The following is a 61,409-nucleotide window of genomic DNA, read 5'->3' as shown; positions in this document are numbered from 1 at the left end:
GCCCCCGGCCTGGCTCGGCCTGGCCAGCCGAGGCGAGGCGCCATGCCGGAGCGCGCGCTGGCGCGACGGCGGGGCTCGGCCAGCGGCCGGCGGCCGTCTCCGGCCACGGCAGCGCCAGCGAGCGAGCACAGGAGACGCGCGAGGAGAAGGCGAGCTCGGTAGGGTAGCTAGGCGAGGCTGGAGGGGAGAAGGAAGACGGATTCCACGGCGGCCGTGCACAGCGGCGCCATGGCCGTCGGCGGCGAGACGCGGGGAGGCCCGACCTGTGCTCGGAAGGCGGAGCAAGTTCGAGCACAACTTCGAGGAAGGCGAGGCGGAGCTCGGGGCACGAGGAATTGGAGAAAGGCGCGGTGGTGAGGGAGTTTGACGCCGGCGGAGCTCGGGCGTGGCGAGGACGGAGCTCGGGGCTCGCGGCGAGGGCGGAGGGAAGGGCAGCGCGGTAGGAGTGAAGGCAGAGCGCGTGCGGCTGGCAGCAGGGCGCGCTCCTCTTCAAGCCCGTCAGCGCGCTGCGTGGTCAGAGCTAGCCGGGCGCGTGGCGGACACGCGGCGGGCGTCGCCTGACGCGGTCGGGACGTGGCGCGGCGACGGGCACGGCGCGCGGGAGAAGAAGGCGCGGCACGCGGAGGCAGGCCGGGCTGGCGCGGTGCTGGGCTGGGCCGAGCGAGGCGAGGCGCGTGGCGCGCGGGAGCTCGCTGGGCCGGCTTCGGCTGGCAGGCCAGAAGCGAGGCGGCGGCCCAGAAAAATTGAAATGGAATTTTTCAATTGATTTTTAAGAAAATTTTAAAATGCCATCTTTCAAACATTATTTTGAGCAAGAAAATGACCTCTTTTGAAAATGTACCAAAAATGAAAGTTGCTTAGAATTTAATTCCCTACAACTTTGCTTTAGGTTGCTCAGACATGCATAGACTCTAAGTTATACTTTTTAAACAGTCAAACCAAAGAGTCCAGGAGTCAAAACAAGTCAACCACTATTTGAAAACTTAATTTGTCAAAATGGTTAACATGAACATTGTTCCTAATGACTTTCTAAGCATAGCTAAGGTGTTTAGAAATATATTTAGCCATATCACACATTGGTCACGCAAGAATCAAGCACAGAATGCACTGAAACGATGAAAAACAATACAAATGTTATATTTGTTTCAAGGCCATGTTTTCCCATGTTTCAAGTGACATATGCTCATGAATTGATGAATGATGCTCATGAATATGAAATGCAAGTGCAATTAGGCAAGAATAACACCAGGGGTGTTACAGCCCTCCCCCCTTATAAAAATCTCGTCCCAAGATTTGGGTTACGAACCATTTGTTATAAAAATCCTCATAAGCCTTTTGTAGATACTCTCCTGTTTCCCAAGTTGCATCTCCCTCATCATGATGATCCCACTGTATCTTGTATGTTTTCACCACACTATTCCGAGTAGCACGTTCCTTAGTGTCTAACACTCGGACTGGTTGTTCACGATACACCAAATCTGATTTGAGTTGGATACCTCGAGGTTCTATTCTTTCCTCCGAAACACGTAAACATTTCTTGAGATGTGATACATGGAAAACTGGGAAAACGGTACTCATTGTCTCAGGTAACTCTAACTTGTAGGCTACCGGACCTCTTTGTTCCAAGATCTTGTATGGTCCTACGAATCTTGCGGCAAGCTTTCTTCGGATTCCAAACCTTTTCTTCTTCATTGGTGTGACTTTCAGATAAACATAGTCTCCAACTTCAAACACAAGGGGTCTCCTTCTTTTGTCCGCATAGCTTTTCTGACGGGATTGGGCAGCTTTCATATTCTGCTGAATAATATGAACTCTCTTCTCGGCTTCTTCTACAAAGTCAATGCCATAATACCGTCTATCACCAGGCTCGATCCAATTCAATGGTGTTCTACATTTTTTACCATATAAAGCTTCGAATGGGGCCATCTTGATGCTTTCTTGATAACTATTATTATAAGAAAACTCAGCTAACGGTAACCATGACTCCCATGATCCCTTAGAAGACAATACACAGGCTCTCAACATATCCTCCAAAACAGCATTTACTCGTTCAGTCTGACCATCTGTCTGAGGATGATAAGCGGTACTGCGAATCAAACTAGTTCCTAAGCCTTTGTGTAAATGTTCCCAAAAATGAGCCGTGAACTGTGAGCCTCTATCAGATATTATGGTCTTTGGTATACCATGCAACCTCACAATTTCTGCGATATACTTCTCGGCATATTGAGGTGGTCGATAATCTGTTTTGACAGGCAAGAAATGAGCGGTCTTGGTAAGACGGTCCACAATTACCCAAATCGAATCATGTCCTTTTTGAGTAGTGGGCAAACCCGTGATAAAATCCATACTGATATCGTCCCACTTCCAACTAGGGACTGATAAGGGTTGCAACATACCAGCAGGTTTTATGTGAATGGCTTTCACTCGACAACATGTGTCACATCTGGCAACATATGCTGTAATTTCTTTCTTCATTTTGGTCCACCAATAGCGAGATCTTAGTTCTTGATACATCTTACTACTTCCAGGATGGATAGATAGCTTAGAAAGGTGAGCTTCATCCATGAGTTTATTCCTAAGCTCTCGATCCTTGGGAACCACAAGACGGTTGTCAAACCACAACACGCCCTGTTCATCCACTTTAAAGTGTTGAGACGGCTTTTCTTTTATTTTCTCTTTGATGTGGAATATTCCCTTGTCAGTTTTCTGGCCTTCTATTATCTTACTCTCCAACGAGCAACTAATCTGAATACTATGTAACACAGCAGGATGCATTAGATCGAATCCATCTTCAAGTAATGGCTGCACATTCAAGTAATGTGACTTTCTGCTCAAAGCATCTGCCACTACATTGGCTTTACCAGGATGATATTGCACATTCAAGTTGTAATCTTTGATCAATTCCAACCATCTACGCTGTCTCATGTTTAGCTCTGGTTGGGTAAAGATATACTTAAGACTCTTGTGATCCATGAAAATATTGCACACATTACCAAGTAGATAATGTCTCCAAATTTTTAGGGCGTGCACAACTGCAGCAAGTTCCAGATCATGTGTTGGATAGTTGACCTCGTGCTTTCTCAATTGACGTGATGCATAAGCTATGACTCTCCTTTCTTGCATAAGAACACAACCCAATCCAGTCTTTGATGCGTCGCAAAACATATCAAATGGTTTCTCTATATCCGGTTGTGCTAGAACAGGAGCAGTGGTCAACAGTTTCCGCAAAGTGTGGAAAGCTGCTTCACACTCCTCTGTCCACACAAACTTGTGATCCTTCTGTAGGAGACTCGTCATCGGTTTGGCGATCTTTGAGAAATCTGGTATAAAGCGACGGTAATAACCCGCTAGTCCTAAGAAACTTCTAATCTCAGGAACTGAGGTCGGTGCTTTCCAATTCATAACTTCTTGCACCTTACTTGGATCGACTGAAACTCCATTCTCTGACAGAATGTGACCAAGGAAAGGAACTTCCTTCAACCAGAATTCGCATTTGCTAAACTTAGCATACAATTGATGATCTCTAAGTCTGGTCAAGACAGTTCTCAGATGCTCTTCGTGATCTTTCTCATTCTCGGAGTACACCAGAATGTCATCGATGAATATTACCACAAACTTATCCAATTCTGGCATGAAAACCGTATTCATCGAGAACATAAAATATGCGGGAGCATTTGTCAAGCCAAAAGACATGACAAGATACTCATACAACCCGTATCTGGTGGAAAATGCAGTTTTTGGTATATTCTGTGGCCTAATCTTAATCTGATGATAACCGGATCTCAAATCTATTTTTGAGAACACCTTGGCCTTGGATAATTGGTCAAACAGAACATCAATATGTGGCAAAGGATATTTATTCTTGACGGTCACAGCATTGAGTGGCCTATAATCTACGCACATTCTCAACGTGCCCTCTTTCTTTTTCTTCACAAACAAAGCTGGACATCCCCATTCAGACTTGCTTGGCCGAATAAACCCCTTTTTCGATAAATCTTCTAATTGCTTCTTTAGCTCAGCTAACTCGTCGGGAGGCATCCGATAGGGCCTCCTTGAAATCGGAGCTGTTCCGGGGACTAACTCAATTCCAAACTCAATCTCCCTATCTGGCGGAAGACCAGGTAGCTCATCCGGGAATACGTCCGGGAATTCACACACTACCGGAATCTGATGAATAGGAATGACTGCCGTAGCGCATGTAACACTTATAAGGTCTGTTCTTCGAGGCAATGGTACTTGGAAAGTATCCTCACCCAGGGGATCCTTAAGGGTAAGTACTCGACCTTCAGTATCTATGACTGCTCCCCAATCCTTCATCCAATTCATCCCTATAATAACATCCAAGACTAACCCAGGCATAACTATCAAGTTCACTTGGAACTTCCTGCTACCTAATTCAAGGGTTGCCCCTCGAACCATCCGGTTGGTCAAAACATCAACCCCTGCTGAACTTATACGGTAACCATAACCCAATTCTATGTATAGTTGTTCATGCTTCTGTGCAAATGCTTGACTCATAAAAGAATGCGATGATCTAGAATCAAATAGAACAACTGCAGGGTTTTCATTGACAGTAAACTTACCAGCAGTGACGGGCTCTCCCTCTGGAATTTCATCCACTGTTGTACTGTGCACTCTAGCATTATAAGTCTGCTGCTTCTTCTTGGGCAGGTATGGACAAAACCTCGAGAAATGACCGGGTTGATCACAGTTATAGCAGGGTCCTCTCACTGTCCCGGCAGATCCCACAGCTCCCTTGGAACTGCCTTGTACCGCAGTTGCGGCTGCTTTGTTGGGCTGTACTGCCATCTTGTACGGCTTTTGAGGTCCACAGAAATTCTGGCTTCTTGGCTGAGGTGGCCTGAATCTAGCACCAGGCGCCGATGGGCGATAAGGAGGACGACCTCCCATAGGTGCTCTAGCTTGAGACGGCCCACCTTCGAAGGCTCTCTTGCGTGTCTTGGCTGCGGTGCTGGCGTTGTTATTCTTCTCCTGCTTCAGACAGTCACTGATGAAGTCGTTGAATCTGACGCGGTTGTTGGTACCAACATGCTTCATCATTTTTGGATTGAGACCCCTCTTAAAACTGGCTATCCTTTTGGCATCTGTGTCAACCATGTCGGGAGCATAGCGACACAAGTTGTTGAAGGCATGCAGGTATTGCGTCACGGTTTTGGTACCCTGGTTCAATGCCAGAAACTCTCCCAACTTCATTTCAGTCAGCCCGGGTGGAATATAGACTCCACGGAAGGCCTCAGCAAACTCTCTCCAAGAAATCTGAGCATTTGGAGGGAAGGTGGTGCGATGGTGCTTCCACCACATTCCCGCCGGTCCTTGCAATTGAAGTGCAGCATACTCCGTTTTCAGCACCTCAGTCATCCTCAACACACGGAATTTATCTTCCATTGTGTTGATCCATTCCTCAGCATCGAGTGGCTCTGTTGCTTCCTTGAATACGGGTGGCCTGGTGTCCATGAAATCTTTGAAGCTGCTGTACTGGTTTACTCCCATGCCACCGCCTTGATTGTTACCACGTTGCACGTTGTTGGCTATGGTGCGCAGAAAATCTTCCATGTTCTTCTGGGATTGTTCCGCATTGCGCTGACTCCCGAGCAGCTGTGCGAGAAACATCTTGGGGGTGAACAGGGGAGGAGGTGGCAAATGCGGTTCATGGGGAGGCTCATTGTTGTTGCCATGATTTCCTCCACCACCACCAGTCCCTGAACCGTTAGCACCGGGCTCAGCGGCTTCATACGTGGTTCGGCGAGTGTTTGTCATCTAGTTACTAGCGCAAGGCAACTAGCCTACTCCTCGTGGCCATCGTCGGGATCGAAGACGTCACCATCGCCTCCAGGTGAAACTACAGGCTCATCCTGGTTGTCGTCGTCGATGTCCATACCCGCGGCGTTCGGTGGAGCATATGGGCCAACCCCATTGTAGAGCGCGTGAAACTCTTCGTGCAGGTTGCCGTTGTATTCCTCTAGCTCATCGACTCTCTGCAACAAAAGGTTTCTTGCGTTCCAGGCTTCATTCCTTTCCTGGACCAACTGTCCAATCATGCGGTCTGCATTGTTGTTGGCTTGAGTCAACGTATGCACTCGCTGCATAGCTCTATCACCTCTCTCAACCGCCTGATCTCGCTGTAAGTTCATATCAGCCAACTGCTCCTGCAAGCTAGCTATGGCTCGTGCCTGTCTCTTCTTCTGCTTCTTCCCTTTGAGCTTATCCTCACTACGCAAGCCAGTCAAAGTCCAGTAGGTACTCTCGAGACCCTCATACGCTCTGATGGCGGCGAACATAGCACTCATTGCCTGGTTGTCGCTAGCCTGTCCCTCAGCTGGACCTCTGACCAATGCGCTTCCTTGAGGCTAAACCCAAATGGCATCCCGAGGATCATCCCTAGGAAAAGTACCAGCTAGAGCTGCAGCAAGCTCACTGGGAAATCTGCTCATAATGTCCCTGATGACACGGAAGGCTGCTCCCTCTGCACCCTCAGCTGGAGTGTGACCCTCAAACTCCAAATGCCAACCATCCCAATCTGGGGCATCACCAAGAGCAGGAACCATGATCTCCACCACTGCAAGTCCATCATCTGCTAACTGGCTCTCATTCCAAGAGTACACTGGCTCTTGACCCTCTGGGTACCCCACATCATGGAGCACTCTCCAAAGCAAAGTTGGCATGCCAAACTCGCTCAAGAAGGTGTCCATGGTGCGGTGCTCCCTCAGGGCCAACGGACGTCGAGGTGCTCTTCCTCCGGTGGACTTACGGGCGGTCTGCTTCGTGCGGGCCATCTGTAGCAAAAGTTCTCTTATTACTTCGGGGAAACATATTTTTGGTGATATACTTTTATCAAAATGAGATAATCAATTTATAAGGGGAGGTATGCATGAGATGAATGAGATGCACAAGTAACATGATGTATGTTCGTGTCGTACGTTCTCACAAACTTAGGAAATAAATAATTTCTAACGACGAATTCGGTGGCATAACAACGATCTCTCAATTACGTAGCTAATACGTTCTACACGATAGCGTTGTTATGTACCTGCAGAAGATTCATTTCAGCCCAATTCCCAATGAATGCATAAAAGCAGTAAAATTTTATCTACACGCTCTACACGAATCCCCCGATACGTGTACAACGGTAGTAACTACCCGAATCATCATCCTAATGATGGCATCGCCTCCACAGACGGAAGACCCTCACATGAGATACCTTGGTAAAACATGCGTAGAACATGTAATTACTCCAGCACCATATAAGCATTCACCCTAGATCGGCGGTGTATCCGATCATGCTCTCACAACTCACACTTACCGAGGCGTAGAGGCAATTGATCCATTCATTACCACTCAAACAAGTGGCACTCATACAATAGCACGCCGTATGAGCGACGAAAGAGAAATATGATGCAAGAACCCCAGTCAGTACTTAATTAAGCCACCTAAAGTCCTTAACTGGGCATAAAGGATATGATCACTGGCATACTTTATAGTTTTAAAATCACGTTTTCCAATGCCTTTTTGTTTTAAATACACTTGTGAACAGTAACACGCTAAACCATGCTCTGATACCAGCTGTGACAGAACCGACCAATTATACGAAATTAAGTAAGAAAAACCATCCGCTAGAGCAGACGCTTTAGCAAACTTAAGCCCGTATAACCCGGTAGTCCGTGAAATCACGAAGGATTACAAACCAACTCATGTCCCAGCCATGATCGTAATAAGTTTAGCGGTCACCAATCACATATTACATAAAAGTTTGCATAACAGATACATCAGAGTTTAAACATAGTTATTACAAAACAAGTTCGAATAAAAAGTAGCGGAAGTCATTTGTTTAAAACCACACACACTCACACGGAGTTCAAATATAGTGCCAGCGAATGATCATCTCCAACAAAAGCATCAGATGAGACGTAAGGAATGACCATGCCCATGGTCCTAAGCATCACCCATCGCAGGATACAGGCAGTTGATACAGTAGCCATAGTACATCTGCCCATCTGCAACAAGTGGGAATAAAACCCTGAGTACGAGAAGGTACTCAGCCAGACTTACCCGACATAACCGAAAATAAATGACGCCAAGGATTATGAAGGGCTTTATAGTGGGGTAGCTGACTCATTTGCAAAGAAGCATTTTTTTAGCATTTCAAGAACCTTTCTAAAAGCATTATTGCCAAGTTAATTATTATTAACCTGTCCACTAGATTCGCACCTATACTAGAGTAAACATGTGATTAAGCAGATAATGATAACCAATGATCATTAAGCAACTTCCATACTGTCATATTCACTATAACTGTCCAAGTGTTCCATAACATTTACTACGATGAAGTAACTCAAGTCAAGTGCTCACTATCCAGGAGCGATGGCGATTCGAATCGATTCCTAACCAGCTGGTGATTTATTCCTTACACAAACCTCACTCACCCGCTAAAGTGAGATATTGATCACCGAGTCAACTTTCCAGGAATCTCGAGTTTGCCAGGAACCACATGTACCCGGGGGCCGACCAACTGCACTTTGGTCTTATCATCCCGCCCCCATGTCCTACCACACCTGCTCCGGTACAGTGCGTTGCAGGCAATCTACTCGGCCCGAAAAATCTCCCAGCTTCGCAGTCGGAAGGTACTTTATCCGGCCAGCTAAATGTAAGGCATGCGTTCAACATGACTCGAGGCCCAACAACGGTCGGTCCTTAATCGACACAGACGGAAACACTACAGTCCAGAACTCTGCAAGTCTCCGTCCGGTCTCAACTTCATTTAACACTTAGTTATACCATGACTTCATAGTCATCCAAGCAGATCCAGGTAACCACCTATAGCTCGCAGGTGACAGGAAATCATCCGACTTCTACCGGTCTAAGCCAGCTAAGCATTGACTCGACTGCGGATACCAGGGTAACAAGGATATAGTATAACAAAGGTAAACAAGGTATAATGCAGCAACGGTTGCAAACAACTCCTGAACGTAATGCATCAATTAAAGTAAAGCATTTAATTAAATCATTGCAAACCGGGAGAAAAATGCTCCGGGGCTTGCCTCTCTCGAAGGAGCTCGGACGGTGATCGGGGCACTCCGGAAGTTCCTCAACGTCCTCCTCGTCGGCTTCTGGCACTTCCTGCTGCTGCACCTCGAGCTGCTCCTCGGGCTCCTCGGGTATGACGACTGGGTTCTCGGTTTGCGATCCTGTATGATGCAATGCGTGTAAGTGATTATGCAAACGGTGCATCGAAGGAGATGAATGCAATGGATATGTTGAAATGCAAGGTAGTCAACATCATCTAAGAACTATACTACAAGCACATGTCATCTACTGCATTCTCTTCTACTACTAATATGTTAAGTTAACCTATCTTATGAAATGCTTCAAAGATACACCAAAGCTTTACGACTTTCTTAATCACACTTAAAGCGACACTGGCTTAAACCCTAGTTAATAATAGGTTTGAATAGCAACCTATATTTCTGATGCTCCTAAAAATCTGAGAAAATTGCAGTAGCATACTACTACCCTAAACAGACTACCATAAAAATTTCATGGCATTTGGATAAGTAAACCATCCTACACAAAAATGACAAGCTATAGCATGAAAATGAGCATGAAATTACTTTGTACTATGAAAAGTGTCAAACAACAGAATTAATATTTTTCCTAGGTTCTTCATAGCATATAATGACTGTACAAAAATTACCACATGCATGTTTTATACAAAGTTTGCTCTCTATCAAAAATAACAAAAATCAGCCCTTAAAGGCACTTGAACTACACCTCCAAAGTTTTCCACAGCACATGCATGAAACAGATTTTTGCTAAGGAGTACATGACACAAGAAGATTAACAAACTTGGAATCATATTTTTCTGAAGCCTATATATTTTTCTACATATTTTTCAAGTTATCAGCAATATTCATGATTAAATAAAGTTCTACAGAAAAGTATCTCAAAAATGACATGCACAATTTTTCCCAAGTAGATCTGGTGATAAGGAACCTAGAAAAATTTGTTTCAACAAATTTGGAGCAACTTTGAGTATCCAAATATTTTGCAAACCATTTCTGTTTTCAAATAACAAATAATAAATGGAAATCAATTCATTTCAGAATGCTGGGCCGGCCCGAATGGAACAGCTGGCCCATGGCCATCACCGGCCTGCGCGGCCCGAGCGCGGGGGAGAGGAGACGGCCCATCAGGGCGTCAGCCCCCGGCCTGGCTCGGCCTGGCCAGCCGAGGCGAGGCGCCATGCCGGAGCGCGCGCTGGCGCGACGGCGGGGCTCGGCCAGCGGCCGGCGGCCGTCTCCGGCCACGGCAGCGCCAGCGAGCGAGCACAGGAGACGCGCGAGGAGAAGGCGAGCTCGGTAGGGTAGCTAGGTGAGGCTGGAGGGGAGAAGGAAGACGGATTCCACGGCGGCCGTGCACAGCGGCGCCATGGCCGTCGGCGGCGAGACGCGGGGAGGCCCGACCTGTGCTCGGAAGGCGGAGCAAGTTCGAGCACAACTTCGAGGAAGGCGAGGCGGAGCTCGGGGCACGAGGAATTGGAGAAAGGCGCGGTGGTGAGGGAGTTTGACGCCGACGGAGCTCGGGCGTGGCGAGGGCGGAGCTCGGGGCTCGCGGCGAGGGCGGAGGGAAGGGCAGCGCGGCAGGAGTGAAGGCAGAGCGCGTGCGGCTGGCAGCAGGGCGCGCTCCTCTTCAAGCCCGCCAGCGCGCTGCGTGGTCAGAGCTAGCCGGGCGCGTGGCGGACACGCGGCGGGCGTCGCCTGACGCGGTCGGGACGTGGCGCGGCGACGGGCACGGCGCGCGGGAGAAGAAGGCGCGGCACGCGGAGGCAGGCCGGGCTGGCGCGGTGCTGGGCTGGGCCGAGCGAGGCGAGGCGCGCGGCGCGCGGGAGCTCGCTGGGCCGGCTTCGGCTGGCAGGCCAGAAGCGAGGCGGCGGCCCAGAAAAATTGAAATGGAATTTTTCAATTGATTTTTAAGAAAATTTTAAAATGCCATCTTTCAAACATTATTTTGAGCAAGAAAATGACCTCTTTTGAAAATGTACCAAAAATGAAAGTTGCTTAGAATTTAATTCCCTACAACTTTGCTTTAGGTTGCTCAGACATGCATAGACTCTAAGTTATACTTTTTAAACAGTCAAACCAAAGAGTCCAGGAGTCAAAACAAGTCAACCACTATTTGAAAACTTAATTTGTCAAAATGGTTAACATGAACATTGTTCCTAATGACTTTCTAAGCATAGCTAAGGTGTTTAGAAATATATTTAGCCATATCACACATTGGTCACGCAAGAATCAAGCACAGAATGCACTGAAACGATGAAAAACAATACAAATGTTATATTTGTTTCAAGGCCATGTTTTCCCATGTTTCAAGTGACATATGCTCATGAATTGATGAATGATGCTCATGAATATGAAATGCAAGTGCAATTAGGCAAGAATAACACCAGGGGTGTTACACCAGGCGCACGAAACTGTGACCAGACGCGTCCGGTGGCAGGCGACCGGACGCTGGCAGCGTCCGATCTGTAGTTCGCGGCTGCAACGGTCGGGACGACCGGACGCGTCCGGTCAGGACGATTCAGCGTCCGGTCAGTAGCAGAATTGCGGGAGTTCGACCCCAACGGCTACTTTCTCAGTGGGGCTTATAAATACAACCCCCAACCGGCCATTTGAGGGGTGTAGAGCTGAGGAAACATACCAAGGGTGTTGATACACCATTTTAGTGATCTCCACATGCATAGTGCTTATTGTTTTATTAGGTGATTAGCATAAGTGCTTTGCAAAGTGCTTAGGTTGATTAGACCACCGCTCATACGCTTGCTCTAGGTGTTTGCCTAGTGTTTAGTGAGGTTTGAATACCTCTTGCCACCCGTGCTTGCGAGCACAAGTGTTGTACATCAGAGGGGCTTGAAGTCTTGCGAGATCACACCAACCTCGTTTGTGGTGTGGCCGCCACCATGTACCGGAGGGAACAAGGCCCGCGGCGTTTCGGCCGGAAGCTTGATAGTGAAGATGGCGGGGAGCATCCGGGAGAGGCTTGCCGAGAGGCACATCGGAGACCCACTTGCGCGTAGGGAAGGCCCAAGGCTATCCACGGAGTTATCCGACCGGGAGCTTAGCTCTTGCGAGGGATTCCTTACGAGGGGCTCCAACGAGGACTAGGGGGAAGCTTGCGCGCTTCTCGATACCTCGGTAAAGATACCAGAGTCGTCGATGAGAGTTTGCATATCTCTACCTTGTTCTTTAGCTTCCGCATTTACATTGATTACTTTACTACGTTTGCGGTAGAGATAGCAACACACTAGCAAAACTATAGTTGCATATCTAGATAGCTTATCTATTGCATAGGTTTTGCTAGGGTTAGAAAAAGAGGCCATAGTTTAGAGTTATAATTTTAAGTTGCCTAATTCACCCTCCCCCCTTATAGACGTTACGGTCCCTTCAATTGGTATCAGAGCCGGTTGGCTCAATTTAGACCTTTGGCTTAACCGCCGTTGAGCCGATACTATTTAGAGTGGTTGGGATGGATACCGCTAGGCCTCCACAATTTGACGACACTAACTTCCCATATTATAAGGCTAGAATGGCTTGTCACCTTGAGGCAGTTGATTTAGGTGTATGGAGAGTCACTCGTGATGGGATGAAACCCATTAAGAATCCCGAAAACCCCACAAAGAGTGATGAAAAAGAATTGCATTTCAATGCTAGAGCGAAAAAATTGCTTGTTCGAATCTTTTAGCATGGATGTTTTTAACCAAGTATTTACCTTAAATACGGCACATGAAATTTGGTTAAAACTCCAAGAGCTCCATGACGGCACAAGTAATATCCTTGAGCAAAAACATTGTCTAGCTAAGCAAAATTATGATTCCTTTGTTATGAATGATGATGAGCTTGTTCGTGATATGTATTCTCGTTTGAATCTAATTATCAATGAGCTCCATTCAATAGAATTATTAAAGCTAGATGATGCGGACATTGTGAGGAAGATCATCTCCGTGTTACCACAAAAGAAATATGCAAGCATCATCACCATCCTTCACAACATGGAGGACTTGAGCAACATGACCTCGGGCATAGTGATTGGCAAGCTAGTGGCATTTGAAATGTCATGTAAGATGGGTCAAGAAGAAGCTTCTTCATCAAGCAAAGACAAAGCTCTCGCATGTAGCGAAAAAAAGAAGATGAAGGGCAAGAAAGTTGAGTCAAGCTCAAGCTCAAGCTCCTCAAGTGAAGAAGAAGATGATGATGAAGAAGAAGAAGAATCAAGTGACGATGATCAATCTTCCTCCTCCACCTCCGACCTTGATGAAAAATCAATCAAACTTATCAACAAGGTGGAGAAGATGATCCAAAAGCTCAATGTCAAGAGTGTGCCCATCCAAATCCAAGATCTCGTTTTCACCAATCAAAGAAACGAGCAAAGAAAGAGAGGATGCTATGGATGCGGCGAGGTAGGGCACTTTGTGGAAGTTTGTCCAAACAAGCCCACACCCAAGACAAAGAAGAAAGCATGCAAGAACAAAGTCCTCACATCAATAAGATCATAGGATGATTCTTCAAGTGAAGAAGACCATCACAAGAGGCGAGGGCGCAAGCACTCATCATCAAGCTCTTCTCGTGTGTGCCTTATGGCACGAGGTAACGAAAGCTCTTCCTCTAGTGAGAGTGATAGTGATGATGATATGCCTTCTTATCATGAGATTGTGTAATAAAATCTTAAATATGCTAAAGTTTGTACTAGCCAACAAAATAAACTCAAAAGTTTAAAAGAAAAGGTAGATAGTTCACAAGAAGCATACAAAACTTTGCTTGAACAATATGAGAATTTTGCTAATCTCAATGTTGAACTATCTACTAAAATTGAGCAACTTAAGGCTAGTGCAACAACAAATGAATGCACAATCAATGATGAGCAACTTATAAAAAAGAATGAAAAATTAAAAGAAAAGTTGGCTAGCTCACAAAATGATTATCAAAGTTTGCTTGCTAAAATGGAAATCATGTACAAACATTGTGATGAGCTAACTAATAAAGTTGCTAATCTTGAAGCCGTTAATAATACCCTCACCAAGGCATTTAAAAAGAAAAGCTCTATTCTTAACATGACTAAAAAGGATGCCTCTACTTCTTGTAATGATTTATGTTTAGACTCACCTTTGTGCAACCAAGCTTGTATTGAGAAAATTATTGTAGATACATGCACACAAGAGGTTGAAAAGGAAAATGAGCATCTCAAGCAAGAAGTAGCTCGCCTCACCAAGGACTTGACCCAAGTAAAAGGCAAGGCAAAGCAAACCCAACTTCATCAAGATAACACCGTTAAGGGAGTGAAGAAGTTTGATGAAGGACAAACCGTGGTTTACTATGTGTGTCACAAAGAAGGCCACAAGTCCTATGAGTGCAAGGTGAAGAATGGGGGAGGAGCAAAGAAGCAAGAGAAAAAGCCAACAAGAAAGCTCTCCAACACCTACACCAACAAGGTGGACAAGAAGGCCTCCACACCTTATCTCTTGAAGAAGAAGAAAAATGACAAGGTGGTGGCCATCAAGGTGAACAAGCAAGCCAACAATGGGGTCAAACGCTTTTGGGTGCCAAAGGAAATCATTTCAAATATGAAGAGCACCAAGAAGGTTTGGATCCTGAAAGGGAAGTGAGAAGTCCGTCGGACTACGGGGAATTTGGAGACTTGGCAAAGTATGGGTGCATTTCATGGGGTGCATCATGATGGACAAAATAATTGCCAAGTGGGTTAGTGAATACTATAGACCCAAATTCCCTTTCCCATATTAGGTAACTAGATGTTATTACTTTTTAATTGGTACATCTTGCAATTAGACTTTCCTACAATTGGTATCTTTAAGCATCTAGTTACTCTTCATGCCTATGTTTGCATTTACATGTTTAAATCATTTGCCATGCATACAATAGGTATATCTTATGGTTGGATTGCTCGGTTTCATTTTTAACTCTTTGAGCAAACCTACATGGTTTAAAATTGTTTAGAAGTAAGACACATAGCTTGTCTTATAATTGTTCATTTAATATGTGACAAAGTCAAAATTGTAGAAAAATTTCTCCCAAATATCATCTTCAAATGGTATTTTGATTCTAAAATCAATGTGCATGAGTACTACAAGTATTCCGCGCTTGCATGCACAAATTTAGGGGGAGGATCATCTACAAAATGGACGCTTTGAGACTAACACCTTTTTTAAGTTTATCATGTGTGTAGTAGTCTCATTGCAAGGAAAATGGAGTCCCTGGAGATAAGCATCATTCTTCATTTGGTATCATCATGTTGACTTCACTTTGATATTTATATGCCTTCTCCATGCATTATATAGATTAAACTCCTTTGTGCAATAATTTGCCAATTATGCATATGCCTTGCCTTTCCATCATATGTATGCATATATTTAGGGGGAGCTTAGTCTATATAATGTGAGAGTCAAATTTTATGTTCTATCCAATTCTACATACAAAAGATCACAAAGTTTGACCCTCCCTTGTGCTACTAATGTCTTCCTTTTCGGTGTTTGATGCCAAAGGGGGAGAATTTGGAGGACCAAACAAGCATTAAGTTAATGTCTACAAATGGTAATGGTCCAAGAAAGGAAGGATAGTGGATTATGGATTAGTCTAAGTAATGAGGAGAATTTATAGGAAGCAAGACTTTAATCCATAATGCCACATGGGAACATTTGCAAGGGCAAGTTAGGTCTTCAATTGGTATCAAAGTCTTTCAAGTAGTATCTCTTAGCATCATATAACCTTGCCCCTTGCGTTGCATCCTAGCAAGTAGATAGGTCTTCAATTGGTATCAAAGTCTTTCAAGTAGTATCTCTTAGCATCATATAACCTTGCCCCTTGCATTGCATCCTAGCAAGTAGATAGTTTTTAAATTCAAAAATTTTATTATTTGCTTGCTTTTGATCGTGTTGTCATCAATCACCAAAAAGGGGGAGATTGTAAGGAAAATGGACCATTGGCCCATTTACTTTGGATTTTGGTGTTTGATGACCAACACAACCAAATTAGACTAATGAATTTGCAAGTGTTTGTTTTGTAGTCTAACAGGGTGCAAGACATGACTTGGACGAAGACGACGTGATGATTTGATGATCAACACCTTAACCAAGACCTTAGGAGCACAAAAAAGACCCAAGATATCAAGCAAAGTCCAAGCATGAAGATAGGAACCAAGCCGTACGCAAGATCGTGAAGAAACGAGCTCGTAGAGGCGACTGGACGTTGGACCGGACGCTGACGTGCGACCGGACGCCGGACCGGTGGCTCGGCAGATAGGTGACCGGACGCAAGGACCGGACGCTAGCAGCAACCGACCGGACGCAGGGCATCAGCGTCCGATTAATTACAGAGAGGTTCCAGGCGCGTGAAACTGTGACCGGACGCTGACAGCGTCCGATCTGTAGTTCGCGGCTACAACGGTCAGGACGACCGGACGCGTCCGATCAGTAGCAGAATTGCGGGAGTTCGACCCCAACGGCTACTTTCTCAGTGGGGTTTATAAATACAACCCTCAACCGGCCATTTGAGGGGTGTGGAGCTGAGGAAACATACCAAGAGTGTTGATACACCATTTTAGTGATCTCCACATGTATAGTGCTTAGTGTTTTATTAGGTGATTAGCATAAGTGCTTTGCGAAATGCTTAGGTTGATTAGACCACCGCTCATGCGCTTGCTCTAGGTGTTTGCCTAGTGTTTAGTGAGGTTTGCATACCTCTTGCCATCCCGTGCTTGCGAGCACAAGTGTTGTACATTGGAGGGGCTTGAAGTCTTGCGAGATCACACCAACCTCGTTTGTGGTGTGGCCGCCACCGTGTACCGGAGGGAACAAGGCCCGCGGCGTTTCGGCCGGAAGCTTGATAGTGAAGATGGCGGGGAGCATCCGGGAGAGGCTTGCCGAGAGGCACATCGGAGACCCACTTGCGCGTGGGGAAGGCCCAAGGCTATCCACGGAGTTACCCGACCGGGAGCTTGGCCCTTGCGAGGGATTCCTTGCGAGGGGCTCCAACGAGGACTAGGGGAAAGCTTACGCACTTCTCGATACCTTGGTAAAAATACCGGAGTCGTCGACGAGAGTTTGCGTATCTCTACCTTGCACTTTAGCTTTCGCATTTACATTGATTACTTTACTACGTTTGCGGTAGAGATAGCAACACACTAGCAAACTATAGTTGCACATCTAGATAGCTTATCTATTGCATATGTTTTGCTAGGGTTAGAAAAAGAGGCCATAGTTTAGAGTTATAATTTTAAGTTGCCTAATTCACCCTTCCTCTTAAGCGTCACGGTCCTTTCACTTCGTTTCTTTAATCTAGGCAAGATTGCTATCGAATAGACAATTTTTTTTTGTTAACTAATATATAGGAAATCTTCAGATTTGGCATGTGATGTTAGAATTTTTTTTGTTGTTGACAAAATTAACTCATACGGTATATTTGTATTCTAAGCTATTTTAGTTTATTATATTACTAATTTTATCTTTCTTTTGAACATTTGCATGTGTTATTTTGACTACCTGATCATGAAGAACGGAAGGCAATGACTGTCTCATCGTGAAGAATGGAAGGTCGGCTGTTGATTTTGTAGTGGCTGGCTATTTATTTTGTAAAAGCTAGAAACTAATAGTATATTGCTCTAGTGCTACTATTTTAGTAAACATTATTAAACTTCTCGTGTGCTTATGATGATTATTCAAACATTTCCTAGTGAGAATGTATACGGGGCATTTTGACTAACATGCGGTTGTAATCCAAACAGCTACCACAACTTTTTATCTAACATTTATAATAATAAACCAAACAGCAACCATATTATAACAAAAAAAAAACAAACAACAGCTACCATATTATAACATTTATAACAAAAAAGGAAAATATTTAGTCTTGGTTGGTAATACCAACCAGGACTAAAGGGTCGGCCCACGTGGTCAGGCCGGAAGGCCTCTTTAGCCACGGTTGGTATTACCAACCGAGACTAAAGGTGGATCTTCAGTCACAGACGAGAAACCGAGACTAAAGAAGGGGCCCTTTAATCCCAGATTCGTGTTCCTGGTTAAAAAACCGAGACTGAAGGGGTTTTCCAACCAGAAGTTCAGCTTGTTTCTGTACTGGTAGCTAATACACATATACATTGTTTACAGCCCCAGACAGCCATATTTGTGTGGATCGGTTGATTCATCCGAGATCCTTATGGTTTTACTCTAAGATATTCTGTCCGTTTCAAATGATAAGCTGTTCTAATTTTATTCCAACAAGTTAAACCTATCTAAGTTTGACTAAATATATAGAAAAATATATAAAGATTTATAATGTCAAACTGGATTCATTAGACACCATAGCGTATAATTTGACAATAATGTATTTGTTTGATATTGTAGGTGTTAAGATATTTTTTCTGTAAATTTGTTTAAAATTAAACAATTTTAATTTATAACAAAGTTAAACTACTTTAGGCCACATTGGAATGCTGGAACTTTATACTTCCTCCGTCCCAAAAAGAATGTAATCTTAGGTTTCAAATATTGTCTAAAAAAGAATGTAAATATAGATTTAAAATCAATTTTTTCTAATAGGACCCACCTATTAAAAATACAAATACATGTCTAAAAATTATTATATTCTATTCATCCACAAGAAGAAAACATTCCAGAATGTAACCATTGTTTTTTAGTTTCTAGAATTATAGAGTAGGGGTAAATGCGTAATTTGATACATACACTAAACTTACCTTAAAAAGTAAGATTTGCATTCTTTCTGGGACGGACGGAGTAGCAATTTCATGGGAATCATTTTTTTCTCTATACAACTAAAACATTCGTAACTATTCCGTCCACACGTGCGACGCCAAAACCGCTCCATGCGATCAGATCAGGAAGGCAACACGCACTCGCTCCATGCGATCAGCTCAATCCCCATAACAGCCGCAAGAAATTAGGAAGGCAAAAATCAATCCACATAACTGCTGTAGCGGCACCACGGCAGCCATGCTGCTCCTGTTCCTGCTCACCAACGCCGTCTCCGTCACCGTCGTCTCCTCGGGCACCGGACCCTCCCTCCTCCGCCGCTACAGCTACCCGCCGCCACCATCGTCCACCTCTAGGACGGCTCCGTGGCACTCCAAGCGGACCTCAACGCCACGCAGGCCGCGCTCGCCGTCGGCCGCGCCGACCTTGCGGACCTCCACGCTCGCGTCATGTAGGACCACGGCGCCCGGGACCTCCCTACGACACCTGACTGCGGATGGAAGAGCGAGCCCGCCGGCGAGCTCAGGCTGGCCGTTGGCCCGCATCGCAAGGTGGCCGAGGCTACGGCGGGGGAGGTGTTCCCAGTGCTGGGCCACGCATGCGTCCGCGTCCAGGACGACCTGGAACACTACATGGACTATGCGCCTGTGCGGGGAGTGCCTGTCCAACGAGCCGCTCGCGCATAGGCTCATGCTCAGCGGCTGCAAGCCGCTGCCGCGCCGCCGGTGTCGCCCACGGTCACCCAAGGGGTACCCGCAGCCGCTGCCCCGGATCCTCTGGACCACGCCGCGCAGACACCACCGTCGTGTGGAACGCATACGCGTGCAAGAACTACTTATGCCTCGCGGCCGCCGCCCGCGGAGGAGGCATCAACGGCTACGACGACGGATGCTTCGACTTGCGTCGCGGGTGGGGAATAAGAATAAGGCCAACAGATGGGCGCGTGACGACGGCGCGTTGTCCTACTCCATCGACGCCATGCTCCGTGCGTGGCCCAACGGCATGGTACGCATCGGCCTGGACCTCGGCGGCGGCCCCCCCTCCGGCACGTTTGAGGCGCGGATGCTGGAGCGTGCGCGGGTCACCGTGCTCACCGCGGCCATCAACTCCGGCGCGCCGTTCGGCAACTTCGTCGCGTCGCACGGCCTGGTGCCGCTGCACGTCACTGCCGCGCACCGGCTGCCCCTGTTCGACGGTACGATGGACATCGTGCACGCCGGGCACGACCTCGGCGGCGGCGGGTGGATAGCCCCTAGCGTGATGCTAGAGTTCACGCGGTTCGACGTGTACAGGGTGCTTAGGCCAGTGGGCTTGTTCTGACTAGACCACTTCGTCTATGCCGTCACGTAGCTGAACGCGACGTTCGGGCCGATGATTGATCGTGTCGGGTTCAGGAAGCTGCGGTGGAACACCGGCAGGGGAAAGGAGAAGGAGAAGTGGTACGTGTCGGCGCTGTTGGAGAAGCCCATGACATGAGCATGAGAACATTTGTGTGCGTTTGTTTTTTACAGGGAAATTATGGCTGTAATAATCCTATGAATTATGTCTTGTTCATTCTTGCTTCTGGTGTACGATGACTTTTTGCCCAATTACAGAAAATGCAATACATTATGTGTTAGCTTCCTATTGGTTGATAATTGTCTAAGACCAAAATGAAATTTAGTGAATTACGGTGCCTAATTTAAAATTTTTGAGGTGGAATTAGAATCTCTACAACTAAAACATTCATAACTAAATTGAAGTTGATAATTGTCTAAAACATGTATTATGAAAACACAAACTTGTTATGATTATCTTTCCGTAGCACTTGATTCCTAAAGAAGTGCAAGCTTATCTTTCGCGTATCGTAGTCATGAAGTAATGCGATAATTGAAGTTGATGTTTTAGTTTTGTATTCAAATTTAGAGTTATATTTTAACTATCTATCTTTCGTGAAGACTTATGTAATATTGATTGGAACATTATGACTGCGGTATCTATTTTAGATAATATTATAACACACGCTCATATATATGTTATCGTGGTACTATGTGTTCCCGTTGCCACGCACGGGCATTTACCTAGTACAAGAAAAACGTAGAAAACAAAACACAATTCCCGCGATTCAAATGGGCCCCTACAATTTGTAATAGAAGGAATAGTATTTTAGGCCACAGTTGAAAGATATATTAAAACAGCAGCATCAACCTTCGGCAATGCATGGCATGGTACAGAAATTTAGAGCACGGATCTTCGACCCGTACAAACCCAACTTTGAATTCCGCCGGAAGAGTGAAGACCTGTATCGTCGCTTAACAAAGCCGATCGAGAAGTAACGAAGTCGCGAAGGGAAGTCCAATCCATCCCGGTTCGGATCCAAAAGCCTCCGCGCGGCGTGCGCATCGATCGGACGGCATGTCTGGCTGATCCGGCTCGAGGGGGACCAGTCATCAATCACATTGAGAGATCCAAAAGACGATGGCACGTCGGTCGGTTGCACGACGCGCGCCTGCTAGCCAAGGCCCAAGGCCACCGCCCTTTGATTTGGCGAACGAAAGGCGGCAGGTCGGTTTGACGGTGTCGGTCTCCGTCCGGCCATCCGTCGGGGGCGGGGAGGGGTCACGGGAGGCCGGGGGAGTCGGGGAGATAAGACGACTCAGTGACTGACGAATCGACCCGGCAACCACGTGGGAGCCACGCGACACCTCTCGCACTCTAGCATGTAAAATTGAACTGATTTTTATAAAATTCTTGGTATCTAAGTCCCTGCGGGGGCTGTGGCGTACGTGAAGGCAGGGCACACCGCGCAACAATCAACAAGAGACGACGCAACGCAATCACGCAAGAGGAGGCAGGCAACAGCGGCACATGATGCCGTCATGCTCATGCGCGTTGCGCTGCTCAAACTGCCAGTGGATGCGGCCGACCAGCCTCGCTTTCTCTCGTGCCGACGAGTCCTTTTCCGCCCTTTGTTTCTTTTGCTAGCGCCAAGCGGCTACTGCCTACTGCCCCGGATGGGATCATGGGAATGGGATGGCCGGCCTTGTTTGAGAACGAGCGAGATCTCCATTGCACCAACCCAGTGTGTTTCGTCTTGGATCAGGCCTCTACGTCGTCCATAGTCACCTGCCTTAGCAAAAATCGAGCATTATTGCTTCTTCCTTCTTCTTCTTTGGCTTTGTGTAAAACAAAACATTGGTGTCCGCGCAAGTGCAATGGAGGTGACAGACGATCGAGCTAGAGTTACGGAACAAAGTAACTGATGTCCTAACAAGTAACAAGTACTCTGGTAAGGTTGAACGCTTTAATTAATCATGCACGCTGGGTCTATTGCACGGCCTCTTGCATGGCAACCACCGACATGTATTCCACGGCTTAATTACGCATCGCCAACCACACCTCAATCTTCAGATGGGACATTGAGTTAAGCAACACACAACCCTACATCTCTTAAAGAGTCTACACAACAAATTTAAATAATACTCTCTCTCTCTCCATTTCCAAATTATTCTGGCTTTTCTAAATACATAGATTTTATTATATATTTATATATAGCCTATATCTATGTGCATAAAAAAAAACAATATACTTCGAAAAGCTAGAGATTTAACATTTGGAACTAATGGAGTACTATAGACTACACATCTCCTATATATAGATGTTTAAAATCAAGATCAATTTGAGGCGACACTCTCTCCACGCTCCGGTGACTCAATGAAGACATTATGGCTCGCAGGAGTCATGGGTTTGTGAGGCGGTATGGCCGCAACTAAGCGCTAGCCATTGTCCACATGCGAAAAGACGGTTGGATAGTGTCAGAGTGGGAAGGCAAAAGAAGGAGAGAACGGTGCAAGGTTAACATGGAGAGGATAGTGTCGCAACAGGGCAGGACACAACACAGCCTGTTCGTTTGGCTGTGGCTTGTCGTAAACGATCGTAAATTTCCAGCCAGAACAGTATTTTTCTCTCACACAAACCAGCCAGCAGTACTTCTTCACGAACCAGCAACGATACGAACCAACCAACCGAACAGACTGAACGACTGACCGAGAGGCCATCAAGGATGGAGTGGGTCGAAAGATGAGGGATCTAGATGTGGATAGAAAGAAGACATGCAAAACGTACTCAAGCACTTGGCGTGAGAAAGATGACCTGGTGAGTCGTTTGATCGAAGTCAACATTCAAATTTTACTGCCTAAAAAAATAAAGCAAAAAAGGCCTGATTTTACCATCTAAAAATAAACAAAAAAATCATAGCATCTCCTAGGAAACTAGATGCCAACATTTTTGGGACACTGGGATGAAAAGTGTGGAATCACTTGAAAAAAGGACAATGGAATAGCATAGCAATAAAGCGCTCTCAAAATGGTTTCAAAACTCTATATCCAATAAGGCTATCTCAAACGACGACACCCAGAATACAAGATATATTCATCTTTTGGGTAGCGCTATAGACACAAAGTTGAATACTTATTCGACATCTTCTCCAATAATCAGACCCAAAAGAGAATCCTTTCTGCAAATAGGTTTCTAGGAGAGAGGATGCCCATATTTAAGTTGTGCCTCTCAGACAACCTAAAATAAGTCTCTTGTATAGATACTCTATTGATGATTAATTTTAGTTGAATTTGGGTATCCACAGTCTCATCAAGCTACGGGGAGGGGGAGAATTATATGCCACCCTTAGTAGACCACACCTTTGGTCCTTCACGGTTGAGCCATCATTCCTGCCTGCCTCACCCTCCCATCCCCATCCCATCGGATCAAAAGCGCAGGCACCAGCACCACCCCACCCCACCCAACAGCATCAAGCCCCATCTCGGCCGTCCGTTCACTCCCGTCGTCGTGGATCACGAGGCCCTCGCCAAGACAAACGCTCGCACGGACTCCAACAAAGCCCCGTCCAAATCGCGCACACACCACTGTGAGTGAGACGCACAGAAGGAGAGAGAGCGTGAGGGAGGGAGGCGGCCGCAATCGCAATGGCGACGCTGCCGCAGCGGTTCAAGCTGCTGGCGACGCGGTGCGCGGCGGGGGCGCCGAGCCCGTCGCGCAGCCCGGCGCCGGCCTACGCGGGGGCCGCCAGCCCGGGGTACCGCCTGCGCCGCCGGGGGGTCCGGGGCGCCGGCGGGGCCATTGCCACCGCCAGGCGCCGCGGCCGCCTGCGCCGCTTCCTGTGCCGCGGCGGCGGCGGCGAGTCTGGGGTAGAGACGCTGGCGGCCGCGCGGCAGGAGGACGACAGGAAGCCGCTCTTCGGCGGCCGGCCGGCCGGGGGCCGCACGCTGCGGGATCTGTTCGTCGCGTCCCCGGAGGCCGGGCGCCGCAAAGGTGGGTGCAGCTGCGACTGCGGCGACGACGACGAAGACGACGGAAGGGCGGGCGGTGCCAGCTCGGATCCCGGCGCCGGCGGCGGCGCGTGGCGAGGGGGGCGGAGGTTCGGCTCCGGCGGGCTGCGAAGCCTGCTGATGCGCCGGAGCTGGCGGCCGGTGCTGGTGGCCATCCCGGAGGGGGACGGCGGCAGCAAGATCGAGCTCGGCGCCATCGAGGAATAAATAGATAGAGTGGAAACGGCTGGGGGAATTGGATTCTTGCGCCGTCTTCTTTCCGTCGCACAGTAGCTCTGTTCTTCTTCCTCCGATTTCCTCTTTGTTGTTTGTTGGCTTTGCCTCCCTGTAGGTGACTGCATGCCCCTGTGAATACGATGCAATGAAAGCTTGCAGGTTGCAAGAAACAACAATCTATAGCTTCAGTTACAATTCTGAGACCAAAAAATGGCTATACTTCTTCAGTTGCAGGTTTACATTGGGACATTGCTCGTCTAGTCGTCTTGCCGTCTTCTACCTTGGACCTTGCAGAAGCCATGGGCAGATGCAGCAGCGAGTTGCTGGACAGTGGACACAAGCTTGTGCGACGGCCGGCAGCCGCACTACTAGCGGCCAAGATGCATGCCCGTGCGGGGGCTGTTTCTGCTGTCATTAAGGCCCTGTTTAGATACCACCCAAAATTCAAAAATTTTCAAGATTCTCCGTCACATTAAATTTTGCGGCACATGCATGGAGCATTAAATGTAGGTAAAAAGAATAACTAATTACACAGTTTGTCTGTAATTGATGAGACGAATCTTTTAAGCCTAAATAATCTATAATTGAATAATTTTTGCCAAATACAAACGAAAGTACAACAGTAGTCAAAAAACCAAAAATTAAGCGCGCCCTAATCAGCCGACGGAAGCTATTTTAACGTGTGAGAAAAATACTATAGAGTAAAAAGCTGGCTGAAAGGTTCAGGCGAACAGGTGAGCTCGGAGTAGGATTCAGCCATCAATATGGAGTGCGGGTGTTCGGAGGCCAGGACCCAGGAGCATTGAATGTGGAGGTCCGGTCAGGACCAGACGAGCAAGCTGCAGAGTGGCACGCGAACGGTGGGCTCGAGTTACGATGTTGATGCCGACCGCCAACCTTTGTACGCCTCCCAGTCGCAGACGGTCACTTTTGACTCGAGACTCCCAGGCTTTGTACGCTCGTACACCTTCATCAGGATTAAGGCCCCGTTTAGATGCCACCCGAAAGCCAAAATTTTTTGTATAGTATCTGTCACATCGAATCTTGCGGTATATGCATGGAGTACTAAATGTAAACGAAAAAAAAACTAATTGCATAGTTGGGTGAGAAATCACGAGACGAACCTTTCGAACCTAATTAGTCCATAATTAGACACTAATTGCCAAATAAAAATAAAAGTGCTACAGTAGCCAAAATCTAAAAATTTTTGGATCTAAACGGGGCCTAGGACATCATCAAAATTCAAAACTCATCTGTTGAGTGATTCGACCGACCGATTGACTCACCCAAGAGTATACTTGGCCATCGGGCCGGCACGACCCGGAGGATGTCGGGCCGGCACGGCACGCCATGCCTCACGTGTCGTGCCGCTGCAGGCCTCATGCCTTGCCATCAGTCCAAGCACGGGCCTGTGGGCTGTTTTTCGTGCCGGGCCGACCTGAGAAGCACGGCCCATTCAGCGTGCTGGGCCAGCCCGGGGCCCACGACGAATTGCAAGCAGCCAGAGAGAGGGGAAAGGGGAGGAAGCGTGAGCGAGCAGCCGGAGATCGTGGCGTCGGGGCAGAGCTCGTGGCCGGATCTGGCGTCGGGGCGGAGCTTGGGGCCAGCGCGCTCGTTCCCGCGGCGGCCGAGGCGGGACTGCGGGAGGCGATGGCGGCACCCGATGGCCAAGTATAGACATCTCGAGGCGACTTTCGGTCGCCCCACCACGTCGTTGTTGCTCCATCACCTCCTCCAGCGGCCGCCGGCGTCCCTCCACTTTTTTGCCAGCACCGTCCATCTTCTCCTCCACCGGTGCATAAGCGGAGGTGGCGGGTGAGATCCGGCCGCTGATTCCACCGTGCACCCGAGATCTGGCCGCGGATTCCACTGCGCATCAGAGATCTGGCTGTGGACTCCACCGCGCGCCCGAGATCCGGCCGTGGACTCTATCGTCACGGGGCTCGACGAGGACGGGCGCGGGTCTCAGCGAGGCAACTGCGACGGCGACGACCGACAGGCACACCCCGGTGGCCACACCGGATTCGATGGGAAACGCCAGAAGATAGGAGGGGTGCGGGTGCGGCCGCGCGACGGCCTTGGGGAGAGGAGGGGCGTGGGGGAGAGGAGGGGAGGGGCGCAACGGCGTGGAGGAGAGGAGGGGCGTGGGCGCGTGGCCGCGTGGGGGAGAGGAGGGGAGGGGCGTGATGGTGTGGGGGAGAGGAGGGGCGTGTGCGTGGGTGCGGGGACGGGGGAGTTAGGGTTAGGGCGATGCCCGATGGGCCTTTTAGCAGGCCATGGCTTGCATCGGGCCGCTGCCGGGCCGACCGACTCAGGCGGGGCCGTGCCGTGCCAGCCCACGGGCCCGAGCAGCGGCCCAGGCACGCCCTGCTGCCTCGGGCCGGGCCAGCCCGGGCCCGCATGTCACCGGGTCGTGCCGTGCTCGTGTCGGGCTAAAAAAGCGGGCTTCGTGCCGTGCTGTCGTGCCTCGGGCTGCATGGCCAAGTATACCCAAGAGAATCGGATACATTTTAGGATATATTTTTCAGATATCGAATACATATTCAGATAGTTGTTTCAAATATCGGATTAATATAAGATGGGCATTATATCTGTACTAATCGGCAATGTCAAAGTCTGTTTCTCAAAAAGAAAAAAAAGTCAAAGTCGGATAATCCGGATAGCTAGTTCGGATATTGTATTTGGATAGTTCTATCGGATGTCCATTAGAAGTTGACGGTAAGCTCAAGCTAAATTTCAGTCCAAAACGGATAAGCGAAGTGTAATTGGTTATTATTTCGAAAGCACACAGAAGTATGCGTTAACTAAGTTCAAATTTAACTTCATGAAAATATTTAGATAAACTCGAAGTGAATTGATAAAATACAAATGATCACTTAATGCAATTATCATTTTGCAAAAAGAAGACATTGAGAATAGTTTGAGCCATTTGACAAAAAGTTTAAATACACGCTCTTGCTCTTAATATGAGAGAAATTGTACTTTTTTTGGCATTTTAAAGTATCTTGGAGAATTTAAAACATGTGATATATGTAGTTAGTGCCTTTACTTAATATCTAGGAAAATATTCAGATCCGGCTTGATCCATATCTGATGATGACTTGGTTTTGATGATGAGTCTGAGAGCATCTTCAGCTATAAAGAAAAAAAAAGCTTTGATGAGTCCCAGCCTTTTTTTTCCCGAGGTCAACCCAATTCAGGCCATGTTTAGTTCAAAAAGTTTCCTAAAAAATGCTACAACAGCCATCGTATCGAATCTTACGATACGTGCATGAAGCATTAAATGTAGACGAAAAAAAAACTAATTACACAGTTTAATTAAAAATCACGAGATAACATTTTAAGACTAATTAGTCCATAAAATTTCATCAACTAAACACAGCCTCAGCATCAGAGACAGGCGGATACGGAGAAGTGCGTGCCGTTGGGCTGCTCATCTCAGTGAGAAGTGCGTGCGGGCGCTGGTGAGATCAGGATTCAGGAGGGCCACGTGCGCAGCGAGACCGTCCGGCGATGTTCGCGACGGCAGCGCGGTGGGCGGCCAAGAAGGGGAAGCCCAAGATGGCGCCGATCGAACTGACGGCGCCGCCGGAGCAGGCGCAGTCCATCACGCGCGCCATCTTCGACGTCGTCCGGGAGCACGGCCCGCTCACCATCTCCGACGTCTGGGACCACGTCAAGGTACAAGAGCATCCACCCCTGCTGCCCCTTGCGCACCACGGTCACATCCATGAATGAATAGAAACTGTTCGACGGAATGCTTCTCCAAAGACCTCTCGTTCGGACTGGACTCCGGCAGTGCATCCTTTCTTTAAGTGCATGGGTTCCTCTAACAATCAGCTGAGATTGATCTTTGCTTTCATCCTCAGGATGTCGGGCTTCGAGGTCTGACAAGTAAGAGGCAGATGAAGATCATGCTGAGGTGGATGAGGGAGCGCCAGAAGCTAAGGCTCATCTGCGACCACGACGGCCCGCACAAGCAGTTCCTCTACACCACCTGGTTCACCAACCCCAGGAACGCGCCGCAGAGGCCCAAGCCGGAGCTCAAGGCCAAAGCGGAGACGCTCCCCACCTTCCCTTCCCTTCTAAGCAACCGTGACAAGCAACCTTGACGAGGACCTGTTTCTGTGCTCTCTGCACTTGTTTCTGCTGTCCTGGCATAATGTTCAGCTTGGTGACAAATGCTGGATTTGTTGAGGCGAATTTAAGCTTGTTATGGCTATATTGTTCTGTACAAACACCTAATTGTTGTCTATAAAGTTGCATAATTAAGCTGTGTGCCTTCTCCGTTTCCCACCGTCAAGGGCGCTTTCTGGGCTAATCAGCCTCCTCTGTCTAGCGCGCAACAGAGAGCAAACCATGCAGGGAAATGGTTGACTGCTCTCAAACAAAAAGTGAAGAAGCGGGCCATGCTTGTTCTGCCACCATCTGAATAGTTATCAGGTAATGACGAAATTTTGCAAGGCAGAAGAAATTTCACTTACTTTCATGAAATGTGAGTAAAGTGGCACATATGTACAACAGACTATTATATAAGCTGTACGCTTTAGAATTGTTCATTTTGGGATTCACAGTTTACAGGGCTATCCCATATTAAGAAAAAAAAAATCTGGATGCAATCATTATTACAATTTGCACATATCATTTACTAACCATACTATCCAACCTCTTCATAATCATGGGGTTCGATACTTGATTTGCCTTGTCACATATCTCTGTAGCATTAAAATAAAATAACATCAGGACAAAAAATTCTAGCTACAGAAGTGTACCAAGAGTGCATATTACTGACCAGTCTTCTTTTCAATTCTAAAATGGACTTCTGTCTCTCCCGAACAAAGTATTTCATTGACTGCATATATTCGATTGAAGGGCATGAGATTGCCAGCAAGAGAACAAAATGGAAGTTTTAGTGGATGAATGTTATATGCTGATTCTTACCCCTCGTCGTTGGACCTCAATTGATCTTCGGAGTGCTTCTCGTTTCGTTAGCAGATTACTAAATGATGATTTTGCTGGGCGGCGATAGTTTTTTCCACGGTAAAATATTATGGCATGGCTGGTTGTGAGCTTTTCTACTGATATTAATATTCCACCTGTCTCAACCTCAAGTAGATTCGCTGTGTACATGATCTGTCGGACTTGATTCTGCTTTGTAATTACTTTCACAACCTCTTTATGTTTCCAGTGCTGATGAATCTCTTCAATTACACCATCAAAGATACCACGCCTTCCTGTATGGGGAAACAAATGGTATGCAGATTCAGTGATCAGACAACAACAACAACAAAGCCTTTTAGTCCCAAGCAAGTTGGGGTAGGCTAGAGTTGAAACCCAACATGAGCCCCTAAGATTCAGTGATCAGAGGAAGATAAAATGTATATTGTAGGTCAGTGGTACAGTAGTAAGAGCACATATAGATAGCTGTACCTAGGAGAACAAGCCCATCCATTTTGCGGCCAATCCGGCGGAACATTATCTTTTCCTCTTCTGTCAAGAGTTCTCTATCAGCAGACTGCTCTGAAGGGCTCCAAGAATTGTGAAGCTTTGCCAGTGCCTGGTTAGATCTTTCGATCTTCGTGTTGAGCTGCAAAAAATAATTGTGTTAGACTGCAACCAATAACATTACAAGTCAATGACTTCAAATCAGAGCATGAGATGCTTCACATGAACACATACAATGCAAAGCTTCCATTCATGGTCTTTCAGTTCCTTTTCCAATCTATACTTCTCGGCCTCTAGTTCAATCATGGTGTTAGAGTTTTCAGTATTTTCATGCACAAAGTCAGCATGGAAATCCTGATACTCCCTGAAAGTTCCTACAGAACTTTCTTCAGATGATAATTCATCAACCATCTGAAGTGAGTCAACTGCTTTCAGTCGAGCTTCCTCTTCCTTCACCTGTTCATCATGTACCTGAGCTTCTCGTTGAATAACAGTTTGAGCAACTCCACCAGGAAGAAAATCCTTGCCTCTATATAGAATAATAAAATCCTTGTTTCTCAATATCACAGTGCCTCCTGTAAGATGCTGCACTGAGGAGCTCCAGTGTTACACAAGAAAATACAAATAAAGGACCAATATCAACAGAAAGGCATGGATATCTGATTAAGAACCATGTAAACTTGCAGTACGAAACTAAGGATTCATGTTTAGTCCAATTCATTACCATACTCTAGGTCACTAGTTTAGCCTATGATAAAACAAAAACAGGAAGTAGCAAATCACTTTAAAATGTAGTAATGCAAGATAAACCAAGCATCGTAATTACCAAGGAGGTGACTGACAACATTTTATGTTTTGCTAGTCAAAGGAATTGACTACAATGCAGTTCAATAACATAAACATCAGAAGGTATTTCATCAGGAATAATACTTGCCTTAAGGTTCCATGCCATTTGTTCATTGTTCGTATTTTGGATACCTACTTTCACTGCAATTTTTGCTATAAGGCTTTTCTCCCAAAGCTTCAGTATAGCAGCAGCCAAACCCTGCAATCTTGTATTCCTACCTGCCAAAGACACACAAAATTATGATTGTCTTGTTCATATTGTAAAATTAACGTGACATAACCCTAAGATGGTAATCATATAAACAGAAGTGGATGACACGTATTGAACACATAGACTGCAGGCCCATAGATTCAGTGATGAGAAGTGCCCTGTCTTTCTTTCTTGTATAGCTGCCCTAGATTAGTCCTGCAGCCCACCTCGGGCTGGCTTCTCTGTTGTTCTTTTGCTGTTCATTTGACCTTTGTACAGTGTTGTTCTTGTTTCCTTTTGTTTAATAAAACTTACAGTGGGGGTCTCCCCTGCTGTATTTTCCGTTAAAAAAAAACACATAGACTGTGATGTATGTATAAGACAAAAAGGATATAGACAACATCAATGTTTTTAAGGCGGTAAAGCGAGGCGAGGCGACGCCTTACGGCCATCCAACAGTGGTAGAGAACTGGAAGCATGTCATACCTTGGTGTTGTCCAATCGAAAAAGCCAAGCAACTTTGCGAGTCACAATCTCACGGAATAGACGTGACCCACCCCCGACTGACTTCCAGGTTGACGCAGCAGCCCTCAAGTGCAGTAGACGCCAAGTCAGTCACACTCACACCACCACAACACACCACACACTCCCCTTTCCGATCCCATTCCTCTCCAGCCTCCGCCCTCCGCTCGCCGCGCTTCCGCTTCCTCCGCCACCACCACCGGGATGGCCGCGCGCTACCCCTACTTCGCCGTGGAGGAGTCCTCCCGCGGCATCCACTCGGGGGAGTCCCCGGCCGCGGCGCTCCGCCGGATCCTCGCGACGCCCGGCGCGCACCAGGCGTCCTGCTCAATGGAGGACTAGAAGAGGCGACGGGGACACAGCAGCCCGCCGGCGGCTGCTCCTCGCGCGGATGGGGAACAGGGGAGGGGGAGGCGGAGCCTCGGCGGCAGCAGCTTCTACCGGCGGCGCGGGTGAACGCGTTCGGGTGGGCGAGCAGGTTCTTCCCTGCGAGCGCTCCTCTCTCTGCTCTCTTATTTCTCCTGCACTCCTCTCTCCCCGCGCGCGCGATGCTTTCCCGCACGCGCGATGCTTTCCCCGTCCTTTCTCCCGCGCCGGCGTTTTCCTACCGTGGCCATCCCCGTATGGCGCCCGTCTTGCTCGATTTCGACGAATCGGACGCCAAATCGATGACTTCCGGACGCCATGGCAGCAAGGCGGACGCCATACCAATCTGAGGCGAGTCGTCTGCCAAGGCGTCCCGCCTGTAGCGCCTTGCCGATTAGGCGACGCCAAAGCGACGCCGTAAAAACATTGGACAACATAAATGCTTACCACTCAATGTGCGTACAAAATCACAACACAAGTAACAATTTACTTGTATACTTAACAAAAAGTGCATCTGGTAACTAAATGCATACTCACCAAGGGCAAAATGTGTTGGCAAAGGGCGTGCAAGCTTGCGCAAGTATGTCAGCTCCTCATCAGCTAGTGTTGGTCTCACACCAGGAGGGCACTGCCTAAATGGAGTCTGAAAGCCTGGAACAAACTCTGGGAGGAGATCAGCATCCACAGGCAATGGTGTGTCCCACCACCAATCAACAAAACGAGGGCCCAAAGTGTCCAATAGTCTATTGACCTCTCTCTCATATAGTGTTCCCTTGACAGGTCCTTCATCCTTCTGGCCACAAATGCCTTGATCATTTTCTTGAAAAGCATCATCTGCTTCACCATAACCGTTTGTTAACGCTGGACCTTTGTTCCCAATTTTAAGTAGGGTTGTAGGAACATTATGTTTTACTAGAGAGCCTTTATGAACATTATTAGTTAGAAAAGTGTGGCTATGCTTTGCAGTTTGCTGATATTTGCTTCCTCTGTACACAAAATGTATGTCTCCTTTTGTCCAGACAACTAAGCCTCCTGTTTTTATCTGAGAACAAAATTATAATCCATCAAAGAAATTTGTAAGTTTTTGAATTCAACATTATTAATTGAGTAATCATACAACTAACAAAGGTAAAAACAAATATGCTTAGAATGAAAACAATAATCTTTTATTTTGTAACCACCGCAGTTACACTAAGAACAATACAGTTGGTATAAAACAATCTTTCTCTGCAAGTATTGGCATAATGACTGTCAATTGCACTACAACACAATGTCAAACTCACAATACACTGTGACACTACATTAGTTAGCACCATTTTGAGGTCCATATTCTCCTTTGCATCAGTTGTACACACCCTCCACCCACCATTTCCTTATTACTACAGTACTCCCAACTAAATCTGCATTTGGCAGTCTGAAGTTTTAGATGGTGGCAACTGGTAAGAATGACCATGATTACACTCTTGCACTGCCAATGTTCATTTGCATCAAAATCAATTTGCCAAAGAAAAACTCTGAAAGATTGCATCAAAACTGCAACTTACTAGCTACGACGGTTTAATTGAAGCTCAAATTCAAATCTCTAAGTGCTAAGGTCAAAATCATCATGCCGAGAGCATACAGTTCTCAGCGGATCAGACCCCAAGGAACAAAATACATTGAGCGAGAATAGCCTCGTGGTCTCACTCACCTCAAGAATCTCCCTGGCGCGGTCCATGGACCGGCGGAGTGGCTCGACGATGCGCACGGCGGCGAGCTCCTCGCCACTGGCCCATTCCCTTCGCATCTCCTCGACCACCTCGTCGGTGATCCCGGCCTTCTTGGCCCGCGCCCACCTGCCCATCCCTCGCGCCAACCGCCGCAGGCGGTCCAGCTCGTCGGTCTCCAGCTCGGTCTCGGCGCGCGTTGGCTCCCGCGGCTTCTTCTCCCGCCGCAGGGCGACCTTGAGGTCCTCGTCCCTAGCAGCCGCCCACGGAACCGCCCGCGGCTTCGCCTTCTCCACCACTTCTTGGCCTGGTTCCCGCGGCGGGGACGGCTCGATTGGAAGGTGGAACGCGGCGGCGGTGGCACCGGCATTGCTGGCGTGGACGGAACTCGGGCTCGGAGCATCGGAGACCTCGAGGGAGCGGACGCGCCGGATGATGCCGAGGACCGCTCGGTGGGTGCGGCCCCCGGGGACTCCGGCAGTGAGGGGCTTGGCTGTTGTTTTGGTGTTTTTCCTTGCCGGTGCCGGTTTGGGGCTGTCGGTGCGGGGCTTGGGAGGAGTTGCCTCCGCGGGGGGTGGAGGCACCGGGGGTGCGGAGTCGCGGCTTTGGGTGGAGGACCCGTGGAGCCATGGCGGCGGAGGCGGGGCCTTTGGGGACGGGGAGAAGAGGGGCAGCAGCGGTGGCAACATGGCGGGCTCGGCTCTGGCCCGTTGCTTACTCTGCTTCTCTCATCCGTCCACATGGAGTCATGGACCGTGTGCCGACCGCGTGTGGCCAGGATGAGTGGTGTGGTCTGCCTTCAGCCAGAACCCTGAAGCATTGGATTGGGTCTTCAGTCTCCTGTAGCACAGCACACGTCATAATAATAGATGCTACTGCTACTGCATATCAGATGCCCTATCTCATCTTCTGTACATTTTTTTTTTCTAAAAAGAATCTCCTAAAGATAACTTCCTTTCGTCCAAATATAAAAGATAACACTCTCTCTTATATATCCCAAAAATATAAAAGAGAAGTTTCAAATAACGGAAATGTTGTGGGGCGTACGATCGTCCAGACGCTCCTGTTCGCAAGCCGTGACACTAGCCTAACGGTCCAACAGTCATATCGTCTCAACACTCGGAGGCTTCCGTTCTCCAAAAGGCTTCCAACACTCGGACGGTTCCGTTCTGCAGCGCCATGACCACACTCCGCCACGCCGCCTCGGCATTCTCCACGACATCCTGAGTGCCCGTCGGCTGACATCTCCACCGTGCCCGAGTGCGGCCGCCCGCCTTCCTCCATTTCCATCGCGCCTCGGCCCACCGTGGCCGCCCGCCTTCCTCCATCTCCACCACAGTCTTCTTCAGCGTGTGGACGACCTTCTCCACCAGACCTGTCGTGGCCTTCTCCACCAGAGCGTCGAGCTCCGCGCCATCGGTGAGCTCTACACTGGTGAACTCCACACATCGATGAGCCTCCATTCCCAAGCAGCAAGGAGATGTAGTTGTGTTGAAAGCGCATGTTGTAAACATATGTTTCAGGTGTTTCAGAGGTATGTTGCAATTGTTTCGTATCGATGTTGCAAAAGTAGATCAGGATGTTGCACATGTTGTAATGGCTATGCATGTATGTTTCAAGTGTATATTCCAAATATTTCATCTGTATCAGACGTATGTTGCAAGTGTTTTCATATGAATGTTGCAAAAGTAGATCTGGATGTTGCATATACATGCATGTTGCAAGCATATGTTTCAAGTGTTTCAGATGTTTTATACGTCCGTTGCAAGTGTTTCATCTGGATGTTGCATATGTTTGCAGTGGTTTTCAAGGGTTTTCAGGTGTTTTTGTAAGTGTTTCAGATGCATGTTTCAAGTGTTTCATCTGTCTTCTTTTGTATGTTGCAACTGTTGCATATGGATGTTTAAAAAGTAAATCGTGTATTGCACATGGGATACACGTGGAAAGCGGCTGGCGGTGCGGTTGACGTCTAGGCCTGCTGCTGGGGTGCTCGCTCGCTTGCTGAGTGGGTACCGTCCAACGCTAGCGTCTCAGATCGGACGTCTAGGCACTAGCAAGTCTATTTTAAATAAATCTGCTACAACAACATATCATAAATAGATTTTAATATATCCTTCTAATACAATTTATAGGAAATACAATATAAGAGATATAGTGGAATTACTGATAGCATGTAATAGCCCTTTTGCGCTACTGTTTGTGATGTAGACTAGGCCCGATCTTCCGATAGGTATGATAGCGTCGATTGGTGGAGACTCGACGTTCACGATCTAGGCTTCGAACCAAGACTGATTCGGACCCCCACAACCATTACACCACTGCTCCGTTGGTTATCAACCACGGGAACGCGATTGACCTCGCCGAGAAGGCTTCCCTGCAAGCGAATCGAGAACACAAGCAAGAACGAGATGAACGTAATCTAAAATTACAAATAAATATGAGGCTTATAATAACGAGAAAGAGTTTAAGTCTTTATTCGAAAGGACTAATCGCCACAGGCGAACAAGATCAAGAACTGGGGCCCTGGTTCACAGCAAGCGGCCTTGGCGGCGACAGTTGCAGCAAAACGACATCTGTTTCACGAGGAAATCAAGAACTAAACAAAATCTAAACCCTAAGGAGAGCGACGGCTGATATTTATAGAGTCTTGGACGTCACCCCCCTGGACGCGCCCCCTAATGGCCCCAAACACGATACACGGTCCAACGGACCAAAAGACGGTGTCGCAGCACCTTGATAGATTCTGGACGCTGACTTGTTTCGATGATTTCCATTGATTCCGAAGGTCTTTTGACGTGAAACCACTTGGATTGGCTTTCTTATCAAATTATCTTTCCAACCATATATGGATCATCGAAAACGGAGTCCGGATGCGTCCTGGGTGACCAGTTTAATACAAACTGGTCCTGGAGCCGGAGATGGGCTCGAACTTCAGTTGGACTGGGCCTCCACCATGAGAAAGATGAATTGGACACCCATGCTGGTCCTCCTCCTCTCCTTGGCTTGTATGTGATGAAGAAGTGATGTCCTCATCATCCTCCCTTTCTTGAATTGAAGTCGTCCTCAACTGAAGTAGATCGTCTCCTCCATTGGATAACAACAACGATGGCTCTAGAAAAAGGCATTCATCTTGGCACCCAATCCTTCGCAAAGGCGGCTGCCATGGTGGCTTCTCTGCTGGGAATTCATCCTCCTCCTACAAAAGGTTAGTACCAACAAGGGGCATAGCACTAGAAGCAGGACCAAGTGGACATATAGGCGATGTACAAGTTAAAGCATAACAAGGTTCATCATGATCAGCAAGAACATATTTAAGAGCAAATAAAACTTCTTTCATGTTACTTGATGGTTCATTTGTTGGTTTGCTAAAGTCTTTATCATGGCCTTTCTTTTTCTTTTCAGCAAGTTCCTTTTCATATTGCATAATTTCAGCAGGAGTTAAAGGAAGTAAAGCAATGGTCTTTCCCTTAAATATAAAAGTATATCTATATTTGCCTACCATGATGTAGAGCATTATTATCATATTGCTAAGGGCGGCCTAACAAAAGTGAATAAGCTTGAATAGACACGACATCAAAATCAGCATAATCATGGTATGACCCGATAGAAAAATACACACGAGCAGATTGTGTTACCTTTGCCTTATCACTATTGTTGAACCACTGAACATGGTATGAATGTGGAAGAGCACGTGTAGATAAATCAAGAGTCTTGACAAGCTCAAAACTTACCAAGTTATTGCTGCTCCCTCCATCAATTATAGCATGAACATGGAAATTATTGACAATGAGGAATATTTGAAACAAATTATGGCGTTGTAGCTTGCTACTGGCTCAACTTGTGTACTTAAAACATGCTAAACAAGGATTGATTTGTAGTCTGCAGTGCATGCCACACTATCAATTACCTCATTAGGATCGTCAGCACTATCCGCAAATTTATCTGCATAAAGATCAGTTACAAGTGCAAATTCATTCTTTCATCACTAGCACTAGCATACCCACCATCATCAGTAGCAATATATGCGCGTTTGCTGGGGCATTCTTTAGCAATATGTCCCATGCCCTTGTAGCAGTGGCACACAACTTTAGAAGAGCTGCTAGAGGAAGGTGTAGCAGATCCACTGGAAGGAGGTGTGATAGGAGAACTCTTCTTTACAGGCGCTGGTGGTGTCTGCACATTAGAAAATTTACTCACCTCGGTTGAATGTGAAGGAATGGATAGAGTCGCGGATGGAGTCGTTGATCGCCTAGGTTGTCGTCCCTGTACTTCCCTTTCAGCTTTAATAGCATAATGATACAATTGGGAAAATCTAGTCTATTCTTTATAGTCAAGAACATCATGTATTTCACGACGCAAACCTTCAAAAATCTAGAACACTTATCCATATCATCCTCTTGTATGTTACTGCATGCTAGACCAATTAAAAGCTCATGGTAATATTTCTCAACAGTTTTACTACCTTGATTTAAACGTTGCAGTTTTAATCGCAGATCACGCTGATAGTATGGAGGAACAAATCTCGATTTCATTCATCGTTTAAGTACAGTCCAGGTTTAAGGTATTTGAGCATTAGCATTATTGTAAATATCATTCCACCAGAAAAGAGCAAAACTAGTAAACTCACTAGTAGCAAGTCTAACTCTATATTCTTTAGGGTACTTGATGGGAGCTAAATTTTTGATCTACAGCCATCTTCCAATCTAAATATGCTTCAGGATCAGCAGAACCAGAAAAAGGAGGTATCTTAAACTTGGTTTTAGAGAAATGATCATTATTACCTTGGTTGTTACCTCCCATACCGCGTCGGTTAAAGTTCAACCGATTACAGTTACGTGCATCCTCAGCACGTCGTTGGGCTTCGGCTTCAGCCTCCGCGTCGCCATCATCCTCCTTAGAGAGATCATCATCATCATCTTCAGGACGTGGTTCAGGATGTCGTTGTTCAACATCTTCAATCCTCTTGGCCAAATTGGTGATTTGTTGAAGGATCTCATTGAACTTGTCATCAAGAACGGCACGAAGCACATTCTTAGAAACACAATCATTGAAATCTGTAGGTGCGTCCTCGTTTCCTTGGCCGCTGCCTCTAGCTTTTCCTGACATGGTTAGTAGAAAGGAAAAGACAACACAAATAGTATTATCCCTACCAACTACTTAGGTTGTGGACAAGGAAAAATAAGGCACTCAACTCTCAAACGTCTTACCACGGTCTTACAAGTGTTCTTACCAAAGCAACAGGCGGTGTAATCGGTCGGTGACTGTGATACCATTGTAGCTTGAGTGTAACAGTTGCAAGATGAACCTATACTTGGTTAGAAGAAAGTGGAGCTTGGACAGGCACAATATAGTAGCAAGGAATAGCAAAATTCGCAACTGAATAGCAAAGCTGAATAAGTATTCAAGTACTTGTCTTAGTTGCTGGCCTACTCACGTTCCAAGTACCAGATGTATCAAGTGATGTGAACAGCAAGAATATGATTAGGAACAAGGCAGAAATCAGCACACGCAAACGCAGCTCAAATAGCGCTCTCTATGTGCTCCTCTAGATATTGTTCCACTTTTGCCCCTCTCTTTTTTCTATTTTTTGGGCTGTCGTTGTTTTTTGAGAAATTTTGACTTTTTCTTTTTATTTTTTTGATATTTTTCTTCACTTAGGAGCACAAAAGAAGTAACCACAGAAAATATGAGCTTAAACAAGTGAAAGATGTGGCCTGTGGAATTTCCAGAAGACGTGCTCGAAATCGATAAAAACCTTGTGACCACGAAAAGAGAATCTTGTGACCACTTTTTGACAAAAATAAAAATCTCCGACCCCAGCCAAGCAGGGGATGGACAGATCTGAATTTTTTTTCTGATCGATTTTGATATATGGAACGTTGAAATCCGAGTTCGTATGCGAAAACTAGACCAGTTTTAAGAACGGACTCCAAATTAGAGGACAAAACAAAAACAATACGCGCAAAATTGATCACGACAGCAATGATTTGATGGAAACAGTGAAGACAAGTGTAGGAAATTAGATGGCGTGGACTAGGGTTTGATGGATACAAAGAAAACTCAACAAGACTTGGAGATGTTCACGGATTATGATGAAAAAACAAAGGGGAAAACACAAACTAGACTAAAAAATGATCTAAAACTAGCAACCAGAACTTGATATAGGGCACAAACTCAACTACGCGAAATAGAGACGAAATTGCACGGCACAATGAGGCTATAGGACAGGAAATATGTGACGATGTATATATTTTTTGGCTTTTTCTGGACTATAGGTAATGCAAAAACAGTAACAATCTAAAGGGGAAAATAAAGTTATACCTAATGGGCAACAAGGTCTCTAATATCACTTGATGTAGACTAGGCCCGATCTTCCGATAGGTATAATAGCGTCGATTGGTGGAAACTCGACGTTCATGATCTAGGCTTCTAACCAAGACTGATTCGGACCCCCGCAACCGTTACACCACTACTCCGTTGGTTATCAACCACGTGAACGCGATTGACCTCGCCGAGAAGGCTTCCCTGCAAGCGAATCGAGAACACAAGCAAGAACGAGATGAACGCAATCTGAAATTACAAATAAATATGAGGCTTATAATAACGAGAAGGAGTTTAAGTCTTTATTCGAAAGGACTAATTGCCATAAGCGAACAAGATCAAGAACTGGGACCCTGGTTCACAGCAAGCGGCCTTGGCGGCGATAGTTGCAGTAAAACGACGTCTGTTTCACGAGGAAATCAAGAACTAAACAAAACCCAAACCTTAAGGAGAGCAACGGCTGGTATTTATAGAGTCTTGGGCATCACCCCCCTAGACGCGCCCCCTAATAGGCCCAAACACGATACACGGTCCAACGGACCAAAAGACGGTGTCGCAGCACCCTGATAGATTCTGGACGCTGACTTATTTTGATGATTCCTATTGATTCCGAAGGTCTTTTGACGTGAAACCACTTGGATTGGCTTCCTTATCAAATTAGCTTTTCAACCATATGTGGATCGTCGAAAACGGAGTCCGGATGCGTCCTGGGTGACTAGTTTAAGACAGACTGGTCCTGGAGCCCGAGATGGGCTCCAACTTCAGTTGGACTGGGCCTCCACCATGAGAAAGATGAATTGGACGTCCATGATGGTCCTCCTCCTCTCCCTGGCTTGTATGTGATGAAGAAGTGATGTCCTCATCAGTTTGGATGAGGGTCGATTAGAGATGCGAACGTGGAACTTCTCGTAGGGGCTTAGGTTTCTATTTTCAACCTTGCGAATGTCATCGGGACCCTTTTGTTCCCATCCTGGCCCCAATCTTTGCGAGTTATTCCGTGTCCCCGTGCAAACTTCTCACAAAGTAAACAATAGACCAACAACTAACAGATAAAAAGGCCATCTAGAATCCACCTATTTCCCTAGGATCGAAAACCATAGGGAAAGTCTTAAAATACCCTAGGGATCGGAACATGTTTCCCTAGAGTGTTTCGTAGGACAGGGATTTGGAGTTGGTGAAACCACATATGCTGGAGGTAGAGATGGTAGAGTCGGGGAGAAGGAGCTGTCATGGTAGGCATTCAAATGTAGCAAGCAACACTCTACAATTCAATTTTTATATGGTGCACCTAATTGGAAAGTAGCTCACTAGATGAATACTAAAGAATGTATGCAATAGCTCACCTCCATCATTTTCTGAATGCTTTCATTATAAGCATGTACCATTCTACCCTCACTCAAATATATGTTGGGCATATTACTTCCAAGCCCGGCCCTGAGGGGGATCAAGCTGGGCGGCCACACGGGGCCCTTAAAAGCAAGAGGTCCAATTCCAAATAGGATTCCAGATATGTGTGCAGTAGGTGAATGAGATCTCTGGCCAAGTAAAAAACAAGCATACATGCAAGTCCATAGCCTAGCTAGATGTGGTCTCTAGATGTGCCCGCCTCCATTAATAAGGGAGCCTATCTCCTAAAGACATTTTTCTAATAGTGCTCGTTTGTCAAAGATAAAAAACGGAATTGGCTCTCAAAATATCAAATAAGATATAGAGAATTTGCTTTGAAGGGTGGAGAAATATAGAGAGCGTTTTTATTAAAATAACTCTTGAAATTACAATCTAGAAAATAGGTTTAAGAAGGCTCTTATTAATTAATTTTGGATTCTTCGTAGGCGAGTTGTTGCATGGTTACTTGTCGCTCTCAGGAGGATATTCCTAGAAATTCTAGGTAAGCCACTAGTTAGTAATCAGTGACTCCACTTTGTGGTGGCCGCATTTGACGGCGGTAGATCATTTTCTTGGTCGTTTATTTAATTAATTTATATAATATAATATATATTAATATATATCGAATACAACAGGGAGATTGATTGAACTAGTGCGCCTGGTCTAATCCGTCCTCGACACATGATGGGCACCATCAGAACGTACGGACATTCATATATAGGCCTTGTTCAGTTCATCATCTAAAGTTTACTCCCTATCACATCGTATATTTAGATATATTTATGGAGTATTAAATATAAACTAAAAAGATAACTAATTATATAGATTGTGACTAATTTGCGAGACTGATTTTTTAAGCATAATTAGTCCATGATTTGGCTATGTGGTGCATCTTGGTGCTCGTATTTTCCTAAATTTATTCTAGGATTTAACGGCGCTATACTTTTAGTGGTAGACGACGTCCCATCGACAGCGAGGCGCCAATGGTGACTTCATGAATCTCGAGATCTGCCGGCTCAGTTCTTCAGAGGTGCTCATAAGGGTAGGGTTTGCGTACGTGTGTTCATAGGGGTGAATGTGAGTACGTGTTGTGGACGTTTGCGTTGTACTGTGTAATTTTAAAAAAAACTTCTCTCTGTGGAGTCTCGCGGAGCCTTAGTAAAGATAGAGCTAAAACCCATTATTAAGAAGCCCCGCCAAATTTAGAGAGCCTAATAATGCACTATTACAATTTATAAAAAAGGTATCATGATATTAAAAAGATTTTGATAATAAATCTACCTTATATCATTCATGTTTAAAAAACTAGTCCATCAGGTGCTCCAGTTTTAATATTCATACAACATAAAAGTTATGGATATTATATCTCATATAACCGATCAAAATTGATTATCTTCGTACTATCTCTATATCTCTTAGTCTCTCTCCAGTTGTCGTAACATTAATATAAATTATATTAAGTTGTCATAACATTAATATAAATTATATTGGATCTTGTTGCATCCTTTTGTGAAAAAATAATCATTTTAGCTAGAACTAAGGTACTCAAGATATGGTTTAACCTATCAGAGAATTATAATTATAAGTGTAGTAGTATTGGCTTATGAAAACAATAGAGGTCCTACAATTAGACTACATGTATTGTTATGTCATATTTTTTAGTAAAAATATATAAACTTGCCCAAAGTAACAACTTGCAAAATTCAATGTAGTAGAATTTGAATGTAATTTAACATGAATTCCCACTATAAGTATATTTACTATAGATGTGGACACATATAATTTATGTTTACTTTGAATTTAACAGTGACAGAACAAGGTAATATATATATATATATATATATATATATATATATATATATATATATATATATATATATATATATATATATATATATATATATATATATATATATAACTACTACCCTGTAGCTGGCTATAAAATAACTTATTCTGTAGCCACTTTAAGTTACGATAATTACTATGTTAATTTACGAGTGATTTACTATAACGTTATGGTAAATATCTTCATGTGTTATAGTAACCCAACTATCGTAAATATGTATTGACATTATCGTAAATTAGTATATAAAATTATCGTAAATGAATGTGGCAATTTAATTTTTTCCATAGCAGGTTATATATTGGACCTAAATTCGAGGGATATTTTATTTAATGTTTGATAATGGCAATTTAGATGTAACTAAAGGGGTTACTTTGTATTATATTTTATAATTTTAGTGATGGATAATTGAAAGGTCCTAATGGCTAGAGGGGGTGAATAGCCTATTGAAAAAAAGAGGTTAGACAATTAAATGGTGAAGCAAGAGTTACGCTAGCCTACTAAAAATACAAGCCACCTACCAAAATTCTAGTATCTATAGTCTCTATCCACACAGAGGCTATGTCACTACACTAAGTTAGTGAGCTCTCAAATGCTAACTAAAGAGCCTCACTAACCACTAGACTCCCACATAAGCTAGCTCTCAAAACTAATTACACTAAAGAGCGTAACAATACTAGAAAATGTAAATATAAGAGAGAGGCTGTGATGATTATATCGCCGTGTCGAGGAATTGAGACAATTACAAGATGAAGCCAATCAATCACAAGATAACCAATGAAATCCTCGGACAAGATGACACAAGATGTTTTACCAAGGTTCACTTGTTTACCGGCAAGCTAGTCCTCGTTGTTGCGATTCACTCACTTGGAGGTTCACGCACTAATTGGCATCACACGTCAAACCCGCAACTAGGTGCCGCACAACTAACACAAGATGAGGATCACACAAGCACGCGCAATCCACTAGAGTTGCCTTGGCGCTCCACCGGAGAAGGCACAAGAACCCCTCACAATCACAATGATCGGAGCCAGAGATAATCACCTTCCTCCGCTCAACGATCCACCAATCACCGGCCCGTCTAGGTGTCGACAAACATCAAGAGTAATAAGATCTCCACCAACCCAAATCGCCCAACTAGTGCCATAAGATGCTAGAACACTAAGCAATACACTAAAGGCTCTCCAATCTCACTCAAGATGATGAAATCAATTGTGCAAGTGAGTGGAGTGGTGTGCTCAGCTCTCAAAGGGTGTACAACGGTTAGAAGTGCCATGAGAGTGGCCAAGGCCGGCCCACTAATCTATTTATAAGCCCACAAGCAAATAGAGCCGTTACCCCTTTGGAGCCCCTACAAATTTGACCCTGTTTCAACGCCCGAACACAGTGTTGCAATATTAGAAATAGCAACGCTTTTTTTGGTGGGAGGCGTTGCAAGCGCTTGCGTGGGTAAAGCTTTGGACAACGCTTTTCTCCTTAGCATTGCAAAATGTGTTTTGGATTTGCAACACCTAGACGTTGCAACATAAGCTTTTGCTACGGTTGTAGGTGTGGCAACAACAACTAATGCAACGCCTTAGGCGTTGCTGGACCTTGCAATGGCAACTTGCCCATGTCGTAGCAAATGATGCACTAGCAACGTTGAACTTGTGTTGCAACATAATGTATTGCCATGCATATCATGTGTGGCAACAAGACTTATGTCGCAACACCAAAAAGTGGTGGCAACATGTTTAATTGCCACACCCAAAATTTTGTTGCTATAAGGTGCAGCCGCTATTGCTACGCATGACAGTGTGGCAACAAGGATTGTCGCAACACCAAAAAGTGGCGGCAACATGTTCAATTGCCACATTCAAGATTTGGTTGCTATATGGTGCAGTCGCTATTGCTACGCATAATGAGTGTGGCAACAAGGATTATGTCACAACACATAGAAGTGGTGGCAACATGTGCAATTGCCACCTTCACTGTGTCGTTGTTATAAGGTGCAGCCTTAATTGCTACATGGATTGTTCGTTGCTATAGGATATATTGCCACAGAAAATATGGTTGTCAATAATCACTTTTACAACGCTTTTGGTTTGGTACCACCGGACAATATTGCAATGCCATTAATTAATTAGAAACTCAATAGACATCAACAAAGGATTTGAATAAAGCCATTAAACCAAAATATGATTTATTTTGTTCACATCTAAAATTAAATGATCCAATATCAAACTCAGGCTAGACACACACAATATTCAAACCATCCCACAATAAAGATATTCAACACATTTGTTTGAAACAACATCTAAAATGCCTACACTAGTGAAGCTTGGCTTGGCTTGATTTGGACCATCCCATCACTCGTGCGCTCCACTCAAACTCCACTTTCGCCCTGAAAAAGAAAGAACATTGACATTTGGCATAGCATCAGTTTTCCAGTGCAGTGACATTGCAAATCACATGTTCATAAGGATATGTTATGTCATAGAAACAATGAAGCTATAAATAAGGTAACACAATGAAAACTAGATCATGTGTACTGACGGGCCGGCACGACCCGGAGGATGTCGGGCCGGCACGGCACGCCATGCCTCACGTGTCGTGCCGCTGCAGGCCTCATGCCTTGCCATCAGTCCAAGCACGGGCCTGTGGGCTGTTTTTCGTGCCGGGCCGACCTGAGAAGCACGGCCCATTCAGCGTGCTGGGCCAGCCCGGGGCCCACGACGAATTGCAAGCAGCCAGAGAGAGGGGAAAGGGGAGGAAGCGTGAGCGAGCAGCCGGAGATCGTGGCGTCGGGGCAGAGCTCGTGGCCGGATCTGGCGTCGGGGCGGAGCTTGGGGCCAGCGCGCTCGTTCCCGCGGCGGCCGAGGCGGGACTGCGGGAGGCGATGGCGGCACCCGATGGCCAAGTATAGACATCTCGAGGCGACTTTCGGTCGCCCCACCACGTCGTTGTTGCTCCATCACCTCCTCCAGCGGCCGCCGGCGTCCCTCCACTTTTTTGCCAGCACCGTCCATCTTCTCCTCCACCGGTGCATAAGCGGAGGTGGCGGGTGAGATCCGGCCGCTGATTCCACCGTGCACCCGAGATCTGGCCGCGGATTCCACTGCGCATCAGAGATCTGGCTGTGGACTCCACCGCGCGCCCGAGATCCGGCCGTGGACTCTATCGTCACGGGGCTCGACGAGGACGGGCGCGGGTCTCAGCGAGGCAACTGCGACGGCGACGACCGACAGGCACACCCCGGTGGCCACACCGGATTCGATGGGAAACGCCAGAAGATAGGAGGGGTGCGGGTGCGGCCGCGCGACGGCCTTGGGGAGAGGAGGGGCGTGGGGGAGAGGAGGGGAGGGGCGCAACGGCGTGGAGGAGAGGAGGGGCGTGGGCGCGTGGCCGCGTGGGGGAGAGGAGGGGAGGGGCGTGACGGTGTGGGGGAGAGGAGGGGCGTGTGCGTGGGTGCGGGGACGGGGGAGTTAGGGTTAGGGCGATGCCCGATGGGCCTTTTAGCAGGCCATGGCTTGCATCGGGCCGCTGCCGGGCCGACCGACTCAGGCGGGGCCGTGCCGTGCCAGCCCACGGGCCTGAGCAGCGGCCCAGGCACGGCCTGCTGCCTCGGGCCGGGCCAGCCCGGGCCCGCATGTCACCGGGTCGTGCCGTGCTCGTGTCGGGCTAAAAAAGCGGGCTTCGTGCCGTGCCTGTCGTGGCCTCGGGCTGCATGGCCAAGTATACCCAAGAGAATCGGATACATTTTAGGATATTTTTTCAGATATCGAATACATATTCAGATAGTTGTTTCAGATATCGGATTAATATAAGATGGGCATTATATCTGTACTAATCGGCAATGTCAAAGTCTGTTTCTCAAAAAGAAAAAAAGTCAAAGTCGGATAATCCGGATAGCTAGTTCGGATATTGTATTTGGATAGTTCTATCGGATGTCCATTAGAAGTTGACGGTAAGCTCAAGCTAAATTTCAGTCCAAAACGGATAAGCGAAGTGTAATTGGTTATTATTTCGAAAGCACACAGAAGTATGCGTTAACTAAGTTCAAATTTAACTTCATGAAAATATTTAGATAAACTCGAAGTGAATTGATAAAATACAAATGATCACTTAATGCAATTATCATTTTGCAAAAAGAAGACATTGAGAATAGTTTGAGCCATTTGACAAAAAGTTTAAATACACGCTCTTGCTCTTAATATGAGAGAAATTGTACTTTTTTTTTGGCATTTTAAAGTATCTTGGAGAATTTAAAACATGTGATATATGTAGTTAGTGCCTTTACTTAATATCTAGGAAAATATTCAGATCCGGCTTGATCCATATCTGATGATGACTTGGTTTTGATGATGAGTCTGAGAGCATCTTCAGCTATAAAGAAAAAAAAAGCTTTGATGAGTCCCAGCCTTTTTTTTCCCGAGGTCAACCCAATTCAGGCCATGTTTAGTTCAAAAAGTTTCCTAAAAAATGCTACAACAGCCATCGTATCGAATCTTACGATACGTGCATGAAGCATTAAATGTAGACGAAAAAAAAACTAATTACACAGTTTAATTAAAAATCACGAGACGAACATTTTAAGACTAATTAGTCCATAAAATTTCATCAACTAAACACAGCCTCAGCTATCAGAGACAGGCGGATACGGAGAAGTGCGTGCCGTTGGGCTGCTCATCTCAGTGAGAAGTGCGTGCGGGCGCTGGTGAGATCAGGATTCAGGAGGGCCACGTGCGCAGCGAGACCGTCCGGCGATGTTCGCGACGGCAGCGCGGTGGGCGGCCAAGAAGGGGAAGCCCAAGATGGCGCCGATCGAACTGACGGCGCCGCCGGAGCAGGCGCAGTCCATCACGCGCGCCATCTTCGACGTCGTCCGGGAGCACGGCCCGCTCACCATCTCCGACGTCTGGGACCACGTCAAGGTACAAGAGCATCCACCCCTGCTGCCCCTTGCGCACCACGGTCACATCCATGAATGAATAGAAACTGTTCGACGGAATGCTTCTCCAAAGACCTCTCGTTCGGACTGGACTCCGGCAGTGCATCCTTTCTTTAAGTGCATGGGTTCCTCTAACAATCAGCTGAGATTGATCTTTGCTTTCATCCTCAGGATGTCGGGCTTCGAGGTCTGACAAGTAAGAGGCAGATGAAGATCATGCTGAGGTGGATGAGGGAGCGCCAGAAGCTAAGGCTCATCTGCGACCACGACGGCCCGCACAAGCAGTTCCTCTACACCACCTGGTTCACCAACCCCAGGAACGCGCCGCAGAGGCCCAAGCCGGAGCTCAAGGCCAAAGCGGAGACGCTCCCCACCTTCCCTTCCCTTCTAAGCAACCGTGACAAGCAACCTTGACGAGGACCTGTTTCTGTGCTCTCTGCACTTGTTTCTGCTGTCCTGGCATAATGTTCAGCTTGGTGACAAATGCTGGATTTGTTGAGGCGAATTTAAGCTTGTTATGGCTATATTGTTCTGTACAAACACCTAATTGTTGTCTATAAAGTTGCATAATTAAGCTGTGTGCCTTCTCCGTTTCCCACCGTCAAGGGCGCTTTCTGGGCTAATCAGCCTCCTCTGTCTAGCGCGCAACAGAGAGCAAACCATGCAGGGAAATGGTTGACTGCTCTCAAACAAAAAGTGAAGAAGCGGGCCATGCTTGTTCTGCCACCATCTGAATAGTTATCAGGTAATGACGAAATTTTGCAAGGCAGAAGAAATTTCACTTACTTTCATGAAATGTGAGTAAAGTGGCACATATGTACAACAGACTATTATATAAGCTGTACGCTTTAGAATTGTTCATTTTGGGATTCACAGTTTACAGGGCTATCCCATATTAAGAAAAAAAAAATCTGGATGCAATCATTATTACAATTTGCACATATCATTTACTAACCATACTATCCAACCTCTTCATAATCATGGGGTTCGATACTTGATTTGCCTTGTCACATATCTCTGTAGCATTAAAATAAAATAACATCAGGACAAAAAATTCTAGCTACAGAAGTGTACCAAGAGTGCATATTACTGACCAGTCTTCTTTTCAATTCTAAAATGGACTTCTGTCTCTCCCGAACAAAGTATTTCATTGACTGCATATATTCGATTGAAGGGCATGAGATTGCCAGCAAGAGAACAAAATGGAAGTTTTAGTGGATGAATGTTATATGCTGATTCTTACCCCTCGTCGTTGGACCTCAATTGATCTTCGGAGTGCTTCTCGTTTCGTTAGCAGATTACTAAATGATGATTTTGCTGGGCGGCGATAGTTTTTTCCACGGTAAAATATTATGGCATGGCTGGTTGTGAGCTTTTCTACTGATATTAATATTCCACCTGTCTCAACCTCAAGTAGATTCGCTGTGTACATGATCTGTCGGACTTGATTCTGCTTTGTAATTACTTTCACAACCTCTTTATGTTTCCAGTGCTGATGAATCTCTTCAATTACACCATCAAAGATACCACGCCTTCCTGTATGGGGAAACAAATGGTATGCAGATTCAGTGATCAGACAACAACAACAACAAAGCCTTTTAGTCCCAAGCAAGTTGGGGTAGGCTAGAGTTGAAACCCAACATGAGCCCCTAAGATTCAGTGATCAGAGGAAGATAAAATGTATATTGTAGGTCAGTGGTACAGTAGTAAGAGCACATATAGATAGCTGTACCTAGGAGAACAAGCCCATCCATTTTGCGGCCAATCCGGCGGAACATTATCTTTTCCTCTTCTGTCAAGAGTTCTCTATCAGCAGACTGCTCTGAAGGGCTCCAAGAACTTGTGAAGCTTTGCCAGTGCCTGGTTAGATCTTTCGATCTTCGTGTTGAGCTGCAAAAAATAATTGTGTTAGACTGCAACCAATAACATTACAAGTCAATGACTTCAAATCAGAGCATGAGATGCTTCACATGAACACATACAATGCAAAGCTTCCATTCATGGTCTTTCAGTTCCTTTTCCAATCTATACTTCTCGGCCTCTAGTTCAATCATGGTGTTAGAGTTTTCAGTATTTTCATGCACAAAGTCAGCATGGAAATCCTGATACTCCCTGAAAGTTCCTACAGAACTTTCTTCAGATGATAATTCATCAACCATCTGAAGTGAGTCAACTGCTTTCAGTCGAGCTTCCTCTTCCTTCACCTGTTCATCATGTACCTGAGCTTCTCGTTGAATAACAGTTTGAGCAACTCCACCAGGAAGAAAATCCTTGCCTCTATATAGAATAATAAAATCCTTGTTTCTCAATATCACAGTGCCTCCTGTAAGATGCTGCACTGAGGAGCTCCAGTGTTACACAAGAAAATACAAATAAAGGACCAATATCAACAGAAAGGCATGGATATCTGATTAAGAACCATGTAAACTTGCAGTACGAAACTAAGGATTCATGTTTAGTCCAATTCATTACCATACTCTAGGTCACTAGTTTAGCCTATGATAAAACAAAAACAGGAAGTAGCAAATCACTTTAAAATGTAGTAATGCAAGATAAACCAAGCATCGTAATTACCAAGGAGGTGACTGACAACATTTTATGTTTTGCTAGTCAAAGGAATTGACTACAATGCAGTTCAATAACATAAACATCAGAAGGTATTTCATCAGGAATAATACTTGCCTTAAGGTTCCATGCCATTTGTTCATTGTTCGTATTTTGGATACCTACTTTCACTGCAATTTTTGCTATAAGGCTTTTCTCCCAAAGCTTCAGTATAGCAGCAGCCAAACCCTGCAATCTTGTATTCCTACCTGCCAAAGACACACAAAATTATGATTGTCTTGTTCATATTGTAAAATTAACGTGACATAACCCTAAGATGGTAATCATATAAACAGAAGTGGATGACACGTATTGAACACATAGACTGCAGACCCATAGATTCAGTGATGAAAAGTGCCCTGTCTTTCTTTCTTGTATAGCTGCCCTAGATTAGTCCTGCAGCCCACCTCGGGCTGGCTTCTCTGTTGTTCTTTTGCTGTTCATTTGACCTTTGTACAGTGTTGTTCTTGTTTCCTTTTGTTTAATAAAACTTACAGTGGGGGTCTCCCCTGCTGTATTTTCCGTTAAAAAAAAACACATAGACTGTGATGTATGTATAAGACAAAAAGGATATAGACAACATCAATGTTTTTAAGGCGGTAAAGCGAGGCGAGGCGACGCCTTACGGCCATCCAACAGTGGTAGAGAACTGGAAGCATGTCATACCTTGGTGTTGTCCAATCGAAAAAGCCAAGCAACTTTGCGAGTCACAATCTCACGGAATAGACGTGACCCACCCCCGACTGACTTCCAGGTTGACGCAGCAGCCCTCAAGTGCAGTAGACGCCAAGTCAGTCACACTCACACCACCACAACACACCACACACTCCCCTTTCCGATCCCATTCCTCTCCAGCCTCCGCCCTCCGCTCGCCGCGCTTCCGCTTCCTCCGCCACCACCACCGGGATGGCCGCGCGCTACCCCTACTTCGCCGTGGAGGAGTCCTCCCGCGGCATCCACTCGGGGGAGTCCCCGGCCGCGGCGCTCCGCCGGATCCTCGCGACGCCCGGCGCGCACCAGGCGTCCTGCTCAATGGAGGACTAGAAGAGGCGACGGGGACACAGCAGCCCGCCGGCGGCTGCTCCTCGCGCGGATGGGGAACAGGGGAGGGGGAGGCGGAGCCTCGGCGGCAGCAGCTTCTACCGGCGGCGCGGGTGAACGCGTTCGGGTGGGCGAGCAGGTTCTTCCCTGCGAGCGCTCCTCTCTCTGCTCTCTTATTTCTCCTGCACTCCTCTCTCCCCGCGCGCGCGATGCTTTCCCGCACGCGCGATGCTTTCCCCGTCCTTTCTCCCGCGCCGGCGTTTTCCTACCGTGGCCATCCCCGTATGGCGCCCGTCTTGCTCGATTTCGACGAATCGGACGCCAAATCGATGACTTCCGGACGCCATGGCAGCAAGGCGGACGCCATACCAATCTGAGGCGAGTCGTCTGCCAAGGCGTCCCGCCTGTAGCGCCTTGCCGATTAGGCGACGCCAAAGCGACGCCGTAAAAACATTGGACAACATAAATGCTTACCACTCAATGTGCGTACAAAATCACAACACAAGTAACAATTTACTTGTATACTTAACAAAAAGTGCATCTGGTAACTAAATGCATACTCACCAAGGGCAAAATGTGTTGGCAAAGGGCGTGCAAGCTTGCGCAAGTATGTCAGCTCCTCATCAGCTAGTGTTGGTCTCACACCAGGAGGGCACTGCCTAAATGGAGTCTGAAAGCCTGGAACAAACTCTGGGAGGAGATCAGCATCCACAGGCAATGGTGTGTCCCACCACCAATCAACAAAACGAGGGCCCAAAGTGTCCAATAGTCTATTGACCTCTCTCTCATATAGTGTTCCCTTGACAGGTCCTTCATCCTTCTGGCCACAAATGCCTTGATCATTTTCTTGAAAAGCATCATCTGCTTCACCATAACCGTTTGTTAACGCTGGACCTTTGTTCCCAATTTTAAGTAGGGTTGTAGGAACATTATGTTTTACTAGAGAGCCTTTATGAACATTATTAGTTAGAAAAGTGTGGCTATGCTTTGCAGTTTGCTGATATTTGCTTCCTCTGTACACAAAATGTATGTCTCCTTTTGTCCAGACAACTAAGCCTCCTGTTTTTATCTGAGAACAAAATTATAATCCATCAAAGAAATTTGTAAGTTTTTGAATTCAACATTATTAATTGAGTAATCATACAACTAACAAAGGTAAAAACAAATATGCTTAGAATGAAAACAATAATCTTTTATTTTGTAACCACCGCAGTTACACTAAGAACAATACAGTTGGTATAAAACAATCTTTCTCTGCAAGTATTGGCATAATGACTGTCAATTGCACTACAACACAATGTCAAACTCACAATACACTGTGACACTACATTAGTTAGCACCATTTTGAGGTCCATATTCTCCTTTGCATCAGTTGTACACACCCTCCACCCACCATTTCCTTATTACTACAGTACTCCCAACTAAATCTGCATTTGGCAGTCTGAAGTTTTAGATGGTGGCAACTGGTAAGAATGACCATGATTACACTCTTGCACTGCCAATGTTCATTTGCATCAAAATCAATTTGCCAAAGAAAAACTCTGAAAGATTGCATCAAAACTGCAACTTACTAGCTACGACTGGTTTAATTGAAGCTCAAATTCAAATCTCTAAGTGCTAAGGTCAAAATCATCATGCCGAGAGCATACAGTTCTCAGCGGATCAGACCCCAAGGAACAAAATACATTGAGCGAGAATAGCCTCGTGGTCTCACTCACCTCAAGAATCTCCCTGGCGCGGTCCATGGACCGGCGGAGTGGCTCGACGATGCGCACGGCGGCGAGCTCCTCGCCACTGGCCCATTCCCTTCGCATCTCCTCGACCACCTCGTCGGTGATCCCGGCCTTCTTGGCCCGCGCCCACCTGCCCATCCCTCGCGCCAACCGCCGCAGGCGGTCCAGCTCGTCGGTCTCCAGCTCGGTCTCGGCGCGCGTTGGCTCCCGCGGCTTCTTCTCCCGCCGCAGGGCGACCTTGAGGTCCTCGTCCCTAGCAGCCGCCCACGGAACCGCCCGCGGCTTCGCCTTCTCCACCACTTCTTGGCCTGGTTCCCGCGGCGGGGACGGCTCGATTGGAAGGTGGAACGCGGCGGCGGTGGCACCGGCATTGCTGGCGTGGACGGAACTCGGGCTCGGAGCATCGGAGACCTCGAGGGAGCGGACGCGCCGGATGATGCCGAGGACCGCTCGGTGGGTGCGGCCCCCGGGGACTCCGGCAGTGAGGGGCTTGGCTGTTGTTTTGGTGTTTTTCCTTGCCGGTGCCGGTTTGGGGCTGTCGGTGCGGGGCTTGGGAGGAGTTGCCTCCGCGGGGGGTGGAGGCACCGGGGGTGCGGAGTCGCGGCTTTGGGTGGAGGACCCGTGGAGCCATGGCGGCGGAGGCGGGGCCTTTGGGGACGGGGAGAAGAGGGGCAGCAGCGGTGGCAACATGGCGGGCTCGGCTCTGGCCCGTTGCTTACTCTGCTTCTCTCATCCGTCCACATGGAGTCATGGACCGTGTGCCGACCGCGTGTGGCCAGGATGAGTGGTGTGGTCTGCCTTCAGCCAGAACCCTGAAGCATTGGATTGGGTCTTCAGTCTCCTGTAGCACAGCACACGTCATAATAATAGATGCTACTGCTACTGCATATCAGATGCCCTATCTCATCTTCTGTACATTTTTTTTTTCTAAAAAGAATCTCCTAAAGATAACTTCCTTTCGTCCAAATATAAAAGATAACACTCTCTCTTATATATCCCAAAAATATAAAAGAGAAGTTTCAAATAACGGAAATGTTGTGGGGCGTACGATCGTCCAGACGCTCCTGTTCGCAAGCCGTGACACTAGCCTAACGGCCCAACAGTCAGTATCGTCTCAACACTCGGAGGCTTCCGTTCTCCAAAAGGCTTCCAACACTCGGACGGTTCCGTTCTGCAGCGCCATGACCACACTCCGCCACGCCGCCTCGGCATTCTCCATGACATCCTGAGTGCCCAGTCGGCTGACATCTCCACCGTGCCCGAGTGCGGCCGCCCGCCTTCCTCCATTTCCATCGCGCCTTCCTCCATCTCCACCGTGCCCCAGCGTGGCCGCCCGCCTTCCTCCATCTCCACCACAGTCTTCTTCAGCGTGCAGACGACCTTCTCCACCAGACCTGTCGTGGCCTTCTCCACCAGGAGCGTCGAGCTCCGCGCCATCGGTGAGCTCTACACTGGTGAACTCCACACATCGATGAGCCTCCATTCCCAAGCAGCAAGGAGATGTAGTTGTGTTGAAAGCGCATGTTGTAAACATATGTTTCAGGTGTTTCAGAGGTATGTTGCAATTGTTTCGTATCGATGTTGCAAAAGTAGATCAGGGATGTTGCACATGTTGTAATGGCTATGCATGTATGTTTCAAGTGTATATTCCAAATATTTCATCTGTATCAGACGTATGTTGCAAGTGTTTTCATATGAATGTTGCAAAAGTAGATCTGGATGTTGCATATACATGCATGTTGCAAGCATATGTTTCAAGTGTTTCAGATGTTTTATACGTCCGTTGCAAGTGTTTCATCTGGATGTTGCATATGTTTGCAGTGGTTTTCAAGGGTTTTCAGGTGTTTTTGTAAGTGTTTCAGATGCATGTTTCAAGTGTTTCATCTGTCTTCTTTTGTATGTTGCAACTGTTGCATATGGATGTTTAAAAAGTAAATCGTGTATTGCACATGGGATACACGTGGAAAGCGGCTGGCGGTGCGGTTGACGTCTAGGCCTGCTGCTGGGGTGCTCGCTCGCTTGCTGAGTGGGTACCGTCCAACGCTAGCGTCTCAGGATCGGACGTCTAGGCACTAGCAAGTCTATTTTAAATAAATCTGCTACAACAACATATCATAAATAGATTTTAATATATCCTTCTAATACAATTTATAGGAAATACAATATAAGAGATATAGTGGAATTACTGATAGCATGTAATAGCCCTTTTGCGCTACTGTTTGTGATGTAGACTAGGCCCGATCTTCCGATAGGTATGATAGCGTCGATTGGTGGAGACTCGACGTTCACGATCTAGGCTTCGAACCAAGACTGATTCGGACCCCCACAACCATTACAGCCACTGCTCCGTTGGTTATCAACCACGGGAACGCGATTGACCTCGCCGAGAAGGCTTCCCTGCAAGCGAATCGAGAACACAAGCAAGAACGAGATGAACGTAATCTAAAATTACAAATAAATATGAGGCTTATAATAACGAGAAAGAGTTCAAGTCTTTATTCGAAAGGACTAATCGCCACATGCGAACAAGATCAAGAACTGGGGCCCTGGTTCACAGCAAGCGGCCTTGGCGGCGACAGTTGCAGCAAAACGACATCTGTTTCACGAGGAAATCAAGAACTAAACAAAATCTAAACCCTAAGGAGAGCGACGGCTGATATTTATAGAGTCTTGGACGTCACCCCCTGGACGCGCCCCCTAATGGCCCCAAACACGATACACGGTCCAACGGACCAAAAGACGGTGTCGCAGCACCTTGATAGATTCTGGACGCTGACTTGTTTCGATGATTCCCGTTGATTCCGAAGGTCTTTTGACGTGAAACCACTTGGATTGGCTTTCTTATCAAATTATCTTTCCAACCATATATGGATCATCGAAAACGGAGTCCGGATGCGTCCTGGGTGACCAGTTTAATACAGACTGGTCCTGGAGCCGGAGATGGGCTCGAACTTCAGTTGGACTGGGCCTCCACCATGAGAAAGATGAATTGGACAGCCCATGCTGGTCCTCCTCCTCTCCTTGGCTTGTATGTGATGAAGAAGTGATGTCCTCATCATCCTCCCTTTCTTGAATTGAAGTCGTCCTCGACTGAAGTAGATCGTCTCCTCCATTGGATGACAAGCAACGATGGCTCTAGAAAAAGACATTCATCTTGGCAGCCCAATCCTTCGCAAAGGCGGCTGCCATGGTGGCTTCTCCTGCTGGGAATTCATCCTCCTCCTGCAAAAGGTTAGTACCAACAAGGGGCATAGCACTAGAAGCAGGACCAAGTGGACATATAGGCGATGTACAAGTTAAAGCATAACAAGGTTCATCATGATCAGCAAGAACATATTTAAGAGTAAATAAAACTTCTTTCATGTTACTTGATGGTTCATTTGTTGGTTTGCTAAAGTCTTTATCATGGCCTTTCTTTTTCTTTTCAGCAAGTTCCTTTTCATATTGCATAATTTCAGCAGGAGTTAAAGGAAGTAAAGCAATGGTCTTTCCCTTAAATATAAAAGTATATCTATATTTGCCTACCATGATGTAGAGCATTATTATCATATTGCCTAAGGGCGGCCTAACAAAAGTGAATAAGCTTGAATAGACACGACATCAAAATCAGCATAATCATGGTATGACCCGATAGAAAAATGCACACGAGCAGATTGTGTTACCTTTGCCTTATCACTATTGTTGAACCACTGAACATGGTATGAATATAGAAGAGCACGTGTAGATAAACCAAGAGTCTTGATAAGCTCAAAACTTACCAAGTTATTGCTGCTTCCCTCCATCAATTATAGTACTGAACATGGAAATTATTGACAATGAGGAACATTTGAAACAAATTATGGCGTTGTAGCTTGTCTACTGGCTCAACTTGTGTACTTAAAACACTGCTGAAACAAGGATTGATTTGTAGTCTGCAGTGCATGCCACACCATCAATTACCTCATTAGGATCGTCAGCACTATCCGCAAATTTATCTGCATAAAGATCAGTTACAAGTGCAAATTCATTCTCTTCATCACTAGCACTAGCATACCCACCATCATCAGTAGCAATATATACGCGTTTGCTGGGGCATTCTTTAGCAATATGTCCCATGCCCTTGCAGCAGTGGCACACAACTTTAGAAGAGCTGCTAGAGGAAGGTGTAGCAGATCCACTAGAAGGAGGTGTGATAGGAGAACTCTTCTTTACAGGCGCTGGTGGTGTCTGCACATTAGAAAATTTACTCACCTCGGTTGAATGTGAAGGAATGGATAGAGTCGCGGATGGAGTCATTGATCGCCTAGGTTGTCGTCCCTGTACTTCCCTTTCAGCTTTAATAGCATAATGATATAATTGGGAAAATCTAGTCCTATTCTTTATAGTCAAGAACATCATGTATTTCACGACGCAAATCCTTCAAAAATCTAGAACACTTATCCATATCATCCTCTTGTATGTTACTACGTGCTAGACCAATTAAAAGCTCATGGTAATATTCCTCAACAGTTTTACTACCTTGATTTAAACGTTGCAGTTTTAATCGCAGATCATGCTGATAGTATGGAGGAACAAATCTCGATTTCATTCGTCGTTTAAGTACAGTCTAGGTTTGAGGTATTTGAGCATTAGCATTAGCATTAGCATTATTGCAAATATCATTCCACCAGAAAAGAGCAAAACTAGTAAACTCACTAGTAGCAAGTCTAACTCTATATTCTTTCAGGGTACTTGATGGGAGCTAAATTTTTGATCTACAACCATCTCCAATCTAAATATGCTTCAGGATCAGCAGAAGCCAGAAAAAGGAGGTATCTTAAACTTGGTTTTAGAGAAAGGATCATTATTACCTTGGTTGTTACCTCCCATACCGTCGGTTAAAGTTCAACCGATTACAGTTACGTGCATCCTCAGCACGTCGTTGGGCTTCGGCTTCAGCCTCCGCGTCGCCATCATCCTCCTTAGAGAGATCATCATCATCATCTTCAGGACGTGGTTCAGGATGTCGTTGTTCAACATCTTCAATCCTCTTGGCCAAATTGGTGATTTGTTGAAGGATCTCATTGAACTTGTCATCAAGAACTGGCACGAAGCACATTCTTAGAAACACAATCATTGAAATCTGTAGGTGCGTCCTCGTTTCCTTGGCCGCTGCCTCTAGCTTTTCTGACATGGTTAGTAGAAAGGAAAAGATAACACAAATAGTATTATCCCTACCAACTACTTAGGTTGTGGACAAAGAAAAATAAGATACTCAACTCTCAAACGTCTTACCACGGTCTTACAAGTGTTCTTACCAAAGCAACAGGCGGTGTAATCGGTCGGTGACTGTGATACCAGTTGTAGCTTGAGTGTAACAGTTGCAAGGATGAACCTATACTTGGTTAGAAGAAAGTAGAGCTTGGACAGGCACAATATAGTAGCAAGGAATAGCAAAATTCGCAACTGAATAGCAAAGCTGAATAAGTATCTCAAGTACTTATCTTAGTTGCTGGCCTACTCACGTTCCAAGTACCAGATGTATCAAGTGATGTGAACAGCAAGAATATGATTAGGAACAAGGCAGAAATCAGCACACGCAAACACAGCTCAAATAGCACTCTCTATATGCTCCTCTAGATATTGTTCCACTTTTGCCCCTCTCTTTTTTCTATTTTTTGGGCTGTCAGTTGTTTTTTGAGAAATTTTGACTTTTTCTTTTTATTTTTTTGATATTTTTCTTCACTTAGGAGCACAAAAGAAGTAACCACAGAAAATATGAGCTTAAACAAGTGAAAGACGTGGCCTGTGGAATTTCCAGAAGACGTGCTCGAAATCGATAAAAACCTTGTGACCACGAAAAGAGAATCTTGTGACCACTTTTTGACAAAAATAAAAATCTCCGACCCCAGCCAAGCAGGGGATGGACAGATCTGAATTTTTTTTCTGATCGATTTTGATATATGGAACGTTGAAATCCGAGTTCGTATGCGAAAACTAGACCAGTTTTAAGAACGGACTCCAAATTAGAGGACAAAACAAAAACAATACGCGCAAAATTGATCACGACAGCAATGATTTGATGGAAACAGTGAAGACAAGTGTAGGAAATTAGATGGCGTGGACTAGGGTTTGATGGATACAAAGAAAACTCAACAAGACTTGGAGATGTTCACGGATTATGATGAAAAAACAAAGGGGAAAACACAAACTAGACTAAAAAATGATCTAAAACTAGCAACCAGAACTTGATATAGGGCACAAACTCAACTACGCGAAATAGAGACGAAATTGCACGGCACAATGAGGCTATAGGACAGGAAATATGTGACGATGTATATATTTTTTGGCTTTTTCTGGACTATAGGTAATGCAAAAACAGTAACAATCTAAAGGGGAAAATAAAGTTATACCTAATGGGCAACAAGGTCTCTAATATCACTTGATGTAGACTAGGCCCGATCTTCCGATAGGTATAATAGCGTCGATTGGTGGAAACTCGACGTTCATGATCTAGGCTTCTAACCAAGACTGATTCGGACCCCCGCAACCGTTACACCACTACTCCGTTGGTTATCAACCACGTGAACGCGATTGACCTCGCCGAGAAGGCTTCCCTGCAAGCGAATCGAGAACACAAGCAAGAACGAGATGAACGCAATCTGAAATTACAAATAAATATGAGGCTTATAATAACGAGAAGGAGTTTAAGTCTTTATTCGAAAGGACTAATTGCCATAAGCGAACAAGATCAAGAACTGGGACCCTGGTTCACAGCAAGCGGCCTTGGCGGCGATAGTTGCAGCAAAACGACGTCTGTTTCACGAGGAAATCAAGAACTAAACAAAACTCAAACCCTAAGGAGAGCGATGGCTGGTACTTATAGAGTCTTGGACGTCACCCCCTAGACGCGCCCCCTAATGGGCCCAAACACGATACACGGTCCAACGGACCAAAAGACGGTGTCGTAGCACCCTGACAGATTCTGGACGCTGACTTGTTTCGATGATTCCCATTGATTCCGAAGGTCTTTTGACGTGAAACCACTTGGATTGACTTCCTTATCAAATTAGCTTTCCAACCATATGTGGATCGTCGAAAACGGAAGTCCGGATGCGTCCTGGGTGACCTAGTTTAAGACAGACTGGTCCTGGAGCCCGAGATGGGCTCCAACTTCAGTTGGACTAGGCCTCCACCATGAGAAAGATGAATTGGACGCCCATGCTGGTCCTCCTCCTCTCCCTGGCTTGTATGTGATGAAGAAGTGATGTCCTCATCAGTTTGGATGAGGGTCGATTAGAGATGCGAACGTGGAACTTCTCGTAGGGGCTTAGGTTTCTATTTTCAACCTTGCGAATGTCATCGGGACCCTTTTGTTCCCATCCTGGCCCCAATCTTTGCGAGTTATTCCGTGTCCCCGTGCAAACTTCTCACAAAGTAAACAATAGACCAACAACTAACAGATAAAAAGGCCATCTAGAATCCACCTATTTCCCTAGGATCGAAAACCATAGGGAAAGTCTTAAAATACCCTAGGGATCGGAACATGTTTCCCTAGAGTGTTTCGTAGGACAGGGATTTGGAGTTGGTGAAACCACATATGCTGGAGGTAGAGATGGTAGAGTCGGGGAGAAGGAGCTGTCATGGTAGGCATTCAAATGTAGCAAGCAACACTCTACAATTCAATTTTTATATGGTGCACCTAATTGGAAAGTAGCTCACTAGATGAATACTAAAGAATGTATGCAATAGCTCACCTCCATCATTTTCTGAATGCTTTCATTATAAGCATGTACCATTCTACCCTCACTCAAATATATGTTGGGCATATTACTTCCAAGCCCGGCCCTGAGGGGGATCAAGCTGGGCGGCCACACGGGGCCCTTAAAAGCAAGAGGTCCAATTCCAAATAGGATTCCAGATATGTGTGCAGTAGGTGAATGAGATCTCTGGCCAAGTAAAAAACAAGCATACATGCAAGTCCATAGCCTAGCTAGATGTGGTCTCTAGATGTGCCCGCCTCCATTAATAAGGGAGCCTATCTCCTAAAGACATTTTTCTAAGTAGTGCTCGTTTGTCAAAGATAAAAAACGGAATTGGCTCTCAAAATATCAAATAAGATATAGAGAATTTGCTTTGAAGGGTGGAGAAATATAGAGAGCGTTTTTATTAAAATAACTCTTGAAAT

At 46.1% G+C, this 61,409-nt stretch overlaps 5 protein-coding genes and 1 pseudogene across 5 annotated transcripts; 4 read left to right on the top strand and 2 right to left on the bottom strand.

Annotated features, from left to right (window-relative positions):
• The first annotated feature begins 19,030 nt into the window (after positions 1-19,030).
• Positions 19,031-20,266, top strand: LOC136469878 (probable methyltransferase At1g29790; annotated as a pseudogene).
• A 3,409-nt stretch (positions 20,267-23,675) lies between these two features.
• On the top strand, positions 23,676-24,524 carry LOC136473514 (uncharacterized). The gene has a single exon (XM_066471158.1). It carries the CDS (start codon positions 23,752-23,754, stop codon positions 24,319-24,321), a length of 570 nt encoding a protein of 189 aa, XP_066327255.1. The 5' UTR covers positions 23,676-23,751; the 3' UTR covers positions 24,322-24,524.
• Positions 24,525-27,729: 3,205 nt separating this feature from the next.
• Positions 27,730-28,600, top strand: LOC136473513 (uncharacterized). The gene is made up of 2 exons (XM_066471157.1): positions 27,730-28,011; positions 28,200-28,600. Exons 1-2 carry the CDS (start codon positions 27,844-27,846, stop codon positions 28,440-28,442), a joined length of 411 nt encoding a protein of 136 aa, XP_066327254.1. The 5' UTR covers positions 27,730-27,843; the 3' UTR covers positions 28,443-28,600.
• Positions 28,601-28,844: 244 nt separating this feature from the next.
• Positions 28,845-34,172, bottom strand: LOC136477267 (chloroplastic group IIA intron splicing facilitator CRS1, chloroplastic-like). The gene is made up of 8 exons (XM_066475388.1): positions 33,390-34,172; positions 32,237-32,741; positions 30,710-30,840; positions 30,010-30,360; positions 29,761-29,917; positions 29,272-29,564; positions 29,123-29,182; positions 28,845-29,045 (listed from the first exon to the last, which is right to left on the bottom strand). The coding sequence occupies exons 1-8, from the start codon at positions 34,092-34,094 to the stop codon at positions 29,007-29,009; spliced, it is 2,241 nt and encodes a 746-aa protein (XP_066331485.1). The 5' UTR covers positions 34,095-34,172; the 3' UTR covers positions 28,845-29,006.
• A 13,432-nt stretch (positions 34,173-47,604) lies between these two features.
• On the top strand, positions 47,605-48,457 carry LOC136473512 (uncharacterized). The gene is made up of 2 exons (XM_066471156.1): positions 47,605-47,868; positions 48,057-48,457. The coding sequence occupies exons 1-2, from the start codon at positions 47,701-47,703 to the stop codon at positions 48,297-48,299; spliced, it is 411 nt and encodes a 136-aa protein (XP_066327253.1). The 5' UTR covers positions 47,605-47,700; the 3' UTR covers positions 48,300-48,457.
• Positions 48,458-48,701: 244 nt separating this feature from the next.
• On the bottom strand, positions 48,702-54,035 carry LOC136477266 (chloroplastic group IIA intron splicing facilitator CRS1, chloroplastic-like). Its single transcript, XM_066475387.1, is given in 9 exon segments — positions 48,702-48,902; positions 48,980-49,039; positions 49,129-49,421; positions 49,618-49,726; positions 49,728-49,775; positions 49,868-50,218; positions 50,568-50,698; positions 52,095-52,599; positions 53,249-54,035. Coding segments are annotated over 9 exon segments (2,241 nt in total). The 5' UTR covers positions 53,954-54,035; the 3' UTR covers positions 48,702-48,863.
• Between the last annotated feature and the right edge of the window lie 7,374 nt (positions 54,036-61,409).

The sequence above is a fragment of the Miscanthus floridulus genome, chromosome 8, assembly GCF_019320115.1.
Source record: "Miscanthus floridulus cultivar M001 chromosome 8, ASM1932011v1, whole genome shotgun sequence".
Classification (NCBI taxonomy): domain Eukaryota; kingdom Viridiplantae; phylum Streptophyta; class Magnoliopsida; order Poales; family Poaceae; genus Miscanthus; species Miscanthus floridulus.
This window is presented reverse-complemented; position numbering and strand designations above follow the sequence as displayed.

What these genes read in the sequence shown, in the direction of transcription:
- LOC136473513 (XM_066471157.1), top strand. Translation starts at nt 27,844, where the DNA reads ATGTTCGCGACGGCAGCGCGGTGGGCGGCCAAGAAGGGGAAGCCCAAG. An exon ending in ACGTCTGGGACCACGTCAAG is followed by an intron (nt 28,012 to 28,199) that starts GTACAAGAGCAT and finishes TTTCATCCTCAG; the next exon opens with GATGTCGGGCTTCGAGGTCT.
- LOC136473514 (XM_066471158.1), top strand. Translation starts at nt 23,752, where the DNA reads ATGGCGACGCTGCCGCAGCGGTTCAAGCTGCTGGCGACGCGGTGCGCG.
- LOC136473512 (XM_066471156.1), top strand. Translation starts at nt 47,701, where the DNA reads ATGTTCGCGACGGCAGCGCGGTGGGCGGCCAAGAAGGGGAAGCCCAAG. An exon ending in ACGTCTGGGACCACGTCAAG is followed by an intron (nt 47,869 to 48,056) that starts GTACAAGAGCAT and finishes TTTCATCCTCAG; the next exon opens with GATGTCGGGCTTCGAGGTCT.
- LOC136477267 (XM_066475388.1), bottom strand. Translation starts at nt 34,094, where the DNA reads ATGTTGCCACCGCTGCTGCCCCTCTTCTCCCCGTCCCCAAAGGCCCCG. An exon ending in AAATGGCATGGAACCTTAAG is followed by an intron (nt 30,361 to 30,709) that starts GCAAGTATTATT and finishes TCCTCAGTGCAG; the next exon opens with CATCTTACAGGAGGCACTGT. An exon ending in TAGAATTGAAAAGAAGACTG is followed by an intron (nt 29,046 to 29,122) that starts GTCAGTAATATG and finishes TTAATGCTACAG; the next exon opens with AGATATGTGACAAGGCAAAT.